Here is a 72,089-nt window from a genome sequence, read left to right on the forward strand (position 1 = left end):
AAACGAGATAGATGATAATGATGATTATTGTCAAGTGTATAGAAAAATATAAGAAAACTAGAGGGTACTCCGAGAGTACAAACCTCCGCCTACTGTAAAATTCCTTTACATAAAATGCCCCCTGAATATTTTTTTTTAACATTTTTTTTTATTAGTCCTAAGTGTAAATATGTTAACTGCACACTACAAAGTTGTGGATGACAGTGTGGTGTAATGGTTATGTATCCAGCCTCTCACAGTTGAGGTCGCTGGTTCAAGCCCCACTGAGGGTTTTTTTTTTGTTTTTAATTATTTTTTTATTTTTTATTTTTTTTTTTTTTGTGGACCTTGATCTTTGACCCTGACCCTTCAAATTCAAACTCGTCCGAGCTTTTTGGGCATAGATCATTGTGTCCAAATTTGGTTAGAATCGGATAAAAACTGTGGCCTCCAGGCTGTTCACAGACACACACACAAACACACACACACACACACACACACAAACACACACACAAACATACAGGGGTGAAAACATAACCTCCTTGGCGGAGGTAATAATGACAAAATAGGTAATACGGAAATTAATAAATGTAAACATGTTACTAGTGAATTGTAACGACATTTAGAATTAACAAAAATGTTGTTAAATGATATGATTTTATGTAATGACATGAGATAATATATGAATGTGAATAAAAGTGGTGTTTGCGGCACAAAAATAAACAGAATTCTGAGCTCCGGAGATCAAAGGGTTTATCTGTGGCTGCGACACGATCAGTACATAATACAGTACTGTTGTTATTTGTCGCAGCCAGACATACTATCAAAGGACTGATACAACCTCAGTGTCATTTTGTTTTTTGTTAGATTGACTTGGTTCAATTTGGGCTTTTGTGGTTCTTAAACCACCTGAAACCTAAGCTTGTTACAGAGTAAATCATTAATCTGAAATATTACTGCGAAATATTAACTGATTTGACGTCAGGAAATGTAAAAAAAAATTGTTCAATTGATGTCATAGCATTGTGAACGCAGATAATAGGACCGATTTGCACACAAGATAATGAATTTGTCTCATTAGTAAGTACTAACGAGACAATAAATAACATCATCATCAGCACAATCACTAACTGCATTATAAATAAAAACGTATAACAAACGTGAACGGTTAGTAAATGTTTAAGCATCAGTCCTCCTGAATGGCAGTTCTTGTGACAGACATCGACATTTCTGCAGGAACGTGAACGGTTAGTAAATGTTTTAGCACTAGTCCTCTTGAATGGCAGTTCTTGTGACAGACATCGACATTTCTGCAGGAACGTGAACGGTTAGAACATTGTTTATCATCAGTCCTCCTGGATGGCAGTTCTTGTGACAGACATCGACATTTCTGCAGAAACCTGAACGGTTAGTACATTGTAAAGTATCAGTCCTCTTGAATGGCAGTTCTTGTGACAGACATAGACATCGACATTTCTGCAGACGCCCTTTGCTTTTTACACAAACCACATCTGTTGAAAATGTTCAATATCTGTTTCTTGAATTCCTTTTTTCGCAGAGAGTAAATGACAGGGTTGACGGTACACCCACAGAGAGCGATGTAAAAAACCACAGCGGACACATCTGCTGTGTGTCTTCCACCCAGAGGATTACAAGTATATGTTGAGTATCGATACACTAGGGTCGGTATGTAACACACAACGAAAGCGCCAAGTACAATCAACGTGGTTTTGATGGCTTTGACGTTGATGCTATGCTTCTGTCTGCCTTGAACTTGAGATTCTGAGATACGTCTTGCCTGGTTAGATGCTATAAAGTACACCTTTGCATGAATCCCAATCGTAACGGCCATAGACACTCCAATTACTATATCAACGGACATGCTACTAACGGTCGTCGCGTACACTCCACAGTCAATTATAACGACTGAGGAGCCGGAATAGAAGACGATATATGACGCCAACATTCCAAAAATCCACACAGACGCAATTAAAACAACACCTTTTGTTTTGTCACTTATTTTCATGTATTTCAATGGATACGTCAGAGTTAGTAGTCGATCGACTCCAATGACAAATAGATTCAGTAACGACATGAAGACGAAACTTACAGCAATTTGAAAGGCCTCTCCCAATTTGACGAAGTCACCTGTATTGTAAAATACTGACAAAATGACCAGTAGGTGTCCGGTCACTTCATCAATAACAGCAAGATTAAGCAACATCATGTTAGTCGGAGAGTGTAACGATTTATTACGAATAAAAACCCAGCAAACAAACAAGTTTCCAAGTACGGCGACTACACCAGATATTGGATATAGAACCGAGTATATTATGTCTTGCAATTGAGCCATCGGTATTACAAAATTAAACGGTTCGGTATTGTTGGAATAATTCATTATGACTATTGGTCCGGTAACCTTGTTGAGAAATTTGTTAAAATTGGCTGAAATGAAATAAAAAGAAAAACGCACAATAAATCAAAGTATTGAAACTTCAGTTAAATGGTAAACATTCCGCCATTTTACAAGCATCTGAGTTCAAATATTGTATCTCAGTATGTTTATCCAATTCTTTCTTTGATCAACGCACAAATTATTTGAAGGCCTTTATAAAATAAAAAAAATAAATTATAATCACAAAATATTAAAACAGACAGGATACCAAATTACAGTACAACTTATGAACATTTAAAAAATAAACAATTTGCAAATATACATATAATATAATTCATATGGTTCACATGTCACTGACGAACGCCAAAAATTAGTTCAAAACTAATGATATAGTTGCATTGTGTAGAATAAATATAAAATAGTTACCTTTATATTTTTGTCAAATCGTTAGTATTCAAATGTGCTTGGTATGATACAATAAATAACAAAACCAGCAGTAGTTTTGTACTTTAGTAGTTTAGTACTGAAAATACTTGAAGTTTGGTCAGTAATATACACTGATCTAGCACTATGTTGAATGGCCAAGCAAACTGCCTTTTAAAGTAGACCTTAACACTCATGCATCTTTGATTTTAAACATGTCAATTTCGAAACAAATATTGTCTTGACGTAATTTATTTTAAATTGGTACAACAATGGTTTTAACAAAGAGCAGAGAAACCATGGACCAATTTATAGGTCCATGAAGAAACGATAATTGGTTGAAATGAACAATTATGCGTCATATTACACAATAAACATATTGAGTATTGTTCAGCATAATGAAATAAATAGAAAAGCACTAACGTTTATTAGTAAAATGTTAAATTAAGTGCATGTACTTGAAAGTGTAAGAGAGACCCAGTGAACTGATAGATAGTGGTGAAATTGAACCACTTAGTTTTATGACAATTCTAAAGATATTAAGTGTATGACGTCTAAAGCTTTGTCTACACTATCAAACTTTATGTGACAAAATATGTGATGTGCCCATATATGGACATGATGATGTCATATCACTACCATATTTGGGTACATCTACACTACCATGCTTGGGAACGTAACACTTTTCTTGTCAAACTACCTTGATAGTGTAGACAGAGCTTAAAAGTGTAATGAACCACTCGGGAATTATAGACACAATTATGTACCACATAAATGTACACTATATCAAACATTTGACTTTGTCAAGCTAAAATTAGAGGGTCCATTAAAAGATGTAATTGTTTGTTCTATAATAAGATAACACTAGACCTACACTAAACATTTAATTCGTGTACGGTATCATCATCTTTAGTGTCGCCGGTTGAAGATTAATGTATTCTATCGTGGGATTTATTGTTTCATTGATACTGTTTAATGCTCTTCTGCTTTTTATTGTTTTAGTGCAGTTTTATCATATTTAACTACATTTCATGTGTATTATTATTTTCTTTTTCTTCTTGTTGATATTATTGACAAAGATCTTTCAAATCAAATAAAATTAATTATTAATGTCATGATACCCTACGTGGGTCTAATATAAATTTAAAAAACTTTCTAAAAGATGTTCTGGGAAAAAACAAGGCAAGAGCAAAAAGAGAAAATTAAAACTTTCTTTTATCTTCTATATCGAAGCGTTCAAATTAAAAAATGATGGTTTTGAACATAAATTGCAAAAAAGCTTGAAAATACTATTTTGTAGGAATTTTTATTTTTTTGATATTTAATTATCAGCTGATCTTAATCATCTTTGTAAGACAGTGGTAGTAACCATGCAACGCCATACCACTTTACTGAGAAGTCAGTTTTATAGAATCATATAATATATGACACATATGCTGGTACTAACTGAATAAGATTATTAATTGTATCAACTAATAATAGTTTCAGTCGACTAACAATACAATAGTTATCAACTGTTAAAATTGTAAGAAAAAATCATAGTGGTGGTATAATGTCAAAAACGCCACTCAACCATGCGGCTGAACTTGAAATGAAGTTTTTTTGGACATTGATTTCTCCTTCTTTTGAAAATGTCTCCTATCTTTTAACACTAGCAGTTTACTAAAATTCCAAGAGACAGCTTCAAAGAAAAAGGGTGTGCGTGCCGACGAGCAACATCAACCAATCTAATTATTTAGTTCAGCTCATGCAAAAGCTTGACTGGTCAATTTTAGCATGTTGAAACAGTCAACAAAATCGTTATAGACGTTTTTGTGTCAGGATCAGAAAATGTTGCGAATATGCCTATATTTTAACATATTTTATTTTTATTTTATTTTATTTTTATTTATTTTAACATATAACGATTTTGAGATCATCTTATATTGAAAATCAATGACGGCGATGTTTCTTAAAATTAAGAATTAAAAATACCATGAAAGTGTAGGTAATCAAATTAGGCATAACAATATCGAAACTGAACCATAAAAATCGGTGAAATAATACAAACAATTACATTGAAAAAACCTCCCCAAAATAGCTGTTTTTCTGTTCAGCGGAAATCGTCCGGGTTTTGTAATAAAACAATTAGTTAAAGAAACATTTGTTGGAAAGAGTAAGAAAAAGAAAAAAGAGAGAGAGAAACTAAGATAACCATACAATAATCTATATCAAAGCGTTCAAATTATTGTTATTGCAGAAGGCCTATTATAAGGAGAATGAATGATGTAAAACAGAGTACGGTAAACATTTAAATAGTTTCATTGCTCTATGGTTGTTATATGAGTGGAGTTCACGGCGGATGGATGAGGACGAGAATTGTCTCTGCAAAAGTCAACCAATGTAATCCACCTAATGGCCGTGTTTCCTGCGAGAAGCATGTGATGTTTGTGGTGGTTCAAAAGTCAACCAATGTAATCCACCTAATGGCCGTGTTTCCTGCGAGAAGCATGTGATGTTTGTGGTGGTTCAAAAGTCAACCAATGTAATCCACCTAATGGCCGTGTTTCCTGCGAGAAGCATGTGATGTTTGTGGTGGTTTAATTCTGTCCTCAACTGGTAACCTACTTCACTTTATATTAGTAGTTCAAAAAGTGTATACACATGGTACGCCTACATGACGTACGCACTCATGCGACGAAAATCTCAGACAGTACATGTGATGGCAATAGAAATCGCATGGATGTAGGCCTATGTTATTCATGCACTGTGAAAACATCGCATTCGTCTAATTTCGCATACAGTAGTGAAAAAAAGACTTCAGTGTTCTTTACCATCAATTCTACATGTTTGGCTATACAATATTCTTTGACCGCAGGGCCATGTGGACAATCACAGTAATAATCACTATCTATACAAGATGATAATTTACCGTACTACTGTAATGCGCTTGCTTCGCACAATATTACAATAATCAAGAAAAGCGCTGCAAGCAACTCATTAGGCCTAATGCATTTTGTTCAATTCAACTTGGAATTCATTCCAGAAATAATACATATAGCAAATGGTCATATAAAAAGAACTATGGTAAAAACGAACAATTTATTAAGACGCATGTTCAGAAACAAAAATAGATAGAATTTATTAAGCATTGTCCACACAGCATTGTTAAAAAATGAAAACACGTTGTTTTCGAAACGACACGTGCCTACTGACACATGTTCTGTACACAGGTCTAGATTACACGTCCCATTATAGTGACCATAACAAGCGAACGAGAACGGTTTGTTTAGTTTTAGTAAAATACAAGATTATGTACGGTTATGTTAGAAATAATTCATTTCCTACCGTTTTAGGTTTAATATCCAAATATATATAAATAACATATAATACCAGTGAAGCTATTCTTAGATTTCCGTAGTAAATCATCCATTTTTATTCACACAACTTAACAACGTTACAATAACATTCTCGGATAGATTAATTCCCCATCAGATAAATCTAATAGGAGGCACATTAGGCATAAACAAAATGTGTTCGTTTTCTGTCAATTATCAAACAATTTCCATTTACAAATTACAAACTAAAAATTAATCTTCTAAGATTTGTTGCTAAATTTATCTTGTAAATTACGAGTTTCATGTTTTCTATTTTAACTTACCAATTATAGAATAGATAAACTGCAATTTAATGTATCGTGTTTATAAGCGCAGCTTACCATTTGAGGTTAAGGACCTGGGGTTGAAAGAATTATAGTTATAGTTTTAAAGATACATTATCCCCCTCTGAAAAAATAATTCTTACAAAAATGTTGGTTGAATATGCCATTTTAATGGTAGTTATTCACTTTGACCAAAAATTGGATTGAAAAAAAAATGCAAATTGGCTGCAAGTCAATGTGTTTTTGGTTGAATTTAAACGATTATTTTGTCATTTTATAAGTATAAGAACTTACTTTTTTTTTCATTATTTTTTTATGGAAGTGATAAATTTTATTAAAACTATAAAATGGCCTATTAAAGTCCGATTTTATAAAATTTCAATTTTTTACGTTTTCGGGGGACAATACATCTTTAACATAAGAAGGTACCGATTGAACCATAGGCGACCAACCACCAATTTATAACCACTATATTCAGCTGCAAGCACGTACATTTACACCTAGCACAAAACAGTGACAAAATGACTACATAAATGACAAAACTAAAGAATATTTATATAATCTAGTTTGTATTACTCTTCAACTAGTACCGCAGTAGCTGCAGTTTTTGACATTGACATCTCTGCTACTGTCAAACATTCGGTAGACCTACTTTTACATAATCCGCATTTGCGAAAAAGGCGGATAATATGCTTTTTAAACTCTGGCCTTCTCATAGTGTAGATGACAGGGTTTACAGTGCATCCACTGAAAGAAATAGCGTATAAAAAACACGACACCATTGCCGTATTTTCTCCGCCAAATGGCGAACAGTCGTAAGTGGAATACACATACATCATGGATGGAAAATAGCAAAAGAGAAAAGCGCCAAGCACGATCAATGTGGTTTTGATTGCTTTGATATTGACGGTGTTGGCTTGCTTTCTACCCTCTACTTGAGATTCCGCAATACGCCTTGCTTGTTTTGCTGCAATGAAATAAACTCTGGTGTGGATGAGAACGGTCAAAATGACAACTCCACACACAATGATCTCCACTGCCATGCTACCAACTGGTTTATCATACAAGGGACACTCAATTGCAATTGCGTCGAATCCACCATACACGCCATAACAAGACATTGCGCCACAAAGCCAGATAATAGCAACTAGTACGATAACTTTTGATCTATCGGGAATGTTCATATATTTCAAAGGAAATGTGAGAGTTAAGAACCGATCAAAGCCGACGAAGAAAAGATTAAAAAGCGACAATATAAGACACGTTCCAACGCCTTTTGACACATCGTAGAATTCAAGAAGCTGATTTGCTGAATAAAACGAAGAAGCTATAATCAGCATGATTCCTGTCACGTGATCAATGAATGCTAGATTAAATAGCAGAATGTTGTAAGGTGTATGTAAAGATCTCGTTGTAAAGATAACCCACATCACGAAGATGTTACCAAGAACAGCAACCACTCCAGATATTTGATAGAACACCGAAAAAACGATATCTTCATATTTCGAATACTCGTAAACATATGACATGAGTGACGTGTCGTTGAGCGTATTGGTAGCCATTTTGGAACTTTCGGTTGATATACTTCTGTTGTGCCTAAACCCGTAATAATAATTTATGATTGTTAATCCATTTGAATCAGTACCATTACCAAGATACAATTTTAATCAAAATCTTAAATCAGAAAACTTGAAACACAAACCAAAGTAAACCGTGTATTATACTTGCTCAAAATTAATAGTAATCTTTAATGATACGTTAAATTGTCATGTTTGTTTTTTAATTAAATCAATACTATTAAACAATAACCAGTGTGAAAGTCAGCTTACATTTTGTACAGTTTTTCTTATTTGTACGGTCGCATAGCTATAGTGACTTTGAATATTATCAAACATCTGGGTCTTACCTGAAATTTGGTCCAATTTAGATATTCAACTGGCTTTCTAATAACTAACTAATTGCATACTAGCATAACTTGTACTGTTTAAGTTACACAATTTCCTTTATTTAAATAGGTAGGTCTAACCAATCAATTGATTGAAAGTTAAAACATTTTTTTTAAATGTTTGTTTAAATTAAAGTAACACGTTTGTTTAAATTAAAGTATACGGTTGATTTTGTGGTAATACGAAACGGTCAGTACTTTTAGGCCTACTCAAAAATATTAATAAACCATAAATTTGCTTTCAGTGAAATTACAAAAGAACAGTTATTACTCTCCAATTCAATAATTGCTATAATATCCATATTGTTGAAAAATAAACAGGGCACACAGTAAATAAATCGATTTTCAATGTAAGTAAATGAGTATGAGTCTATTGCAAATTATACCTTAGTGACATTGTCCCATTAAAAGGTGGACCAACAATGAATATTCGTAACTAAGGTAGGTAACATATAGCTAAATATTAATGGACTTAATACAATGGTAGTGAAAATTATATAATCGAAATGATAAATTTATTTGTCATTAACTTACTGTGTTTTTTTGGTTTAAAAAAAAATTAAATCAGAGTGATAATAAGCAAACGAGTTCAATCCCAAAATCAAACTAACAAATACCCAAATACATCTTTTAAAATAACTATTAAAATAACATAATTAAAATAACTAATTTGAATATTCCGCAAAACTAATGATATTCCGCTCGACTAATCCGCCCTCAATAGTTTACACAAAAACTATTGTTTATAAACAACAAACGAAACTTGTGCGAAACATGCATGAATTAAAATGTATTTATTTGTTTAAACATGTTGATGATGAAGACATTTAAAAAGTAATCAGAAATAAAACCGCATGTCTGGATTATGTTCTATTCAGTCCGCCTACGGCTCAAGCGATACAGACTCGTCTGATGAAGAGAATCACCAGAAAAAAAGAGGTATACTTCCTAGGCCTGAACCCACTACTGATTTGGTGGTGGGAAAGCGCGGCGTAGATGTCTTCCAGTGCCCTACCCCACACACTGAAACTGATGCTAAAAGGCCTAGGCTAACAAGAACAGAATCAAATGGAAGGTACAGTTTTAAAAAGTAGCTATTGGAGTATTCCTTTAAATTGTTTTTGTTGTGGTTATGTGGATGGTATCGTAAAAAAAAAGCTAATATTTAATAATAAGGCTAACCACGGAGGTATACCTCCATGCATGCTAACTTTAACTAAAATAAAAGCCTATTTTAGGCTAGCATTTATTTAGTTGGTAACGCTAGGCCCTAGTTAGGCTAGTTCTAGGCCTATAGCCTATATAAAATAATAAATGCTACAAAATAAGACAGGGAGGTATGAATAATAATATTATTAATACAGATATTTGTTTTATTTTTATACCTCTCTACTTTACTAGCCCAGGGCCAAGTTAGTACAGTACTACTAGCTAGGTTAGGTAATAGTATTAGGTAGCCTAGCTAGGCCTAGTCCATGGCTAGTCTATAGCTATTAGGCTTAGTAATAGTAGTAAGTACGTCTACTCGTTTATGCCTGGTCAAAACCCCCCAAACTAGGCCTAGGGCCTTCTGGTCTAATTTCAACTTTTCCTTCTCCCGATAGTAAAAGTACTTCAGACTTTCTACCACTACCGGATGAAGTGATGTCGATGTTCTTGGGCGACAGGGCAAGTGATGCATCATCATCCAATCATCAAGGACGTGTTAGATCGTTTGCTCATGAAGCTGGAAATTGGGCAACTTATGTATATGTACCAAGTAAGATGGTGTTTTCTAAACATTTTTCCAGGAACTACCATTAAAACCTTTCCCAGAGGATAACTTTTTACTGTTTATTCATTAATTCATAACGAAAAATATTGTTCTTTCTTGAACTAAAAATAAATAAACAAAATCAAATAAAACATAAATATTCAATAGTTAAAGCCCCATTCCCTACGTTTTTTAAATCTAATTTAAGATCACAAACTATATTTAATGTAAAAATAATACTATATGATCCTATTGCGATAACTTTTTTCGTCTTTAAACGGTTAAAAATGTGAAAAATAAGTCGATTCTAATAATTATAGCGGCCCGCTATAAATCCCAAAATGCATTGCGCGCAGATTGATATTTTTGTTTTTCACCTGTAATTCGCCCACTTTTCGATCGATCGTGAGGCCAAAACAAATGGAAGACTCCTAACTTTTCAGCGAAAATACCGGGTTTTCCCCAATTTGTATCAACGGAGTCTGGCAAAAATAGAAAGACAATTAATGCAGCAACTATACAACGTCAGGCTAGGTATATAGGTAGCGTACGATGTTCGTACGTTACCGATGTTTGCCAGCTAGGCCTACAAAACTAAGCCTAGCTAGGCTATGCCTAAGACCGTCCACTCGCCGCGAGCTACTTAGGTAGTGCATTGTTTCTCACTTTTTATCATAATTTACCATAAAACGTACATTTAAGACAAGGAATGACATGGTTTAATGTTTTTAAAGTGATATATATGTATTATTTTCCAAAAAACGTCCAAAATTGCAGGGAAGGGGTCTTTAACTGTTCCAACCATGCCATGTATTACCAAAATACTGACTATTGGCAGAAAATACTGATTTATCAACTACACATAATAAATAACAGTTAATTTGTACACAAACAAAATAATTGATACAAGTGTAAAAAAATAAACATTCATAAAGCGATGTTTACGGATATATCACACAGAGTACCAAAAATAATTGAGGTGCGACTTGGCGAATAAAACAAACTATATATTATTATTTCAGTTGAGATAACAAGTGGACTTGAGGATATTGTAAGTGCCTTGCATGAGTGTATCCCTACTGAATACAACATACAACCAATGGACATTCTTCACCTAAGCGTATCAAAGACGGTCACACTAAAATATCATTGGATCAGACCGTTTACAGAGTTGCTATCACAAAGACTGGCAGAATTACCACAATTTATCTGTGCTTTTGGAAAGCCACGTGTATATGTTAATGATGAAGCCACTAGGTAAATAAACATGCAACATATTCTTCTATACGCAGGCACTAGATCTAGCAAAAACCAGCCCGAACTAGTATCACTATCAGGCACCAAATCTAGCAAAAACCAGCCCAAACCAGTATCAGGCACTAGATGTAGCAAAAATCAGCCCAAACCAGTATTGGAGACTACATCTATTTGTGAAAATATGTTTGTAAACACATACAGTAACCTTTACTTTACAAGATGCCTACATTGTTATGATGTCAAACATACAGCAACAGCTGATATTATATGGTGTTTGTTGGGTGTAATATCCACACCTGCAATAAAATTTGATGATAAAATAATATAAAATTTAAATGCTTTAAACGATCTGTTATTTACAAGGGGAAAAATAAATTGGTATAATTATTTATTCAATAGGTCATTTGTGAGTCTTACAATTGGTCAAGGAGTAAAGGAACTGGAAGACATTGTTAAGGAAGTCGACTTGGCTCTAAATGAATTTAACTTGCCACCATTCTACAAGGTAATACAAGCCTATTATAAATCAAATAGTGACATAGGTCACATAAAGGTCAATGATTGCATTAAATCATAGATATATACTGTATAGCACATAGCATGCTCGTTGTGTTTGTGCACTCTTTGCATAGTGCCATTATTAAAAAAATAATAATTTAAATCATTATCTCATTTAAAGCCAGCATCATTTCATGTAAGCATAGGATGGTGCCTAGGCAACATAACCAAAGACATATCAACAGAAGCATTATCAAATTTAGAGGTAAATTTGCAAAAGTTACTATATTAGATTTCATTCTTTGAAATGCCATTAGATATACCCTATTAATGGACACATTCCTGTTGAACAAACCAGGGCCAATATGTTTCAACCCCTAAAATACCCCTATTATGGAGACACTATGGTTGGTCCTGAAGGTGTACCTTTAACAGTGGCGTAACAGGGGCCCCGGTGTTTATCGAGGCCCCTGAGCAGTATCCAGTGGAAAATACAGGCATTAAAATATGTTGAAAAAGGCTAAAAACTTGGGGTTCTACCAGGGGCCTCAGGTATCTGCGTTACGCAACTGCCCCAGAGTTCTACTGTACTATAATTATTACAACTGAATTTTGTTTTCTACAGAGATGCTTTCTAGAACACTTTTCATCATTAAAACCATCTTGGAACGTGACAAAGCTATGCAGTAAAATTGGCAACAAATGCTTTGCATTTCCTCTCAGCTGACATTTGTGGCAATTCTTGTACTATGCAATAAACCGTGTCATTATTTGCAGATTACCTGTTCCTAACAGAAAAAATATTTTCATTTCTGTCTGAATTCTACACCTGTTTTAAAAAAAGCAAATTGTATTTCAAGAAATAATGACTTGGTCTAATGAATAAAAAGCGCAGCTCTGCAAAATATACAATTGTGCTTCAGATAAGGAATTCAAATTATATTCAAGCTGGAACAGCAACATAATACAACAATTATAAAGGGATCATGTTAAAATTATTGTAAAGTTCTGCATATTTTTTACTGTTTATATTGTATTTTTTTCATCATTGGTTTATGAGCCAGTCCCTGCAATAAACTACAAACCTTGCTATAAACAATTATAACAGGTTAAACAAGTAAATAAAAAGTAGTTACTGCAGTAACATAAAATGTAGTTACTGCAGTAACATAAACAAGTAAATAAAATGTAGTTACTGCAGTAACATAAACAGGATAAACAAGTAAATAAAATGTAGTTTTACTACTTGACAGGTTGTTTACAGACATTTTCAACAATATTATCATAAAAATATGTAATTTAAAAATTGACTGTACGGCAATATTTTAAAAAAACCTCGAAATGTGTCATTTTACAGCTAACAGCCTAACAATGACAATATGGTTTGTGACTGTAAATCTGAATTATTTTTCTTGTTAAAAATAAAAACAATACAATTCAAAAATGTTTTTTTTTACACCAGAGGATTTGTATCTGCATAAATTAATAAATGGAACTTTTTACACCTGTAATGACAATAGGAATGTGAGAATATTTGTGGTAATCAACAAAAGGCAAAAAAAAATATCAAATATGTTTTTTCAAATTGGAAATCTTGTGGAAATCCAATCAGGAATCCAGCACCAAGATTCAAATCCATTTATTATATCATCATTTGCATAAAATACATAGACAATTAAGTAGGGAGTAACAGCACAATACAAAAAGAAAAAACTAAGGCACACCATTCTATAACATTAACTAAGCAATTAATCAAGGCAATGTATTGCATGAATGCAGTGGGTCTATTGTGTACCAAATTCTGTTTAAATTTAGTGTATTCAACTGGAAAGGAAAACATTAATATTAAAAAATAAACCTTTTTTTACTATATTAATTTTGTTACCTTTTATGGATCTGCATATTAAATTTTCAGAATATTATAAAGTAGTAATATACAAGGGCCTTTAATGATTTACTACATTATAGATCTATTAATAGTACAACATGCTATCATATCTCCATGGTGATTTGGTTTGTTTTTTTACTAGCAACTTGCTAATTTCCTTTCATTATTGATTGTGACATAAAATACATTTGAAATATAAAAAAAACAGACAAAAGGAACATTTGCAGTAAAAATTGTAAACTTTCTTTAATATTTTATGATGTTGTTAGTAACTCAATATTTATTTTTTTCATTATGTAATGTTTGTTTGTGAATATATGCACTTTTGTAGGCCTACCAGTAAGTCAATCAAAGTTAATAGTCTTGTTTCTACTGCCTGTTACATTCTAAATTCATGTATACAAACATTTTATTAAGAAAAAATAAACCTATCATTTACTGTACATTCCCATAAGAGCAAATTTACTTTATTTTTTTCTAAATATTTTTTTATCACAAAATAATAATGTTTGCTTTTGTCTTAGTCTGTGTCTTCCACTGCATACTGCATTTAAAACGATCCATATATCGAAATAATCTTTTCAATTGCCATTCTTGATTCTATAGAAACTGTGTATTGGAAAAAATGTTTTTCATGTTTTCATGTTCCCATATGTTCTATATTGTACCATCAGTACCAGTACTTCTATGAATAGATGATTAGTTGGGAACATGAACGCTAGTTGATCAATCCAGTACCGTTTTGACCGTGCGATCATTCGGGAAAACTCCTCCCGCCGTTAAAATCAAAGCAAAATGCCTAAGAATTTTGAAATTTAAAAATATTCATAAAAAAATCAAATATAACAGTTAATTATATCCCAACTGTAAAGAGTAACAGTAAATAAAAATCATCAGTTGGGTTTCTCAAAGTAGTGACGAATAATTAACTGTATATTACTGTATATTATATGTATAATATTTTATTTATATTACTAACTGAATGAATCTTTTCAAGGGTTAAAATATTCAGTTTGCTATTTTCATAGAATCACTTGTAGTATTGACAAATAAAAATGTGTTTATGTGTTTGTCATAACATGATTTTGTGTACCAGCAAGTCTGTGTCTTCCCCTGCATACTACATTTTATGATAAGTATGCAAAATTTAATAAATTTTTACCAAGAAAATATTCATTTGGTATTCCAATCTCATAACAGAGAATATCTTGTAGGCCTACTGAAAAAAGAAATTAAAACAAGGTCATATCATGCAGTCGCGTGCTCAAGTTAGTGTTCACTAAGTGGCGTTGCACGTGACTAAAAATTGACAGGTTATTAGGTGTTTATCACAAAATATTGACGAGTTTCCATGCATGTTTTCGAACCATCAAGAAAATAAACTATAAAAAAACATTTGACATGTTTTTTTGTGTTGATCACAAACGTTTCATATAAAATGTATACAAATATATATACAGTATTTGTTTAAAACATATGAACAGATATGGAAGCCATTTTTATCTTCTGACCATCTTCATTGTTACTGTGTCGACTCTGCCTTCAGGAACTGTACATAATATCTATGTCAACAAAACTTGATGTACGTCCGTCACTTGTACCTCAGCGGCCGGCACTCGTCTGAAATGATCACTCAGCAAATGTTACAATACAGTAGAACCCATCTTCTTTTAATGCGGGTTCTTTGTACCTTCATTTTCTCAGCTTCAAAACATTTTGACTTTGCTTAAATTTCCTGCTTGGGACACCTCTACTGAGTAAACACTTTGTTGGGTCATGAAGGTGTCCCTTCTTTTAATGCGGGTTCTTTGTACCTTCATTTTCTCAGCTTCAAACCATTTTGACTTTGCTTAAATTTCCTGCTTGGGACACCTCTACAAGGAGACACTTTGTTGGGTCATGAAGGTGTCTCTTTTGATGTGGGTTCCCTATACCTTCATTTTCTCAAAACATCTTTACTTTATTTTTCTGCTTTTGACTTTTTGTATGTCACTTTTAAGGCATTGTGACATGTGTTCATTTTCAAGCATTGTTTATTCATTGCAAGTTTGAGAACACTTTGTACTGGTACTATTCGACCATGGAGGCATTAATTGTTATGATCGTATTATTGTTTGGTAATATAGTACAGTACATTAACATACAAACAAAACATAAAATACAGTATGAACTGTAAAAAATGTGAATATGATAAAAATGTGAAAATCTATGTGATTAAAAAAGTCACCGCAATCTAAAATTTCTTGTGCTTGATATGCATATCATTGGATTACTTTCATTTTTTACATAATTATGGTTAAAAGTATACATAAATACAGAATATTTTTTACAATTATTTTTACAAAGTATTATTATTGCAAGTCAGTTTTTGAACAGGATGGGTATGACATAAATGACCTCTACGACAACCTCTTCTTTAAAAAAACTAGAACTGTAGAAAGAAATTATTATTGAGTCAGATTTGACCAACTGCCAAAACCAGGATGGATACTGCATAAATGACCTCTCTGGCCACCTCTTCTTTAAACTGGTACCACTCTCTTTGTTAGAAGAAATTATCAGGTTTGACCAACAGACAGCCACACCCAGATTGGATACTGCATAAATGACCTCTACGGCTACCTATTCTTTCAAAAACTGGTACCACTCTCTCTGTTGGCAGAAATAATTCAGTTAGATTTGACCAACCGCCACACCCAGGATGGATACTGCATAATGACCTCTACGGCCACATCTTCTTTAAATGGTACCACTCGCTCTATTGGAAGAAATTATTGAGCCAGATTTGACCAACTGCCACACCCAGGATGGATATTGCATAAATGACCTCTACGACCACCTCTTGTTTAAACTGGTACCACTCTCTCTATTGGAAGAAATTATTGAGTCAGATGTTGATCACTTGACCTTTTATAATTATTGACATTTACGACCACTCCTTGTGTACCACTCTTGTCAATAATTATTGTGAACCAGATTTAGACCATTTGCCGCACCCAGGTTGGATACCACTTGAATTAATTACATCCACAACCACACCCTGTTTAAACTGGTACCACTCTCTCTGTAACTCTTGCTCAATGTATTCTGTGTAAATCTCATCTTTTGACAAGTTTCCGAATGTCTTTTTATTCGTCTGTAGTAGCAATGACCGTGTTGTTTCATCCAATTCTGAAAGATTAAGAAATTTGTGAAAATAATTAAATTTTAAACTTTACCATAGAATAGAGTATTCTTTATCATTTATTATACCTAGCCTCTTTGATAATACTAAAATATGAACATTACCACTTATTTTTTCTGGTGTTATTATTCCTAAAGTGACATCTGTAGCAGTTACTATTGAACATGTGATCGTGTCTTCTTCTAAAACACTGATCTCACCAAATGATTGCGATGTTGTCAATTTACCCATCACCACTTGTTTCAAACGCTTTTCCTGCAACAACAACATTTTGTTAATATCGACAAAGGTTAAAATCGTTCTCATTTAAGGTTTTGTTAAGGGTGGTTGGCAATCTAACGAAGCTGAAGATCAAAGGGTTTATGTGTGGCTGCGACATGATCAGTTCAACACCTCTTAAATCGATACTGCTCGTCGTGGAGAATATGTATATAGTACTGTACTGTTGGTATTTGTCGCAGCAAGACATAAGATCAAAGGACTATTATGAGTTCCTATCTTGGCAAGGCCTTGATTTTTATTTTTTTCAGTAAGCAGTAATAATTCTTTTTTTCCCTCTTTTTTTGGCTTTTACTTGAATCAACCATTTGAATATGTCTGTATTTCTTTAAAATCTTTTTTTGGCTTCTTTCATTTTTGATGTACTGTATGTATACTATATCTCTGTATAAAGTCTGTTTTCCTGTCAACGTTATTCAACGCTATCGTCGTTCAACGACGATCGTTCGTGAAAACAATCAAGTTGAAATGATAACGATAGCGGGTACCTTACCTCTTTTCCATTTCTCAGTTTGTGATTCACTTCTACTTGTCTCAATACGTGACATTCACCAGATTTAATGAAACCAATAAACGGACAAAGTACACCCTCTGTCACGAGGACTAAAACAAAATCAAAGTGACATTGTTGCTTAAACACAACTGTAACATGAGCTGACACTAAGTACCTGTAGCAATATAATTACACCTGGAATATGATCATACATGGTTAAAAGTGACATACAATATGTTCTTTAAGTGTCATATTGATTTTAGCAAATTGTAACATATTGCATTTTAGATGCAGAAACAATGTAAAAGTATCGCATATGGTTAAGTACAAATTTTTCCATCACGATATTAATTACAGTATAAAGTATCTTATATAACTTTAATACAAGTAAATGGCTGTACTGTAATTTGATGACTTTGACAGCTCAGCTAAAGGCAAGAATTTCAAATATAATATTTTGAAATGTTAAATAAATGTTTAAAGATGTATTGTCCCCCAAAAACATGAAAAGTGAAGATTAATAAATAAACCATTTTGCAGTTTTAATAAAGTTATTCACTTTTTTAAAAATTTCACTTATAAAAAGACAAAGTAAAGTAAATTTTAACCAAAAACCATTGTCAAACAATTTTGCTTTAGATTACATTTTTTTCAGTTAAAGAAATAATTTTCAATCCAGTTTTTGGTCAAAGTGAATAACTATTAGGTGACATTAAAATGACATATTCAACAAAAAATGCAAAAAAATGCGACAATATATCTTTAATAAATGAAATGAACTAACCAGTGTTTTCAGGAAAAAAAGCCCACTCAATAAGTTCAGCTAATTTCAATAGTGACTGTCTTGGCCATAGTTTGTATGACTCACAAGGCTGTACTAAGTTACACTTCTCCGTTAAATCTTTCTCTTTCAGTTGCTATACATATAAAATAAATGGGTTTTTTTTTCACACATTGAAACAATATTGATATAAAAATGCGAAGAGTGACAGAGAGTGTTCTCTTTATATTTCAGCAGATAGCACATTATAGATAATTTTAGATTTTATTAAATTCTTAAAACATTATCAATGTTATAAGTTATCTAGCTGCAACATTATGGAGCTGTCCATGCGTGTTTGATCCAATTACCGGGGCTAATATAATGTGAAATGCAAGGATTAACATATTATTATCCTAAAAATCAACAGGCATGGTATATAGCAAAAAATAATAATGGGGGGTATAACCTGCAACTTGTAGCCTACTGGCCTGAATTGTGCACAGGTGTGGACGACACATACCACAACTTTCCACTCCCCTAAGGTTCCCTTCATGTCGAGTTCTGCCACCAAACAGCACCCGGGAAAAGTTGTACTGGGTTCTTTAAAGTGCACACGAACCAGATGTGTACACTGGACTTCCAGTTTTAAGTCCTTAACCAAGAGATTTGTTCTACCGGTACCAAAAAAATGGTCGAGGAGTGACTTGAACCTGTGCCAATTCTATAGCTATGGTTCGCGGCAGAGCCCCTGCCTTAACCGCTTGGCCACTTGAAATCGAAGCACCAAGTTATAGTTCTACAATTTAATTTTAATAACTCACTTGTGATATTCGTTTGTAGTCGTTACTAGACACTTTCAGAAACTCACACGGCAGTGTATTAGTTTTTACTGTCAATATTCTGAAAATAATTATTGATATTATTTGTGTAATATTCAACTAATACCCTTTTCACATCTGCAAAATGTAGCCAGTTGTAACCAGGCTTGCATACAGTAGTGTGAATACTATTTTGTGGAAAATCTCCCGAGATTTCACAGGGGACCTCTCGGGAGAAAAACACACTGATGAGAGGCAAATTTTTGTTCCGCGATGTTCCCGTGTATTGCCCTGGTATTAAACTTACCAATCATAGTAATCAAATAGCGTGCAACTACACTATCCTTTTGAGATTGCTCAGTGTTCACGTATGAAAATGTGTAATAAGTCAGGCGATCAACCTGGTTACACGTTGTTACAAGTTGTACAAATTTATATGAAAGAGGTATTATTCTGATCAACTGGAGTAGCAACATTTTACAACATATCTAGAATGTACCACTGTTTCAAAAGGTAAGTACAACTGATTGCATTCTGGATGATTGACAACATCCTTTCAAAACAAGTACTTACTGTGAATTAACTTCCTCCCCTTCAATCCCCTCTAAGCAGCCAAAACAATCACCAACCCCGAGCTAAAATGACACATTAGAATTACAATAACAAAGTTATATACAAAATGCATGACACTAAAAACAGCAATAAAATTTAATTATAAATTAATAATAATAGTAAAACAATCTCGATCTCAAAATTGTTACAGAATAATTATTTTTTATATGTATTTTGGTTGTACTTGAGCAGTAATAACATGAATACAGTACTACAAATACTAATTAATACACAAATGTTAATTAATATTAACACATTATTATTTTCCCATTAAGTTTTTACCTCAGGCAAGTCTCTTTCTAAGAGAAAAGTTGTATTCCTGGTTGGTTTAACCTCATTCTTAGCCTTCAAACGTATCCATGGGTCAGTCTGGGCCACTACACTTCCCTTTAGTACGATGTAAAATCCAGTATTTCCAAAAACTACACAAGCAAGCGTACATAATGAGATAATATAAAATAAATGTATATGTGTATGTTAATATTTTTATGTATTTTGTTTATAAGACCATGGAAAATGCATTGGAAACACAGAAAATGTGTTGGCAACACAGAAAATGCGTTGGCGATACGGAAAATGGGTTGAAAACAAAGGAAATGCATTGGCAAAAACGAAGAATGCGTTGGCGACACGGAAAATGCATTGGCAACACGGAAAATGCATTGGCAACACGGAAAATGCGTTGACAACACAGAAAATGCGTTGGCAACAAAGAAAATGCGTTGGTTACACAGACAATGCAGTGGCTACACGGAAAATGCATTGGCAACAAGGAAAATGCGTTGGCTACACAGACAATGCAGTGGCTACACGGAAAATGAGTTGGCTACACGGAAAATGAGTTGGCAACACAGAAAATACATTGGCATAATGGAAAATACATCGGCTACACGGAACATGTGTTGGCAACACAGAAAATGCGTTGACAACACAGAAAATGCATTGAGATAACTGAAAATGCGTTAGCAACACGGAAAATGCCTTGGCAAATGGAAAATGCGTTGGCAAAATGGAAAATATGTTGGCTACACGGAACATACGTTGGCTACATGGACAATGCATTTACAACACAGAAAATGCGTTTACAAAATGAGGGAAACTTGGGTGTTCTTCACAGTCACACCTACCTGTGTAGTCGTCATCCTTCCATACATCTAATGTGACTACAGAACAGATTTCCTTTAGTTCCTTAGTTGTAGTCTGACTTGATAACACGGGAAATGCTTTCAGGTGCTTAAAAATTACTTTATTGTCTTCTGATGACCTCTCAAACGGTCTGAAAATATAATAACACACCATGATGGCTTTCAAGATGCAAATGTCGGGGTTCATTCATGAAATGGAAAGGAGGTATGGTTGGGGTGACAGGTTTAAATGTATTTACTGTAAATGGATCTTCATATAAAAATATTGTTTTTGTACAACCTACCAAGATTTTTAGGGGTTTGTATTTGACGCTGTTGAGATCAGGTCAATCAATGTTTTTCAAATTTAGTGAAATGTTGATAATTTGTATACACCGTGCATGTGTAGGGAAGTGTACAATGGCACAATATGTATAGTGAACAAATGTACAAACTTTATAATAGATAGTGTATATCACTGGGTGGTTTAGAATTTTTGTTCATGTAAATTGTTAATACATAGATACACTTACAGTTTTCTAAGCAATCTGCGGAGGTCTTTGATTCTGTTTTTCTTAATGACCTCTGGGTCAGCTATCTTGCGTTCCTTATGAAGCAGCGCCATATGATCTTTGATTTCATGACTGATGACCTCTGCTGGTGGTGTCTCTTTCTTTTCATGGTTTGAAAGTGTACTCAAACAGCCTTGTAAATTACAAAATAGACAATGGTAATCAAGTTTATAGTAAAATACATTCATGTCAAAAAAATCAAAAAAAAATCTTTATGTTTAAAAAATGGTTGTATTTATTAAATAAATGGCCACTGAACATAATACCCTTTTCACAGGTTTGCAGAGTATAAAGACAATTTTGTCACACTAATACAGTTTATTATGAAACATGTAATCAATTGGGAGATCAAACCTGGTTACAACTTGTAACAATTTATGCAGATGTCAAAAGACTACATTCCCACGTTTTCTATGTTACAATTTAGCTATCTAATTATTAGCAGAAATTCTTTTATTTTTGACCTGATTGGTGATGTTTTAATGCAAATAAATTGACTTGGTGCCCATCCCAGCAGACTTGACGGACTTCAATGATGGACCTCCATTCTTTCCTCCATACATGTAATGTCTCTATTCCTTCAACAGCGAAGCCTGAACCTTTTTGCAGCAGACGATCTTTTGCAGTACAGAATAAATCGGTAAAAATTACCGAAGTTTAAAAATAAAGGGTTTTTAAACAATATTTACCAGTAGATATGTTCGTTGCGGCCAATAGTGAGTGTGTATCACCTTGTTCTACTACCGTCTTTGGTGTAGCTTTTGCATTCACAAACATTTGGTGGTAATATTGCATAAACAAAGAATGATCACATACAGATGGTGTGCTGAAAAGTAAAAACATCACAACTCTTAAAATCAAAACAATAAATAGGCTACAGTAGCCTAGGACTTACTTATATTTAACCAAAAAGTTTTGTTGAAAATGTTATTTAAAAACACATTCCTTGCAATTGTTGAGGTTTTGTGAGTGAGTGAGTGGCCGAGCGGTTAAGACAGTGGAACCGTAATTACGTAGCCATAACATCGGCAGGGGTTCGAGGCTCAATCACTCCATGGTTCTGGCGGTAGAACGAGTCTTCTCGGATAAGGACTACAAACCGTAGGTCCAGTGTACACATCTAGCTCGTGTGCACTTTAAAGAACCTAGTAGTACATCTTTCGAGACGAGTAGGGGGTTACCCCGGTGTATTAGTACATCACAGCCACTGATCATAACTGGGCTCTCTGGGAGACCAGTCTTTGACTGAAGAGGTCACCCAGTATAAATATAAATTTCAATTTAAATTGTAAAAAATAATACAGTTACATACTTGTAATCAGGGAGTTGTAAACAACTCCCTGCTTGTAATGTTGTGTAGGCTTTATCTTTAAAAACATTAAATCAGGTCATTCCTTGTCTTCAATGAATTTTTTCTATCTATTAAATTAGACTTTTTAATTTTATGTTGTGCTCTTTATATGCCTATATTTATACAGTCTTAGTATTTTATTGTTCGTTATGGCTAAAGATTTGGTACCGTATCCATACTTCTAAAAAATAAAGGTATGATAATAGAGGGCGTAATGTAAGATAGATGTTAACCAAATAGGTTATGGCAATGGTTTTCAGCAAGCCAGCTGTGTAGCTTAGTTGGCTGATGAGGCTATGGTTTAAGGGGTTGGAGGTTGGATTCTCTAATTTTTTTTTTTTTTTAGTTTTTAATTTAAGAGAGATTATTTAGGCCTAGCGGGTTAGGTTTTTAATATTTAGGAACGAGTTTTAATATTTAGGAACAAGTTTTATATTTAGGTACGAGTTTTAGGAATGCAATTTTACCGTACCTTTATCAAACGGAAGCGCCCTTTATAATTACCGTACCTTTAGTTTTTATTTAGACGTATAAATATGGTACCGTATCTTTAGCCACGGCATTTATTGTTTGTTACCAACCTACTATCCTTATCACCCGATGGCTCATCTTGACAGCATAACCACCTCAGCTTGTCATAATCAATAACTTGATCATTTAATTCTTCACGTCCATCATGATTAGATGAGATGACTACAATTTTGTAAAAAATAAAAAAAAATATTAAAATTTATTATTTAAAGAAAATGGCCTTTAAAATATTATTAGCCAACCAAGCCTAGCCTAGCCGCCCACTCCTAGCTAGGCGGTTTACGATGAAATCGGTCGCGTCTGAAATCGGTCGCGTTTGAAATCGGTCGCGATAAAATCAACTTCCGGTATTTTGTATGGCGCGCCGCTAGAGCTATAATATTGATGATATCGGTCGCGTTTGAAATCGGTCGCGTTTGAAATCGGTCGCGCTATTTTGAATGGATCGAGCGGGATGCATGCTAGAGCGGGATATACATTTTTCGTTTATATAGATTTAATTGATATTTTTTAGGAACTAGATTAGTTATGTGGATATTTTTTACTTGGTAATATTTATTATCAATCAATAAATTAATTTTTTTTTTGTATTTCACAGGTCTCGGAGAAGGACTGTGTCTTTTCAAAATGGCCATTTCTAAACACGTTTAAATATTATATTAGGCATAATGTTATATTAGGCATATAATAATTCACCTCTATTTATATGTACTGTAATTAATATATTATATAGAGAATATACGTCTGTCGTGTCTTTTATTATGCAAACAATTACGTATGGTTTTAGGATATTAATAAAATATATAGATAATATGTCGTTATAAATCAATCTACCGGCCTACAGTAGGAGTATGATGTACAATGATAGATAAAGGTGAACACGATTCTCAAAGAGGTAATCTGCACTGATATTTAAACATTTAGGCCTAGATTTACCGAGACACTGAGTTGCACTTACTTAATTATTTACATTAAATGATTATTATAAATGAAGAAATAAAAGATATTCAAATTAAAATCTATAGTATTGCCGACTTTTTTACGTAAATTATATATAAATCATACTGTCAAATTATAGAAACAGTACTTTATTCGGAATTATTATGGATATATAGCAAGCCTGTGAGCTACAGCGACTTTAATTGCTTTTGCTTATCCTTGCCTCCTTAGATTTCCACGTGTCTTGATTTTGTTACCTATGTTTTAAATGTATTTCTATTTTAAAGGCTAAATAATGAATGAATGAACATAATCTCATAATCGCGTCGAGCATCTATAGCTCATTGAATCGTTTCACAAAAACCGTGCAGGAGGCCTATAGACGTTTCAAACGTATGGTTATTAGTAATAGACGTCATCATATCTCGCCATCGACAACGATCGTCGTGTTTTGTCCATGAGTTGACATACTAACAAGTGCGTGTTTTTTAAAAAGGGGAAACCCCGTCAGCAAAATAACGTATTGTTAGAGGAAACAGCTTCACGATCATAGAAGGCGCATCTCCGTCGATATGGCTTATTCGGGGGTTTATTTCAGTAACTCGCCTTTTAACCATCAGCATATAATGATCATTTTACTAAAAACTATTTTAAACATTAGAAATAAAAATATACACGTGATTTGCCTCAACAATAATCATTATAAGCTTAATATTATCCTACATAACGGATAGAAATAAAAATAAGGTGATCGAATAGTATGTTGATAACGACATGGATATGATATAATCTGCCACATATATGCACAAGTATAAAAATGGATACGCTGGCTTTACGGGCTATATTGTAAAAATTATTGTTTTTAAATAAATTGTTCTCTTTTACGTAATTGTTTGCATAATAAAAGACACGACAGACGTATATTCTCTATATAATATATTAATTACAGTACATATAAATAGAGGTATTTTATTTTTTTTTTATTTCTTTATTCTGATATAAAATCAATAGGATAAAAACACAAAAAAGTACCGAGACGGCAAACTTATTTCCATTGTGGTCCTAAATTTCCATTGTGGTCCTAGGTAAATTATTATATGCCTAATATAACATTATGCCTAATATAATATTTAAACGTGTTTAGAAATGGCCATTTTGAAAAGACACAGTCCTTCTCCGAGACCTGTGAAATACAAAAAAAAATTAATTTAATGATTGATAATAAATATTTATTAACCAAGTAAAAAATATCCACAAATAATCTAGTTCCTAAAAAATATCAATTAACTATATAAACGAAAAATGTATATCCCGCTCTAGCATGCATCCCGCTCGATCCATACAAAATAGCGCGACCGATTTCAAACGCGACCGATATCATCAAAGGTACAGCTCTAGCGGCGCGCCATACAAAATACCGAAAGTTGATTTTATCGCGACCGATTTCAAACGCGACCGATTTCAAGCGCGACCGATTTCATCTGACACCAGCTAGGCTAGCCTAGGGCCTACTAGGCTAGATAGGCCTATCTATGACATATAGGCCTAGGCCTAGGCCTAGGCCTAGGCTAGGCCTAGACTTTTTAGTCGGAACTTTAATCATGACAGTATGTAGGCCTATGCCATGCATGGCATAGAGTAGAGGCCTTTAGGTACGAAACGACTCGACTGGAATTATTACTTATCATATCGAGCCACTTTGCTCCTGTCCTGTCAGACAGTGGTGTGGCATTCAAAAAAAGAGGGCCTAAAAATAGGCTTACTCACTTTTGTGACGTGTTTGCCGAGGCTTTCTACTGCTCCAAGTTCCATCATTTGCCTTTTTATCTGTAGATTTCAGAATTGACATTACTAATTTGATATCCTGACCTGGACGAACTAAAAATTAAAAAAACAAACAATATACAACTGCCTACTTCTCCCCCCATGCGATTTATCGTCTGCGCTGGCTACGTCACACAAACGCAACACAACTTTGGGTACCGATTTGAGGCCGTTTTAACCCCCCAGATTATGCTATCGCCCGTATTCTTAAACCGGACTTTAGTCGTAGTTCGAAGTTCGACTTGGAAAAGTCGTAGTTCGAGCTATTACTTCAAATTCGATTCAAAAACGAAGTAGTCGAAGTTTGCAGTTCGACTTAATGAAGTCGAGCTTTTAGTCGAGTTGCACACGTCTGGGTAACAAAGGCTATACATTGGCCAATGACAAGAGAGTATTTGAGGAGCAGACGAAATTTTGCGCATTGATATCACTTTCCATTTCTTACAACACTTTTTACGCATCAGGACTATATACATGAAAAATAATTTTAATCGTTAATTATTAGAACAATATCAGTATTAATTTAACAGTGAAGTATATTTGATTAACAACAAATAAAATCTTAAAAATATATTTAGGAACCATGGCGGTACGGTAACTTTTATATTTTCTAGGCCCCCAACAAAGTATGATCGCCACGAACCACGCACTTCATAGCGTGACAAGAAAGCGCTAGGCCCCCTAAACATTCCATCGCGTGGTGAATTGCCGCATCTCCCATTGTCGCTATGGCGTGACGTAGCTCAAGTCGGACTTGCGCGAAGAAAATAATGTAATTTGTATACAGTTGTAAATAAAGATGATTTTCATTACTATAATTTATACCAATGTATATTTAATTAAGCTAATATAAATATAGATATTTCATTCTTCAATATCTGGCCAATATAACAACTCAATGACTGTTACGTTTTTTATAAACATCGTTTAAAAACCATTTAGTCGACCATTTAGTCTGCCCCCTCCAGGACTAAAAAAATCGATCAAAATCCGTCTCGATTTAGTCGAGGTTGGCCTGATTTAGTCGGTGATTTAGTTGAAGTTCGGTTTATGAATTAAAATGACGTCATTTTTTTAGTTTTAGCTCGAACTACGACTAAAGTCCGGTTTAAGAATACGGGCGTATATCTTCATTGCTATGGCGCGCTTTCAGAGCATAAAAATATACGTCATTATCATTATTTTGTCGATACTGTATTTTTGTAATGAATTGAACGTGGAAATGAATGCATAGTTATAATATAATTTTTTTGTCACTATCATATTTGGCCACACACACCCTTTTGTGTAGTGTAGACAGAGCTTTAGCGTCGTACTATACTGTATTTACGGTTTTTTTACATTATTAACAGGATACTTAATTTGAACAAAATTCAGATGAGTGTTGATATTGAGTTACCTTAAATTACGCAATGTCAATCATGCCAACGACAAAATACAAAATCGATTACAGACATGCGTAATAGTAATACGTACGCGACGTATAATTTAGCAATCAACCAAAAAAACAAATTCTGATTTAATATAGTATTATATTACACACTTCAATGGTACAATATTTTTATTAAAAATATAATGTTTACAACACTATCTAGGCTTAGCCTAGCTATTTTATTTTCATTAAAAACAAAGAAGTGCCTTGTCACACCAGTGGTGTATCTCACACAACAATACCTTTGTGTTTCGTTTCGTGTTTATCTTCAAATTCAAAATCAACATTTATTTCCAAAATGGTGGCGTCACCAAAAAAGCAAAAACTTGTGCCAGGGACGCCAAAACAAAACATTCAAAAGCAAACAAAACATATATATATAAGACACAGAAATGAAAATAACAATAAAACTTAAAGCGGTATATCTTTATCATAATGTAAGTTAAGGACCCATTTACACTAGGACGATAACGATCGACGATAAATATATAAGCATAAAACAAAAGACATTAGAAAGGTTTTCGTTCTAGAACTATTATGATAATCATTTTTGATAAAATAATATTTTTAAAACTCCAATCAAATGACGTCATGATTAATAAAAACAATAAAATGTTTGTATTTTCATGATATTATTGCTCTTACTAATCATGACGTCATTTGATTAGACGTGTGAAAATATCATTTTTATCAAAGAAAGCATAGATGGTGGTTATCCTATAGTTCTAGAATGAAATGTTTTTATAGTTTTTTTGTTTATGTATGAACAATGCATATTTGTCTATTATCGTCGATCGTTATCGGACCTTAAACCTGCTATAATACTATGTATGAAATTATTACGTAGATTGACAAAATCGTCAAATTGTGACTTGCGTTGCGCTAACGTCTGCGTTACGCTCCAAAGTGTGGTCTCCACTAGAGGCACAATGCAATGACGTACGCACAACGCAAGCGAGTTGACCAAAGACAAGCCATGGTGGTTCAAATAATCCATCGCTTGTGATTGGTTAAATCACTTACGTTGCGTTACGTCCTTGCGTTGCGTCGCTAGTGGGAACCTGAGCTTAATAGTGTTTAATCAAGCCTTCAGTTTGGTTCCATTAACGCAAAAGGGAATCACACGTGCAAAATATCATAGCATGCGCGTGTTGCGTCTACGTCCTCTTGTAGGACTATAATTACTGAAAAACATCGACTCGTCCATAATAAAAACAACAATCAAGTACAAAATAATGAGATGAAGTCATTCACTTTTAAAGCTTGGTTCCCACTAGAACGTAACGCAAGGACGTAAACGCAACGCAAGCGTTTTAACCAATGACAAGCGAAGTTATAGACAGTTAGCAATCACAAGCGAATAAGCCATCGCTTGTGATTGGTCAATTCCTTTGCGTTGCCTTACGTCCTTGCGTTGCGTCGCTAGTGGGAACCACGCTTTATTAAACGATTGTCTTTGTTTCGTGTTTATTAAACTATATATCGATTTTTAGAGTAACCAGCTAAAGCCATCAATCACTTGTTATAGGCCTGTGTTGATTTGTGCACCACGAAGCGATGATGTCATCAGATTACGAAGACAAATAAGCAACCTTTTTAAGTTACTAGATAAACAATATTCGTTATACAAAAGTTCATGTCTCGAACAGAAGTGAATTCAAAATCAAATTATCTACGATACATCAAAAAAAATGTGCATCATTTCATTTAAATACTGACGTACCTATCGCAACCTATCATTACCAAACGTTTCTTGGTAGTAGAGTACCAGCATAATAGAATAGACTGTCCAGACTTTATCTGCTACACCGGTTACGCGCATTATACTCTTAGGCCTAAATTTGAATAACTTAGAGATACTTTTATTTATCTGGCTATCTAGAATTCCTTATCGAATGATCTCCGAAGTTTCATAGATTTCCTTTAACTTTAATCCAGAGATAGGCCTACTATATTCTAGTAAGGATTTTTTTATATAAGATCTTGATCCGTTTTGGATCTTTGTGGGTTTATCTGTGTTAGTATAATTTGAATATTTTTATATATTTATATAATTTATTTTATTTGAAATGATAGAAGACCTCTTGATATCAGTTCTGTACAATGAAGAATCTGTACGGGTTATCTTCGGTAATGATGGTAAATAATATATAAAAATAATAATAATATAGAAATATGTAACTCACAGCTTGGCCCAATAATATATACATTAAAAAAATGATTTATGTAAATCACCAATTCACAGGATCATGTAAATAACTTGAAGCAAGTAGTTTGCTTAACTGCATTTCTGAATTCAGTAAGTCGAAACCAGTAAATGATTGGATTTGAAAGCGAATTGATAGTCATAAAAACGATATTTATGCAATAGATTATTAAATAAACATCCATATTTTGATCAAGAAAAACCCCAATAACGGAGTTTATTACAACCACTCCATTTGTTATATTAAACACAAACACTATAACACAAAAAGTTATAATCATTTTCATGTACCTTTCTTCTTTTTGTGTCGATTGAGGTGTGTCCCGTTTGTTACAAATACTTCTGTATATGAAAGTATAAATACCTGTATTGACAAATATATACACTAGTATAGCACTGTATACAATCACATTCGACTCTGATAAAAATACGAGAACAGTTTTAAATAATATAACGGCGATTACGGCAATAGTGTATTTTGTTTTCGTGACAATAAGATGGTATTTCATCGGTGCCCAAACAAGTGCGATGTACCGATCTACGGCGATGCAAGAAATTGAGCAAGCGGATACTAAATAAGATATATCTAATAGATAGTACGAGAAAATGAATATGTTTACGTTCAGTTGCCACATAATTGTTACGCTACACGTTGCAACTGAAAGTGAACTTGTAGCATCGGAAAAAGCTAGTAAGCAGACGAAAACATGTTTCTTCTTTCGTAAATTCTTGTTGGTGAGTATCAACAATATTACAAGCGCATTAGTTAAAATAGAAGATGCCCACATTATGTACAGTATCGGTGTTGCATATAGGACCGGTTCGGTTGTGAGCAAATTATGTAACTGTTGTAAATTATGTAAACTTACATTTTTAATGTCTTCCATAATTCTTATTTAATTGGAAACAAAATTGTATCCGATAAAAAGTTATTTTCAAGCGATGTATTACAATTGTAGTTTTAATCCAAAACGGTACTGAAGTCACTCTGGTTGAAAAACAGCTGATGAAGCGTTTATGCACTCTCGGAATAGCCTACGTGGTTTTCTGATAGTCAGTAAAAAAGCCAAATAAAATGTCTTTGTTCGTGGCACTTTTCGTATTTTAAATTTGTTTTCCAATAAAGTAGGAAAACTCTAAATTTTACAGATACAGAATTGTATTTAAAAATAGAACAATATTGCCTGCATGTCCCTTTCTAGTCTCTCAACGAAAATGTGTTTTGCAGTCATGCCATACACACACTAATCTAAAAACAGCAACACAATAATTAACTACGTGAGTTGTTGTGCCAAATTTCCGTTTCGTATACAGTATATTATTAGTAAAACAAAAGGTGCCAAAACGGTTCTTTTTTGCATGCTCTTAATTGTCAGAATGCCTGTTGTTGGTGGATCTTTTCTAATCCAATGTTTGCTTGGTTACCATGGTCGTTGTGTAAAAGAAAACACTCATTAATCAACTAATAATATCAAAATTAGTATAAATGTAATGGACATATACATTTAAAGTAATGCGAAAATGGCATTTAACTTGAATAAAGATTGAATTTGCTATACTGATAATTGTTTCAGCCTTAGTAACTACAAACTAAGTTATATCGCATCCGTCATGGGAATGTACAAACAAAACGTAAGGCGGCTAGGCTAGCCCATCACATTTGTTTGCTCTGTTTCTTTCTTTCTTTTAAAATGGCAGATTCTGAAAGTATTGCAGCATCTTCTCAGATGGATAATCAAGATGACCCATTGAATGAGTATTCGTCGGAAGAAATTGATCGAATGGTAAAGGAATTGCTGTAAGTTATTCATTTTATTCAAATAAATACAACCACCCCACCAGGGCCTACCCAACCCATCATGTCATGCCACCCAGGCCTAGTAGAAGTAGGCCTAGGCTAGGCCTACTGTCTAGTGAACGTGAAGGCCTAGTGAGACCCTAGGCTAGTTAGGTGGTCCTATTATACAGTAGTAGTAGTGGTAGTAGGTAGGCCCCTATTAACTTTTAAATTCCAAACAGGTGGCTACTCTCTGGTGGTATGATTTATTGCTCTAGGCCTAGCCTAGTAGGCCTAGCTAGCCTAGTAAGTAGGTATCTGGTGGTGTTTAGTAGGACCCTAGCCTAGGGCCTAGCTTTAGGTTTAGCGCCTGTTCTATACTAGCCTAGGCCTAGTAGTAGTAATAATTTAATATAGGCCTAGCTAGGCCTAGGCCTAGTAGTAGGCCTAGGCCTAATAAATATTCCAATAAATAAAATAAAATGAGAATAAATTCATGTTGCTGATAATATCTAGGCCTACAAGTAGTTAGGCCTATGCCCTAGGCCTATTATTAAAGACTCTAGACCTAATAATTCAAATTAATTTGCTTTAATATTCTTGTTAATGTCAATGTCATTCATGAATCATACATAGAACTGGAAATGAAGTTATTGAAAATGAGACGCTCATGTTCGTTAAATATTTGAAACGAGTTGACCCAAATGTAACCGGAGCACCATTCGCAGTACCGGTACCCAGTCAGTCATCACACGACACACGAGTAATGCGAAAGCGTTCACGTTCAAAAGGAAGTGGTGTTGATAAACATCTAAAACTGACAGCAGAACAGAAATGTGACATCGCTCAAAGAGAAATTGAAGAACTTCGAGAAGATATTGCAAAACTGAAAGAGGATTCTGAGAAGAAAATGGATAGTTTTAAGGTATAAACAACATATGGAAAAAAAAGATTAAGTAATCAAATTTGCAGTTTGAAAGTAGTACGTTTCACTGTCCACTTTTCTTTAATTTTATCACGGCAGGCTATTATAGAAGAAGCAGATCTTAGGTTTTCGGAGTTAAAGAAGTCATCATACGAATTTGAAAGAGACATAGTAAAGGGTTCAGTGAATACCAGAATTAACCGAGTGATAGCTGAAAAGGTTACGCGCTATTTTGAAGATAAACAAAGGGCGCGCGACACATTGATTGAGAAGTTACGACTTAAGAACTCTACTCTGAAAGTCCAGAAGAAAAAACTACATCTGCAACTTAAGCAGGTTAGTATTTAGTCTTTAGTATTTTAGGTTAGTTCAAGTCTTGTATATCATTATTAATATTAGGGAGCTTAACTTTAACGTTATTTCCCAACTTGCAACGTGCAAGCTCCGCCCACTTTGTATGCAAATCGATCTGTGTGTGACCATCGCGAAAAAAATAATATATTTTCTCCATGGTGAGACAAAAACTTTAATGTGTGTCGATACTGACTTTCTTTTTTTGTTCAAAATAACGACAGAAATCCTCTTTCTTCTTTCTCTCCAAACTATTATGCTGTTGAAAACCCCATACTTTCTTCCAACTACTGCAGAAGACATTTATTTTTCTTATCTCTTATCCAACTTTTTCACAAAATTAAGTAAGATAATTGTTTTATTTTTCAGAAAGAGGAAATGGGTGAAGTGTTACACGAGGTTGATTTCCAGCAGCTAAAGATTGAAAACAGTCAGTATTTGGAAAAAATTGACGAGCGTAACCAAGATTTGCTAAGACTTAAACTAATGTCCGGCAACACTCAGCAAGTTCTCAATTCATACAAGGTAACTTGGTTTTCTATTTTATTGTTATTCTTATTCAATACATAAACTTCTTGCAATGCTAATGCATTCAAATACCCTAGCATTATAAATGTTATAGTATAGTATACAGCAACTCTGAGAGATAAAGAATTCATGCATATTATAAATGTTACTAGTTTTGGAAGAAAATTTGACAATAATCACATTAGTAATAACATTTTATGAAACTTGGAACCAATTCATTTTTCTTTAAAACAAAATATCCTACATGTGCATTCTGACATAATTCAAATGAAAAAAGGAAAAGTTGGTCACACTTTTCCCAACATGTCTAATCTCAACATCCCCCCCCCCCACACAAATTCCATCTCCATCACTTCCATCCCCTGTCACTTACATCCCCACAACTTCCCTCTCCTCCCTCTCATCCAATTCCCCCTGGCCCATATACCCATGTGGTCCTTCGTCAGTATTCATCCAGATCCAGAAGACAGAGAAATATATAATTAATTTTTACATTTTTATAAATTTAATTTAAAGAAAAAGCTACAAACGTTGACGCTTGAGTCGGATCGTCTTCATTCTGAAATCACTTCCAGGAATGATCTGCTTGGAAAAATCGATACAGAGACGGAAACGGTTGAAGCTGTAAGTTCAATAAGTTGTGTTTTACTTCTCGTTGTTTTATTTCAGCATAGAACCTAACTTTTAATTACGTTGTCAAAATTCTGTTTTTAAAAAGGAGAGAGCAAAAGCGGAGGAAGTAAATCGTAAACTACGCCAACAACTTGATGATTTTAGAGTTCCAGAAGTTGTCGAGTATGTCCAAGAAAAAGCGGACTTGTATGAAATGAACAAAACTGTTAAAAGTTGGGAGAGAAAAGTGGAGATTGCAGAGGTATTTCATTTTTGGAACTTAAAGCATAGATAAAAAATACAAAAGTAACATGCAAACATTATTGGTAATTGGTACCACTTTGTTACTCTCCCAAAACAGAACTTCCTTGGTCCCAATTTATAGCAAGGTTGTACATATACACAGCGATAATTATATAATCATCAGAATGGTACAAGTAATTGCCTTCTACATCAAAATGTCAATAATTTAAAGATCGATAAAGATCTGAATAAGATAGAAAAACAAAATCCAATAATTGTAACTTTGTACATATTAGTTTTTTTCTTCACATTAATACAAAATTGTTTAAAATTCCTTTTGGGTTAATCTAATGGACATTCTATAGACCTTATTATTATATTACCTTGTTTTATCGTTGTTTGTGTGATTTATACTGTAGCTAGTTAGGATTAGTACGTTCAATTAAAATATGTTTACATGATCAAAAAAAAAACTTTCATAATATAGAATAATACAGGTTACATTCCAATTTAATCAAGTACAATATATACTATAATTTTAGTAGCATCTCTTTGCATCCTTAAATAGTAGCTATAATAAAAAAAAAAGTCGATATGTAATCTAGGATCATAGTAAAAATATGCATTGTCACCAAAAATGTTTATTATTGACAAATGTGTAAAATGAGGACGACTAGTACTATTTTATTGTTTGAACTTAGAAATGGAAAAAAAAAATCGATCATTTTAATCAAATTTATTTTCGAAATTCTTTTTCATTATAGATGGCCTTGAGAGCTAACCGAAAGACATGGCAACAATTGAAGGCAGCTAGTCACCAACAGCAACAGCAACTATGGAACATGGAACCAATCAAAATGTCCTAAGCAAGTAATGTCGTCTGCTGAAGATACAGTTACATCAATTGGTGTTTACTCCCTCTTCCAAAATTATTGATTTTTCTTTTACTAAATTATGAATTATATTTGTCAGACAAACATTTATTGTGTATTTAGATAAAGTGTAAATAAACAAACATGTTGTAATTGAAATGCTGTATTTTGTGTATTTAATATAATATAGACTTCTTTCTATGTATAAAATTACCTTTACTCATTTTGTTCTTTCAATATAAGTTTTAATATAAACTAGAAAGGCACTTCGAGAGTGCAAACCTCGCCTAGCCTAGGCATATGAAAATGTATGTTTCCATACAGCTATGAAACCATCCTTTAACATTTTATGTATTTATAACCTTTTGACTAATCTTCCTAACAAATATAGAAAGAAACGAACAAACAAATGCACACACGTGATCGACCACATAACCTCTCGCCATTTTGGGCGAAGGTAACAACAATTACATACGAGAAACATTAATATCAACTGTTAAAAGGGTAATATCAACAGACCGAACACGTTATTTGATTGGCTTGGTCATGATCAGCGCGCGGAAGCATGATTAACGGTGAATGTGAATCTACCTATGTGATTGGTCACTTGTGCGTTGCGCGTACTTTAATTCTTGCATATCATTATACCGTAGTGTCTACAATCATAATCGCAATATACAATACAAGTACTCGTATAGTATTCGTATTTTATGCGTTGTTGCTGTAAAGTATTTAGTAAAACCAGAGATAGAGTATAATTACATTTACATATTGTAAGAAAGTGTGATGAACAATGAATATGTCTTCTAATTAATTGGCAAATGTTAGGCTTAGGAAATTCTCAAATGATTAGAAATATCGATCGGATTTCGAATAAATATCTTCTTAAATAATGTTACAATAATCTGGAAGACGCTCATTTTAAATTTTTTTGCAGATGACAAGCATCGTTCTATCGCAGACTAGTAATTTATTATAAAACATAACAGGTTTCCATTTTTATTTTGCCTTTCCGTTTACGAAAAAAGTATCACGACCTATGCGGGAAAAACGAATATTGTCTGTGATATCTATATATTTTCGTAACTTTACGAATTGTACGTCCACGCATTATTAAGAGACAGATAGATGCATTGGTTGATACAACTAGGGCCAATTAAGAAACGAAATCAACATTGAAATTGGCCTAAGAAAATATGGCTCAAGAAGAGGACTCTGTACTTGGAATAAGTCGAAAGTTCGGAGAAAACACTTCTTCACATGGTATACCACGGGTAGTAGCGTCAAAATCGTATTTTGGAAAGATCTTCTGGAGTTGTTTGTATGTTGCTTCTCTAGTGGCGTTCACTTGGCAGGCCTATGTCCTCATCGATACATACTTCAAGTGGGAAGTTTCTATCAAAGTAAGTCGAATTTAAAAGGTGTATAGTTTAACTTCACTCAAGGGCTATACATACAAAATCGAGGTTTACACTTTTGTACATTTAAAGCTCTGTCTGCACCATCAATTTTTGTGAAAAAAAAATGTGATGTGCCCATGTATAGACACGATGATGTCATATCCCTACCATAGTGGACACATCACATTATTTTTGTTGTCTAAGTAGTTTGATAGTGTAGACAGAGCCCAAGGAACTGCATTCATACGGCCCTTTTGTGGTCAATTGAATAATGACCCGATATTCCTTTATAATAGGCCTATAGTACCTTCTACATTTAGGCCTAACATCAAATTCATACATTTGCAGGGCTTTAACAGTAACGTTTGACTTATTTCCATTTTTGTAGAACTGAAATAGCAATTCTTTATAAAAGATTAAATCAAATTATTAATTACGCACATTTATATTAGAAAAGAAATGAATTTCTTGAAATATTTCTTGTTTTGATTTTATTCGTTCAGTAATTAATTAATGAAACGGATATTTCTTGCTTTGCTTTTATTTATTTTTGTCAGTACGTCGTTGAAAACTCAGACGCCAGACCCTTGCAATTTCCCGCCGTTACCTTGTGCAATACAAATCAAGTTCGCCGGTCTGTTTTGGCGTTACGTCATGAGTATGAGATACTATCGTCCATTGAAAACTACACAAATCATTTACAATATTACGGTAAAACATTTTTTATTAGTATTTTGCGTCAATGTTTTGTTTTGTCAGCTCTGTCTTTATGGGACCCGATGATGTCATATCAGTATCATCACTTTTTTTTACACAAACTAGTTTGGCCCTGTTCCATTCTACCATTAAGGACCTAATAATTGTTTAGTCAGAGCGAATACATCTCTATGGTAAGACTTCTTTTTTTCCCAAACCTAACGCCTTATCTTTGCTTCTCTATCTGAAAAAAACATCGATGTGTGTATGTAGGCCTAAATATGTATTCACATTTGTTTCTGCAGCTCCGTGTAAGGCTGGAGATTTTCATTGCGACAACAACAAGTGTGTTAAAGATTACAGGGTGTGCAACGGTATTGATGATTGTGGTGATAAGTCAGATGAACAAGACTGTCTACCTGAAAGTAAGTATTGGAATTGTTATCCACCCGTAAAATGATGGAACACACGAGTATTATTGATAATTTATTAATAACACCACCGCCATTGTTTTCTTTCTGTAATGGCGCTAGTTACACTCCGTCATGCATGAGTAATATGATGGAACGCACGAGTATTATTGATAATTTAGTAATAATTATCACCACCGCCATTGGCTTTCTGTGATGGCACTAGTTACACTCCGTTATGTGTGAGTAATGAATGACGTAATACATAAGCAGTAAGATTGTATTCGTAGTCCACGTGACTGCGAATTCCGGTAAATGCGTCTTGATTTTAAAAAGACAGTGTGTCTAAATAAAGTACGACGAATGCATTTAGCTGAGTATCATTGTTTTGTACTTGTCGTCAGAAAAGAGTATTGACCGACATAATATTTCATTACTAATCATTATTATATTTATTTTGCATAAATACATTTTTTTTTGTTATAAAAAGTTCCGTGTCGATCTGGGTACAAGCGGTGTCAAATTGGAGGAGAATCCGGTTATTGTATTAGCGAAGACAGATGGTGTGATAGAAATGTAGATTGTTACGACGGAGAAGACGAAGTTTGTACAGCGAATGACAGTGGGTAACATTAAGTTAAAGAACATTAAATTACCCAACTTCCTTAACATAATTACTCCTTAAAATCAGAATAACAATGGAATATATATGAGGAAGAAGTATAAAATCATTGTATTTATCATTTCAAAATGAAATTAATAAAAGTAGTGGTTAATGCCACAAAAAAGAGGAAAAAAACATTTCTTACCGTACGAGGTAATAGTCATAGCCCAAAGTATGAGTTGGACTAGAATTACTATCAAAATTGAAAAGTTCCCATGCGTTGGATTATGCGAATTCATTATCATGTTTTGCCATCTACGATAAGAGTTCATGACATTTACGCGAATATATTCGATTAGTTAAAAGCAAACTTTATGCATTTATTTCAGTTAAGTGCAAGGACGATGAATTTTCATGTAAAAGCGGGGTAGAGGCGTCTTTTGAAACTGAATTTGTTGAAAAATATGGGAATAAGTATTGCATTAATGCCAAGCTAAAATGTGATGGTATTAGACATTGTGCGAATGATGCTGACGAAGCAAATTGTCCAGGTGATGTAATAAAATGTTGTCTTGGTAATTTGAGTATGTTCAAAATATCGATATTTATTAATAGCGATAGCGCTTTTGTATAAATGCACCAAAACCATAGCCATACAATCTAAACGCTCTACTTTACATTTTTGGTAGGCCTATTAATGTATATGCATCCTCAACATAACCCAGGACCTGCTTGTATAGGAAGAATGGTTCTTGGGACAGGAGGTGTAAGTGGTAGGCCTAGATAAAATGTCACTGCCAATCTAGTACAAATTGATACTCGTTGTTTTTGTAGCAGGACAATGTAATGAGAATGAATTTACATGTGGAGATATCATTTGCATCCCGAATGATTATAAGTGCGACGGGTTTTGTGACTGCGCAGACTGCAGGGACGAGTCTTCAGACATAGTTTGTGTATTTACATGAACGAATGGTAAACAAATCCCAAAAGAGGAAACGTGCGATTATAAAAACCAATGCGGTGATAACAGTGATGAAGAAGGATGTACAGTATTCCCAAGTATAGTTATTTTAATTTTTGTCAAAACATTTAATAACTACGGTGGCTGATTTCCGCCAAAGAAAAAAATTATTTTATAATAATACGGCATTACGGGGTAATTAGGGCGTTATAATGCCGTAATTAGGGCGTTATAACGCCCTAAATACGGCGTAAATATATATTTTTTTGGTAGGCCTATTAATGTATATGCATCCTCAACATAACCCAGGACCTGCTTGTATAGGAAGAATGGTTCTTGGGACAGGAGTTGTAAGTGGTAGGCCTAGATAAAATGTCAATCTAGTACAAACTGGACTAAATATATAATCTGTTCACACGTACATGCCCCCCTCTCGGCGCATTCACAGATTTTAGAAAGTCACGTGGTACATTACTGGCCATCTTTGTGTCCAACTATGCCTGTGTAGTGTATGGAGTCGAGTTATGTGCTTAAAAAATGATAAATAATAAAAAATTCACAGGGTTTTAAATATCCAATTTAATATCAAAACAATCAACTAATACGTATTTTTATAAACTAATTTTTTTCTTTGGCGGAAATCAGCTTTCAAATAAATTACAAAGTATAAAATTAAAGTAACGTCTTTTAAGAAGAATTTTTTTCTCTTTACAGATTGCACTGATGAGTTTAAATTCCAATGTGATAATAAGCAGTGTATTGACAAGACTGACCTTTGTAACGATAAAGAAGACTGTTATGATTATAGCGATGAACGTTCATGTAGGTTATTTATAATCTGTTAGCCTGTGTGTCCTAGGACTGTGTTTAACATGTAAAGACAAAAAATGTTTGTTTCAGTGCTATATACTCTCAACATTATGCTTCATTTAATTTTAGGTAATTGCTCAAGAATTCTTTGTAATAACAAGAAATGTGTTAACATTTACGCTGATTGTAACGGATTAGACGAATGCGGCGATGGCTCTGATGAAATGTTCTGTAATGAAACAAGTGAGTCCCTAAACGGCCTAATCTAAGTCGGCTCTAAACCAACTCTCCCCGAGTAAATTAAACCCCAATCAGTCAACACCGTTCCCAATAAAGTTACTAACAACTATAAGTCTATTCGGCAGTTGTGACAACGTGTTGATAAATGATGCAGATAAGATAGATTTAAGTTAATATGCCTATATTTGTTATTTTATGTAATTAGTATTGTTTTTTTATATAGTAATTCATTATCAAGCACACGATCCTTCAAATTGGACAGATGACTGGTATTTCCAATACGCAGACAAATTAGACATAGGTTCTGATACATATGTGCTTGAGACAGCAGTAAAATTATTTAAGGAATACTTCAAAGATTGGGGATTTGAGCGAGTTTCAGGAGAGTTTCCACCAGACTGGATTAGATTCCTTGTCTTCAGTAGCACGGCAGACTATAGTGACCTACAGAATGTTCTAAAACTTACCCAAGAAGAATTATCGGAACTAGGACATCAGGCTCACCAGATGATTTTACAGTGTACTTATGGTGGTACGAAGTGTGATATTGAAAAGTACGTGAAAATGGTTTGACAGTTTTATTAATGATAACACCTACAGTAGTTTTTGTTAATATAAAACAAATATAAACAAATCCTCAAATTATTTCTGTTTCTGTTTTTTATTTTCCATCTCTCAATTTAGAATATATAACATATCATTTAAATGGAAAGTATGACCAAAATAGCAAAGCAACTACTGTAGATGTCTACAAAAAAAGTGGGAATAGACCGTCCTTACCTGCACACGTTTTTTTTTCATTCAGTTAGGTGTCACAAATGAATTTAAGCTTATTTGATTTCAGGGATTTTCACTTATTTCAACATGACAAATACGGTAACTGCTACACATTTAACAGTCATAAGAAGGAAAATGCGACAAAACACGATGTATCACAACCAGGTGCCGAAAAAGGTAAGTTGGTAACCGATTGTAAGAATCCAAACGAAGATTTGAGAAAGAGCCGAAGTTTTTCAAAATACAAACTAACATAGCATTATATTCGATTCGTAGTTTGAATCTCTTTTCACCCATTTACTTTTTGGTAATAAAGGTTTAAAGCTAACGCTGTACACAGAACAACATGAATATGTTAGTATCTTCGGACAAGAGAGTGGCATCAAAGTGTCGGTGCATAATCAGTTTGAAACACCGTTTCCAGAAGAAAATGCCATTACCGTCTCACCAGGCAGAGCTACGTCATTAGGCATAAACAAGGTAAACGTCAATGCAATCATTTTTCTTATCATTGAGAGATGTAATGCAATTGATGAAGAAGCTCTTTGACATGATTTACACTTGCTTTGCTTCGTTGGTTGCAAAGTAACTAGTTCCTTATGTCTTAGGTTTTTGAAAATCAATAGTTCCCTATATCACGATCGTTATAATCGAAACGTGTATTTTGAAATGTATACAATGTTTTATTTGCAGCACGAACTGATTCGGAAAGGCCAGCCATATGGTAACTGCACAAGTGAAAATGCAACCGTGAAGAACTTGATTTACAAGGGAGACACAGTGTACACAGCTACTGTAAATAACAATGATGTCATTCATGTTTATTTTACTCCATGAATTGATTTAAAAATTGAAAGGTTTCCATGTATTGTCTGTTTGTACATTGCTCTGTATTCAAATTATTCCTAATCAGCAGATCCATGTTAAAAATATAAATATTATCATCATTATCATATAATTGCTGTAATGGTAGGTCTACGTCATGATCAATTCTTTCCTATTTAGTATCTATTAACCCAATCATTATTTCATTTTTTATCTTCTATAGGCTTGCCAAAAATCGTGTTTACAACTAAAGTTACTAGAAGTTTGCGACTGTGTGGACACATTGCGTTATAATGGTTCCCAGCGTTGCCAACTACTGGATCTTGAACAAGGCTAGTTTAACCAAATGAACATACAACATTAGCAAACATTGAAGCCACTGCTGGCGCGAAAAAAAAATTCTTTCTTCAATTCTTTTCGTAATTTTTATTCAGCCAAAATAAATATTTAACATGTAGGCTATACTACAAAAAGTGATTTTACTGATTAAGCGAAAACTCAAGGGACTATAATTCGCATATGTGGACAATGAAAATACGAATACACATGTACATAGGCTAAACCAGCCTAGCTTTACCTACAAGATCTATTCACTCATTTTAGAAGTACATTATTTGTACCTTTAAACTGAGTGAATAGATCTTGTGAGTAAAGCTAAACATTTGTATAGACCTATATCATTGCAACATTATTTCTAAAAGCTCAACATATTCCATTAGTACGCATCACAACATTAATATAAGGCGTACAACATACTAGATTCAATTTACCCGTAATTGCAGTGAAATATTATATTTCTAAAGCCTATACTTTTTTTTTACCAATTAGAACGTTGCCGCCAATTTGTGAATTTTCTTCATTCTCAATATTTAATCAAATGTGATTGTCCAGTTGCTTGTCGGTAAGTTAATGTATCTTTCTAAAACTGAAACTAAATTCGCTTCTTGACTGGACTGGTAACATGTATGGTGAATTATTGTGTTAAGTTGTAACAAATTAAACAAAACCATTGTATTGGTGGAAAGTCATGGACTATTATGTTGTGACGTCTTCTTGTAGCAAAAGAATAATTTCTATTTTTTTTTGTTTTTAGTGAAATTACATATGAAAAGACCGTATCACAATCACTTTGGCCTTCTGATAGATATGTGGTAAGTTTGCTGGTACGGTGAAGGAACTGAGAACTCGTGCCAAGGATTTAATAATATAAGATTATAACATTATTACGAATGGACTATACCTAATAAACTGATTTCGAAATAAGTTACAATAACATTTTTAATCTTCCAGAAAACTTTGCTTGACAGTATTTACGTCCTTGAGCCAAGATACAGTGAACATTTATACGATCTCGAAACGGCACAGTAAGTAGCATGTTTAAAAAAGAGGCAATGTTTTCGCGCCAATAGAAAGCGTCAGCTTATACGCATGCGTAGAGACCGATTTTAAAGATGGAAACATGAATACGCATGACGCTTTCGATTCGTGTGAACAAATTCGCCTAATGGAAATCGGCTTTACACATTATTAACTGTAATGATCAGATTTGCCAGACGCCTTTTAAAATTAGAGATATTCAGTCTTCAATGTATAAATTGTATTTGTATAATAACTATTTTTCTATAATTACTTTTGAAATGTGTGTAAACAGAAGAAATCTTGCTCGTCTGAACGTGTATTATGAGGATCTTTCGTACGTCTCCATATCCGAACTCCCTGCTTATACAGTAAGTATACACAGACACGTCTAGTTAGTATTACTTTCAAGGACCTTTTGGACGTCAATAATATCACAAAAAAATCGATCAAAAATTCCGAACCTTTAACTTCAATCATCCTATATGCCTATTCTGTGAAAAATCGTGATTGAGTGAGAAAATTGACCCGGTGATAAAATAATCCGATATTTCAACGTAATTTACTTTATAACCAATTTTTCTGAATTTCAGTGGCAAAGCCTCTTCGGTGACGTAGGAGGAACTCTAGGGCTGTATATTGGTCTTTCATTGCTAACTGTTGTCGAATTCTGCGAATTCTTCATTGATATTCTTCTTTATTGTTGTAACAAAATGATGAAGAGGAACAAAGTACAAAGTATACCGGGCATGTAGTTTATAAGATGCAACCAGGGAAGAATTGTAATTTAACTCTTCCCTGATGCAACACAATTTCCCATTTTTGTGTATATATGGCCCAAGACTTAATTATATATTATGACGAGTAAATTATAGTTTATACGCAACAAGCACGTTTTTGTTGTTAAGTCTAGGTAGATTTAGAGGTAGTAGGGAGGTTTCGCAACCTTACGAATACGATAACGAAAACGGATACGTCATACATTTGTGAAACTTTTGAGCTGATCCCCATTTCATATTCGTAAAGCGTATTCGTGTTGACGAATATCACCAATCATATTCGTAACTACAAAACGAGTATAATTTTTGATCTATTTTGCACAGTTTGCATTTGAATCAGGAATGATTCATGATTATAATATAATTATAGATTTATTGAATGTAATTTACTAAAATGCCATGTCAATTTGATAAATAGCACTTTTTAAAGTCCTCACTCGCTTTGGTGTTACGCTAGGCCTAGGCAGCCGGCCAAGCACCTGCACTTCGCTCAAATTTACCGCAGTCATATTTTGGACGCGCCTCAATATTTCGTTGCCATGCGAAACAGATTTTTTATGGCTTACGAAAACGAATACGTGTGCGTGACGTATCGTATTTCGTTATCGTATTCGTAAGATTCCGAAACCTCTCTAATGGCATCATATGTCCTGGTAAATGATCGGTGTTGGACCTGTTGGTAACTATAAATAGAAGGTAGTCCATGTAGTATGTATAAACTAATTAAATGGAAACAGCCATAATTTTGTAAAACGGCGGCGTGTCGAGCAAAGCAAAGTACTTTGATATTATATGATTGTAATTGATTGAGCTTGACAGTGATATGATTATTTAGAAAGATGCTATATACATAAATATTTTCCATTTCTTGGACTTGTAAATCTAGTTATATGTCTATTCAAAATATAAACCACAAATAAATAAACTAATAAATAAATAATGCATGTTTTGAAAGGTTTTAAAATAATGCACAGTTGGATTTACATTTTAACCAGCTTACTGTTAGTGTGTGGTTATTTATTAGCTATGATTAATAGAATAAATAAAGATTGTAGCACAATATTCATTTACATAATTTACTCATTATGAATCAAAAAGGAAAACCTTCATAAAATTATATTATTTCCCATGCGCGGATTGACAAAACAATTGAGTAAATAAATAGTAGGCGTGGTTTCCACTATTACGCAAATGACGTAGGCCTACAACGCAAGTAATAACAACAACTCATGTGATCTCTCGCTTGCGTGTATATGCGTTGCGTCCTACTTTAGAAATCATTTTGACTTAAATATCAACGACTAGGCACTGAGAAAAAAAATATAACAAGTATTCGAACATCGACATTTAAATTACCTTGCTGTAAATTGAAAACATTATTACGTTAATTAAAACCAGAATCGTGTTTTCATTTAGGTATTGTATTGTGAATCACATAAAGAAAGTACATTTTTATAGTAATATAATAGTAATAAGAACAATTACATATTGATAGCCAATATGCTTTACACTCTCAAATAGAAAAATCGATCGGATTTGGAATGAATATCGTCCTAAATAATGTTACAATAACCGAAAGACGCTCATTCTATCACCAACTAACACTGCATTGTCGTCGTGAGTAAAAAATGTCGGACTTGTGATCAAGTTGAGATTTTGTATCAGTATTTGCATTTCCGCGCTCATATACGGAAGAAGTACCACAAACTGGCAAGCTACGCGGGAACGAATTTACTAACAAATATTTTCGTAATACGTACATCCACGCGCGCATAATTCAGAAACTTATCCGAGATCAAGATTGATGCAAGAATATTAGGAAACGATTCGATGTTGTCATTGAGAACATGGCTCAAGAAGAAGAGGAAACTGTACTTGGAATAAGTCGAAATTTCGGAGAAAACACTTCTTCACATGGTATACCACGGATAGTAGCGTCAAAATCGTATTTTGGAAAGATCTTCTGGAGTTGTTTGTATGTTGCTTCTCTAGTGGCGTTCTCTTGGCAGGCCTATGTCCTCATCGATACATACTTCAAGTTTGAAGTTTCTATCAAAGTAAGTTAAGAATGTATCTATCATTTAATTTTACAAAGAAAATTTAAGAAAACAAGCTTACTGATGGCTACACAAATCATTCCAATCAAAGAATGTTTATATTTTTATAACTAATTTAGAAATCACATCCACACGGCCAATCGTAGACTTTTCGATGTTTGTCTGAAATAAAAGCTCAAGTAGTATACGTATGAAACGCCATATGTGCCAAAATATTAATCTTTTTACTAATAATTAAGTCAAAAGGCCTCGTTAAAAGTGATTAGGAATTAAATTGTAACTTTTGACTTACAGTATTTCCATTTTTGTTTAAACTAATATAGCAATTAAATTACCGAAAATTAGGCATAATGAAAATAATAATTATATTATAAAAAATTAATAAAACGAATATTTCTTGCTTTGCTTTTATTTATTTTTGTCAGTACGTCGTTGAAAACTCAGACGCCAGACCCTTGCAATTTCCCGCCGTTACCTTATGCAATACGAATCAAGTTCGCCGGTCTGTTTTGGCGTTACGTCATGAGTATGAGATACTATCGTCCATTGAAGACTACACACATAGTTTGCTATATTATGGTAATAATGTTTTAGTTAATAATGTTGCGTCGTCAGAAGATTTCCCTGATATGTAGGCATACCGTAGTGCAAGATAAGGGGGTCGTAGTGGGAGAGATGAGAGAATTACAATGAATGCAATATACCGGTTTGTGACCATGCAAAGCTTATTTCGGCGTTTTTAAAATGATGGTCAAAAAGGTTTTTTATCTGCATTTATCTCTCCTTAAATAATATGGTCTGCACTAATTCTGTCCTCTAATTCTGCTTCTCTTTGACTCTGTCCATTCTGTAGGCTACCTAGCCCTGTCTCTGTCCATTCTGTAGGCTACCTAGCCCTGTCTCTGTCCATTCTGTAGGCTACCTAGCCCTGTCTCTGTCCATTCTGTAGGCTACCTAGCCCTGTTTCTGTCCATTCTGTAGGCTACCTAGCCCTGTCTCTGTCCATTCTGTAGGCTACCTAGCCCTGTCTCTGTCCATTCTGTAGGCTACCTAGCCCTGTCTCTGTCCATTCTGTAGGCTACCTAGCCCTGTCTCTGTCCATTCTGTAGGCTACCTGAATGGTTCTTTTGCTTTCCTATCGTTCTTTTGACAGTTTATTCGGTATGTACAGATGTATTCAATAGATTTACAGCATTTTATATTATAAATGCTTCCGCAGCTCCATGTAAGGATGATGATTTTCATTGCGACAACAATAAGTGTGTTAAAGACTACAGGGTGTGCAATGGTATTGATGATTGTGGTGATAAGTCAGATGAACAAGACTGTCTACCTGCTAGTAAGTATTGGAATTTTTATCCACCCGTAAAATGATGGAACACACGAGTATTATTGATAATTTAGTAATAATTATCACCACCGCCATTTTTGTCTTTCTGTAATGGCGCTAGTTACAATCCGTTATGCATGAGTAATTAATGAATGACGTAATGCATAAACGGGCAAAGGTAATTAAGTTTGTAAAATGATGGAACGCGTGGGTATTAGGCATATATTTAAAATTTAAAGTAATAATTATTACCAATCATTATTATTTTTATTTTGCATAAATATATTTTGGATTGTTTTATATACAGTTCCGTGTCGATCTGGGTACAGGAGGTATTAAATGGGAGGAGAATCCGGTTATTGTATTAGCGAAGACAGATGGTGTGACAGAAATATAGATTGTTACGATGGAGAAGACGAAGAATGTTCAGCAGATGACAGTGAGTAGAATCGGACATACCAAAGCTATTTCAGTTTAAGGGAGAAAACAAAAATTCAAACAGCAATACATATTATAATAAAAAACTATTTAAATAAGCAGCTGCTTGTCTGTTAAATTGCCATTTATAAGCATGGTTACCTATTGGGGAAAGTATTAGGTCTATACGTATTGATATGTACTTACAATTGCGAACTAACCACTGAGAGTTCATTGATGATTCGGCCAGTTAAAAACAGGCTTATAATGTATATATTTCAGTTAAGTGCAAGGAGGACGAATGTTCATGTAAAAGCGGGGTAGAGGCGTCTTTTGAAACTGAATTTGTTGAAAAATATGGGACTAAGTATTGCATTAGTGCCAAGCTAAAATGTGATGGTATTAGACATTGTGCGAATGATGCTGACGAAGCAAATTGTCAAGGTGATGTAATTTGTGTATGTTCAAAATATCGGTATTTATTAATAGCGCTTGTATAAATGCACCGAAACCATAACCATACAATATAAACGCTCTACTTTACATTTTTGGTAGGCCTATTGATGTATAATTTATGCATCCTCAACATAACCCAGGACCTCCTGGTATAGGAAAAATGGTTCTTGGGACAGGAGCTGTAAGTGGTAGGCCTAGATAAAATGTCACTACCAATCTAGTACAAATTGATACTCGTTGTTTTTGTAGCAGGACAATGTAATGAGAATGAATTTACATGTGGAAACATCATTTGCATCCCGAATGATTATAAGTGCGACGGGTTTTGTGACTGCGCAGACTGCAGGGACGAGTCTTCAGACATAGTTTGTGTATTTACGTGCACGAATGGTAAACATATTCCAAAAGAGGAAACGTGCGATTATAAAAACCAATGCGGTGATAACAGCGATGAAGAGGGTTGTACGAATTTTCAAAGTACAGTAATTTTACTTTTATTAAACATTTATTTACAGACTGATACAAAATACATTAATGAATGAATCTATTGATTGATTCAAAGAATGACTGGTAGATCTTCATAGATCTACCACTATCACCGACACAATTCTAAGCAATACACACATTATCAATTATCCTATACATTTAATTTTTCCCTATATGTTGATCTTCAATTTCTTTTGAAAGTTTAAGTTAGCCTACTTAGGTAAAATTTGTTTTCAAATAAATGACATAAGTATAAATTAAAGTAACGGCTTTTAAGAAGTGTTATTTTTTTCTCCTTACAGGTTGCAATGAAGAGTTTGAATTTCAGTGTGATAATAAGCAGTGTATTCACAAGGCTTACCTTTGTGACGATAAAATAGACTGTTATGATTATAGCGATGAACGTTCATGTAAGTTAAATTTTTTTTTAAATTTAGAATTTAAAAATCTTTTTGTGTCTTAAGACTTTGATAAACATGTAATGACAAATGTGTTTGTTTCATTGCTATTTACTCTCAGCATTATGCTTCATTTGATTTTAGGTAATTGCTCAAGATTTCTTTGTAATAACAAGAAATGTGTTAACATTTACGCTGATTGTAACGGATTAGACGAATGCGGAGATGGCTCTGATGAAATGTTCTGTAATGATACAGGTTTGTGTAGTCTTTCTACACCAATTTGGTCAAACTCGGCCCTAAACCAACTCGGCTCTTATCAACTCGGCTCCAGGTCTCGGTCTCAAATTAACACTTCTCAAGCCAACTCGACCCCTTGTCAACTCGGCCCCCAAGTCAAATTGGCCACAAACTATTCTGTCTTAATGAAGTGATTGATTAAGATTTTGAAGCAAATAAAATTATTTTCGGCAGTTGTATCAAGGTATTGACAATTCGGCAAGTGATGTTAGATTTAAATTTATATATTTATATTATTATATATGTATTAGGCCTATAACTTAAGTAATTTTTTTGTAGGAATTCATTATCAAACACACGATCCTTCAAACTGGACGGATGACTGGTTTTTGCAATACGTAGACAAATTAGACATAGGTTTTGATATAACTACAGCAGTAAAATTGTTTAAACAAAACTTTAAAAATTGGGGATTTGAGCGAGTTTCAGGAGAGTTTCCACCAGACTGGATTAAGTTCCTTGTCTTCAGTAGCACAGCAGACTATAGCGACCTACAGAATGTTCTAAAACTTACCCAAGAAGAATTATTGGAACTAGGACATCAGGCTCAGCAGATGATTTTACAGTGTACTTATGGTGGTACGAAATGTGATATTGAAAAGTACGTGATACTTATAAAAACACCCAGTTTTTGACGAAACTGAAATATTTAAAAATAATTATAAAAAATAAATATAAACAAGTTTGTGTTTCAGTTTTATTTTTTTCATTTTTCATTTCTAAAATATTATGGAAATGGAAATGATAACCAACAAATTCAAAGCCTGTACACAGTTTATCAAATTTAAATAGAAAACAATTTAAAAGACAATAAAATGTTCAAACATGACATTACAGTCAAAATCTGAAACAAAAAATGTTGGTGAAACTAGACTGTGGTTTACATATAAATAGATTAATTCCACAAAACACAAAGCAATATATTTGTTGTGACTAGTAGTGACAGGCCTGATCGCAAATGAATTCCTTATTTGATTTCAGGGATTTTCATCTATTTCAACATGACAAATACGGTAACTGCTATACATTTAATAGTCATAAGGTGGAAAATGCGATAGTTCACAATGTAACACAACCAGGTGCCGAAAAGGGTTAGTTGATTATCCGATTATAAGAATTGTTTCAAAGGATTTTAAAAAGATCCAAAGTGTATGTATAATTATAACGAACAAAACATTTAGATTCTATTCGTAATTTGAATATATTACGTGCGTTTATGTTGGGTATTTTGTGATCGATATCCTTCTTCATTCATTTTATTTAATACCTATTTACTGTTTGATGATAAAGGTTTATGGCTAACGCTGTACACAGAACAACATGAATATGTTAGTATCTTCGGACAAGATAGTGGCATCAAAGTGTTGGTGCATAATCAATTTGAAACACCGTTTCCAGAAGAAAATGCCATCACCGTCTCACCAGGCAGAGCTACGTCATTAGGCATCAAAAGGGTAAACATCATCTTTCTCATCCGTGGCAGAATGTTTTTCTTCATACCATTTGGACAACATAGGACATACTACCTAAAATCGTGACTGAAAAACATGACTGTCAAGAAAAGAGCGAGGAAGCGAGCCCCAACGTCCCCGCATGCGCACAGTGAATTAAAACGACTTATGTAACCTTAGCTTCTAGATCTTCTGTAGCTCCTTATAATATTAAGATTGATACACCTTTTTTCAAATTACCTTCGAAGTTCTACAGAAAGTCAAACAATATTTTTGTTTACAGCACGAACTGATTCGGAAAGGTCAGCCATATGGTAACTGTATAGGTGAAGATGCAAGAGTGAAGTACTTGATTTACAAGGGAGACACAGTGTACACAGCTACTGTAAATATAACTATATCATTCATGTTTATTCTAAAGCACACCTTTTGAACGCCATTAAATGATTTTAAAACTGGAAATTAACCATAACACGCGCTGCAGCATTTACATCGTTTAGTTGTCTTGCCTGAACTCTACTGTTATAACAGGCCTAAGCAGCATATATCTTTGTTAAAAATAATATACTTATTTTTATAATTGCTGTAAATGGTAGGCATACGTCACAATTTGTATTAATATGTGTAGTCATCGTTATCACCATCTTCTTCATACAACACCAACATGATTACATCATTACCTTAATTTTAATTGATTTTCTATAGGCTTGCCAAAAATCGTGTTTACAACTAAAGTTACTAGAAGTTTGCGACTGTGTGGACACATTGCGTTATAATGGTTCCCGGCGTTGCCAACTACTGGATCTTGAACAAGGCTAGTTTAAACAATAGTTAACACCTTAAAGCCTGTTTTCCACTAAGAGAGTATTCGTTTGAATCGAAAGTACTCATTATTCAGATTCCAAATCACTTTATGCGACGAATTCTATAGTTCCTTGAGTTCATCGAACTGTTTGAACTAGAATCCGCAGTATTTGTAAGATGCAAATACACATGTGCATTAATAACAATAATACTTCATTCATAAACACTCATTCCGTTAGCCGAGGAGTAAGCACATTTTAGGCCTAATTGCTATTTTTCAAAATCTCAACATATTCCCTTATTACCTATTAAAACATTGATATACAATATGAATACTGGATCCAAACGCGCTATTTTCCTTTTTATTTGCAGTAAAATATTATATTTTTAAGGTCTATACATTTTGTTTTACCAATAGAACGCTGCCGCCAATTTGTGAATTATCTTCATTCTCAATATGTGATGCAATGTGATTGCCCAGTTGCTTGTCGGTAAGTTAAACTCGCCTCTGGTGATAACACTATGTTGAATTGAATTATAGTTATCACAAATTAAACAATATCATTGTACTGAAACGTATGGCATATTATGTAGGTGAGGTCCTCTAATAATTCCTATTTTTGTTATTTTTAGTGGAATTACACATGAAAAGACTGAATTGAATTGATATTTATATTTATACTGGGTAACCTCTTCAGTCAAAGACTGGTCTCCCAGAGGGCCCAGTTGGTGATCAGTGGCTGTGATGTACTAATACACCGGGGTAACCCCCTACTCGTCTCGAAAGATGTACTAGGTTCTTTAAAGTGCACACGTGCTAGATGTGTACACTGGACCTAAGGTTTATAGTCCTTATCCGAGAAGACTCGTTCTACCACCAGAACCATGGAGCGAGTGAGCCTCGAACCCTTGCCGATGTTATGGCTACGTAATTACGGTTCCACTGTCTTAACCGCTCGGCCACTCACTCACTCGAGTGACCGTATCACAATCACTTTGGCCTTCTGACAGATATGTGGTAGGTTTGCTGGTGGTTCTTCGTGCGAAGTATTTAATAATACAGTATAGAATAAAACATTATTACGAATGGACTATAACTAATGCTGATTACTGGGTTACTATAACATTTTAAATTTTCTAGAAAACTTTGCTTGACAGTATTTACGTCCTTGATCCAAGATACAGTGAACATTTATAAGATCTTGAAACGGCACAGTAAGTAGCATGTTTAAAAAAGAGGCATTGTTATGCAATTGTTGTAATGATTTGATTATCTCTGAAAAACAAATTTTGTAGCCTTTTTTGTATAATACGGTAACTATTTATTATAATTATTTTTTAAATGTGTGTAAACAAACGAAATCTTGCTCGTCTGAACGTGTATTATGAGGATCTATCGTACGTCTCCATATCTGAAGTACCAGCTTATACAGTAAGTATACACAGTCAAATCTAGTCGGTCTTTCGACGTTTGCATATATCACAAAATGGCAAAATACACAAACATCCATTTCTAGATCTCTGGAAATTGAGATAGTACTTCCATTGATAGTTGGGGTTGGGTGAAGTGTATGGAACATTTAAAGTTTCTATGTCAACATACAGCCTACGTTGATAGCCTATTGTATTCTGAATTTCAGTGGCAAAGCCTCTTCGGTGACGTAGGAGGAACTCTGGGGCTGTATATTGGTCTTTCATTGCTAACTGTTGTCGAATTTTGCGAATTCTTCATTGATATTCTTCTTTATTGTTGTAACAAAATGGTGAAGAGGAACAAAGTACAGAACTCACCCGAGTTGTAGTTTCTTTGATGCAACCGCATGGAAAACACATATTTCCTATTTTCTTGTATATAACTTCAGTCTTATAGACAAGAAGAGTAGGCTTAACACAGTAGATTTAAATTATTAGATTATGTAATTTATACACACCAACTTTTATTTTAGGGAATTTTACAGCTTACTATGTCGGTCGGTTGGTCGGTAAACTTGAGCACGCGACTGCAGCCATGCATATGGCCTTGTTCTATGAACTAGCACAATATATTTTCCTCTTTTATAGAACTTTAAAGTAACACTGTATACCAAATTAAATTTAATAAATTGCTACATAGTTTATAAGTACTTTCTTTTAGGGAAGGATGCGGTTTATTTATGTGTGTATATTTCATAGTAAAGGAACATGGAGATGACTAAAGTACACAATTTGTTCGGCAATTAAAAATAGCACGTCAATAGAATAGTCAATCTTGTGACGATCAAGTAATAGAAATCATTATTAAATACAACACAATATAATCAAAGAAAAGAGTACTTTTGTCCACTTTGAAGTGTATTTAGTACAATGATTTATTGTGCTTGATATCAATTTTAGACTGTATACTAGAATTTTTACAGGTCTTTTTTTGCATAGTTAATTTAGATTGTAGAGATTATTATGCCTTATATCAACCTACCTGTTTGTCTTGAACTATTTACAAATTGTAAATTAAAAAATCAATCGATGCATGTTTTTTATTTTTTTTTAAATACACAATTCTGCAATACTAAATAACGTTTTAGTTTTATTATTATTTAGCATTATTTTTCTTTATTTATTTATACTACAAATTTTATGAATATGTATTGTTATATTCCAAGATGTATTTTAAGTGGAGAGAGGCACTATATGTCAACATATCATATTCATGGTCCTCTTCCCACGACGGTTGTTACATAATGCTTTGCATTTCTTTTTATTTTTTCAAAATTGTATTTATATGATTCATATGGACATTTTGTCTGAAATAAAGTTGAATTGAATAGTAAGCCTATTCTAATTGTTAAGCTTAGTATTCATAATAAAATTTACTTGTGTTTTTAAGTCCTGATGATAACTTATTATCTTAATAAATAAATTAGCCTAAATTTTAGAGACCTACCAAAAATCAAACGATGTATGCATTAGCATATAAACTTTCAAAACTTTCTAGTGTGCATGCGCAGTTTAATACAATATAGTGCCCTCTATTAATTTTCCAGTCAAGGGCTGTTGGCGCGTTCTCTATTATGTCATAATTAATCATGAATTATTCATGATTTCTGCCCACGTTCGTCCTGGAAAAAAAAATTACGCGGGCTGTTGCAGTGCAGTTAGAAACAGTGTTTTTCAGGACACAGTAAATTGCTTAGTTTTAAAGCATTAGGCTAGCAAAGACACGCTATCGTATTGATCTGCTACCGTACCATCAGTACATTGGCCAATTTGTCTTAATCTCACATAAGTGGCGTTGATTAAGTGGGCCTATCCAATACATAATTATGAATTCCCTAATCAAATTAGCAAACCTCAAAGTCAATAGTATAATAGCATTTTGTATTAATGTACATGTACGCTTGATGTGTGTTGATCGTCGCAATTTGTTCATTTTGTTGCTACTGCGCTGCTTGATACAACGATTACTAATAAGTTCTCGTAATTGGACGCCCACAACCGTATCCATGGAAACGCATCAACTATTTAAAAAAATTGTCGCGTTATGTATTATGGCTTTTAAGAATGCGATATCTTAGAAAGACGACACATCTCAATAATTCTGTTACAAACAAAATCTAAATCTACCCGACAATAATGGAAGATTGTTGTTGAAAACACAAGATGAGTGATAAAGAAACGTTTGAAGAGATAACTTCTAAATTAGGTACAAGTAATTGTCTTCTACATCAAAATGTCAATAATTTAAAGATCGATAAAGATCTGAATAAGATAGAAAAACAAAATCCAATAATTGTAACTTTGTACATATTAGTTTTTTTCTTCACATTAATACAAAATTGTTTAAAATTCCTTTTGGGTTAATCTAATGGACATTCTATAGACCTTATTATTATATTACCTTGTTTTATCGTTGTTTGTGTGATTTATACTGTAGCTAGTTAGGATTAGTACGTTCAATTAAAATATGTTTACATGATCAAAAAAAAAACTTTCATAATATAGAATAATACAGGTTACATTCCAATTTAATCAAGTACAATATATACTATAATTTTAGTAGCATCTCTTTGCATCCTTAAATAGTAGCTATAATAAAATAAAAAGTCGATATGTAATATAGGATCATAGTAAAAATATGCATTGTCACCAAAAATGTTTATTATTGACAAATGTGTAAAATGAGGACGACTAGTACTATTTTATTGTTTGAACTTAGAAATGGAAAAAAAAAATCGATCATTTTAATCAAATTTATTTTCGAAATTCTTTTTCATTATAGATGGCCTTGGGAGCTAACCGAAAGACATGGCAACAATTGAAGGCAGCTAGTCACCAACAGCAACAGCAACTATGGAACATGGAACCAATCAAAATGTCCTAAGAAAGTCATGTCGTCTGCTGAAGATACAGTTACATCAATTGGTGTTTACTCCCTCTTCCAAAATTATTGATTTTTCTTTTACTGAATTATGAATTATATTTGTCAGACAAACATTTATTGTGTATTTAGATGAAAATGTAAATAAACAAACATGTTGTAATTGAAATGCTGTATTTTGTGTATTTAATATAATATAGACTTCTTTCTATGTATAAAATTACTTTTACTCTTCACATTTTGTTCTTTCAATATAAGTTTTAATATAAACTAGAAAGGCACTTCGATAGTGCAAACCTCGCCTAGCCTAGGCATATGAAAATGTATGTTTCCATACAGCTATGAAACCATCCTTTAACATTTTATGTATTTATAACCTTTTGACTAATCTTCCTAACAAATATAGAAAGAAACGAACAAACAAATGCACACACGTGATCGACCACATAACCTCTCGCCATTTTGGGCGAAGGTAACAACAATTACATTCGAGAAACATTAATATCCACTGTTAAAAGGGTAATATCAACAGACCGAACACGTTATTTGATTGGCTTGGTCATGATCAGCGCGCGGAAGCATGATTAACGGTGAATGTGAATCTACCTATGTGATTGGTCACTTGTGCGTTGCGCGTACTTTCTTGCATATCATTATACCGTAGTGTCTACAATCATAATCGCAATATACAATACAAGTACTCGTATAGTATTCGTATTTTATGCGTTGTTGCTGTAAAGTATTTAGTAAAACCAGAGATAGAGTTATAATTACATTTACATATTGTAAGAAAGTGTGATGAACAATGAATATGTCTTCTAATTAATTGGCAAATGTTAGGCTTAGGAAATTCTCAAATGATTAGAAATATCGATCGGATTTCGAATAAATATCTTCTTAAATAATGTTACAATAATCTGGAAGACGCTCATTTTAAAGTTTTTTTGCAGATAACAAGCATCGTTCTATCGGAGACTAGTAATTTATTATAAAACATAACAGGTTTCCATTTTTATTTTGCCTTTCCGTTTACGAAAAAAGTATCACGACCTACGCGGGAAAAACGAATATTGTCTGTGATATCTATATATTTTCGTAACTTTACGAATTGTACGTCCACGCATTATTAAGAGACGGGTAGATACATTGGTTGACACAGCTAGGGCCAATTAAGAAACGAAATCAACATTGAAATTGGCCTAAGAAAATATGGCTCAAGAAGAAGACTCTGTACTTGGAATAAGTCGAAAGTTCGGAGAAAACACTTCTTCACATGGTATACCACGGATAGTAGCGTCAAAATCGTATTTTGGAAAGATCTTCTGGAGTTGTTTGTATGTAGCTTCTCTAGGAGCGTTCACTTGGCAGGCCTATGTCCTCATCGATACATACTTCAAGTTTGAAGTTTCTATCAAAGTAAGTCGAATTCAAAAGGTGTATAGTTTAACTTCACTCAAGGGCTATACATACAAAATCGAGGTTTACACTTTTGTACATTTAAAGCTCTGTCTGCACCATCAATTTTTGTGAAAAAAAAATGTGATGTGCCCATGTATAGACACGATGATGTCATATCCCTACCATAGTGGACACATCACATTATTTTTGTTGTCTAAGTAGTTTGATAGTGTAGACAGAGCCCAAGGAACTGCATTCATACGGCCCTTTTGTGGTCAATTGAATAATGACCCGATATTCCTTTATAATAGGCCTATAGTAACTTCTACATTTAGGCCTAACATCAAATTCATACATTTGCAGGGCTTTAACAGTAACGTTTGACTTATTTCCATTTTTGTAGAACTGAAATAGCAATTCTTTATAAAAGATTAAATCAAATTATTAATTACGCACATTTATATTAGAAAAGAAATGAATTTCTTGAAGTATTTCTTGTTTTGATTTTATTCGTTCAGTAATTAATTAATAAAACGGATATTTCTTGCTTTGCTTTTATTTATTTTTGTCAGTACGTCGTTGAAAACTCAGACGCCAGACCCTTGCAATTTCCCGCCGTTACCTTGTGCAATACAAATCAAGTTCGCCGGTCTGTTTTGGCGTTACGTCATGAGTATGAGATACTATCGTCCATTGAAAACTACACAAATCGTTTACAATATTACGGTAAAACATTTTTTATTAGTATTTTGCGTCAATGTTTTGTTTTGTCAGCTCTGTCTTTATGGGACCCGATGATGTCATATCAGTACCATCACACTTTTTTTTACACAAACTAGTTTGGCCCTGTTCCATTCTACCATTAAGGACCTAATAATTGTTTAGTCAGAGCGAATACATCTCTATGGTAAGACTTCTTTTTTTTCCCAAACCTAACGCCTTATCTTTGCTTCTCTATCTGAAAAAAACATCGATGTGTGTATGTAGGCCTAAATATGTATTCACATTTGTTTCTGCAGCTCCGTGTAAGGCTGGAGATTTTCATTGCGACAACAACAAGTGTGTTAAAGATTACAGGGTGTGCAACGGTATTGATGATTGTGGTGATAAGTCAGATGAACAAGACTGTCTACCTGAAAGTAAGTATTGGAATTTTTATCCACCCGTAAAATGATGGAACACACGAGTATTATTGATAATTTATTAATAACACCACCGCCATTGTTTTCTTTCTGTATTGATGCTAGTTACACTCCGTCATGCATGAGTAATATGATGGAACGCACGAGTATTATTGATAATTTAGTAATAATTATCACCACCGCCATTGGCTTTCTGTGATGGCACTAGTTACACTCCGTTATGTGTGAGTAATGAATGACGTAATACATAAGCAGTAAGATTGTATTCGTAGTCCACGTGACTGTGAATTCCGGTAAATGCGTCTTGATTTTAAAAAGACAGTGTGTCTAAATAAAGTACGACGAATGCATTTAGCTGAGTATCATTGTTTTGTACTTGTCGTCATAATATTTCATTACTAATCATTATTATATTTATTTTGCATAAATACATTTTTTTTTTGTTATAAAAAGTTCCGTGTCGATCTGGGTACAAGCGGTGTCAAATTGGAGGAGAATCCGGTTATTGTATTAGCGAAGACAGATGGTGTGATAGAAATGTAGATTGTTACGACGGAGAAGACGAAGTTTGTACAGCGAATGACAGTGAGTAACATTAAGTTAAAGAACATTAAATTACCCAACTTCCTTAACATATTACTCCTTAAAATTAGAATAACAATGGAATATATATGAGGAAGAAGTATAAAATCATTGTATTTATCATTTCAAAATGAAATTAATAAAAGTAGTGGTTAATGCCACAAAAAAGAGGAAAAAAACATTTCTTACCGTACGAGGTAATAGTCATAGCCCAAAGTATGAGTTGGACTAGAATTACTATCAAAATTGAAAAGTTCCCATGCGCTGGATTATGCGAATTCATTATCATGTTTTGCCATCTACGATAAGAGTTCATGACATTTACGCGAATATATTCGATTAGTTAAAAGCAAACTTTATGCATTTATTTCAGTTAAGTGCAAGGACGATGAATTTTCATGTAAAAGCGGGGTAGAGGCGTCTTTTGAAACTGAATTTGTTGAAAAATATGGGACTAAGTATTGCATTAATGCCAAGCTAAAATGTGATGGTATTAGACATTGTGCGAATGATGCTGACGAAGCAAATTGTCCAGGTGATGTAATAAAATGTTGTCTTGGTAATTGGAGTATGTTCAAAATATCGATATTTATTAATAGCGATAGCGCTTTTGTATAAATGCACCAAAACCATAGCCATACAATCTAAACGCTCTACTTTACATTTTTGGTAGGCCTATTAATGTATATGCATCCTCAACATAACCCAGGACCTGCTTGTATAGGAAGAATGGTTCTTGGGACAGGCGGTGTAAGTGGTAGGCCTAGATAAAATGTCACTGCCAATCTAGTACAAATTGATACTCGTTGTTTTTGTAGCAGGACAATGTAATGAGAATGAATTTACATGTGGAGATATCATTTGCATCCCGAATGATTATAAGTGCGACGGGTTTTGTGACTGCGCAGACTGCAGGGACGAGTCTTCAGACATAGTTTGTGTATTTACGTGCACGAATGGTAAACAAATCCCAAAAGAGGAAACGTGCGATTATAAAAACCAATGCGGTGATAACAGCGATGAAGAAGGATGTACAGTATTCCCAAGTATAGTTATTTTAATTTTTGTCAAAACATTTAATAACTACGGTGGCTGATTTCCGCCAAAGAAAAAAATTATTTTATAATAATACGGCATTACGGGGTAATTAGGGCGTTATAATGCCGTAATTAGGGCGTTATAACGCCCTAAATACGGCGTAAATATATATTTTTTTGGTAGGCCTATTAATGTATATGCATCCTCAACATAACACAGGACCTGCTTGTATAGGAAGAATGGTTCTTGGGACAGGAGTTGTAAGTGGTAGGCCTAGATAAAATGTCAATCTAGTACAAACTGGACTAAATATATAATCTGTTCACACGTACATGCCCCCCTCTCGGCGCATTCACAGATTTTAGAAAGTCACGTGGTACATTACTGGCCATCTTTGTGTCCAACTATGCCTGTGTAGTGTATGGAGTCGAGTTATGTGCTTAAAAAATGATAAATAATAAAAAATTCACAGGGTTTTAAATATCCAATTTAATATCAAAACAATCAACTAATACGTATTTTTATAAACTAATTTTTTTCTTTGGCGGAAATCAGCTTTTAAATAAATTACAAAGTATAAAATTAAAGTAACGTCTTTTAAGAAGAATTTCTTTCTCTTTACAGATTGCACTGATGAGTTTAAATTCCAATGTGATAATAAGCAGTGTATTGACAAGACTGACCTTTGTAACGATAAAGAAGACTGTTATGATTATAGCGATGAACGTTCATGTAGGTTATTTATAATCTGTTAGCCTGTGTGTCCTAGGACTGTGTTTAACATGTAAAGACAAAAAATGTTTGTTTCAGTGCTATATACTCTCAACATTATGCTTCATTTAATTTTAGGTAATTGCTCAAGAATTCTTTGTAATAACAAGAAATGTGTTAACATTTACGCTGATTGTAACGGATTAGACGAATGCGGCGATGGCTCTGATGAAATGTTCTGTAATGAAACAAGTGAGTGTACCCTCGTCCCTAAACGGCCTAATCTAAGTCGGCTCTAAACCAACTCTCCCCGAGTAGGCCTAAATTAAACCCCAATCAGTCAACACCGTTCCCAATAAAGTTACTAACAACTATAAGTCTATTCGGCAGTTGTGACAACGTGTTGATAAATGATGCAGATAAGATAGATTTAAGTTAATATGCCTATATTTGTTATTTTATGTAATTAGTATTGTTTTTTTATATAGGAATTCATTATCAAACACACGATCCTTCAAATTGGACAGATGACTGGTATTTCCAATACGCAGACAAATTAGACATAGGTTCTGATACATATGTGCTTGAGACAGCAGTAAAATTATTTAAGGAATACTTCAAAGATTGGGGATTTGAGCGAGTTTCAGGAGAGTTTCCACCAGACTGGATTAGATTCCTTGTCTTCAGTAGCACGGCAGACTATAGTGACCTACAGAATGTTCTAAAACTTACCCAAGAAGAATTATCGGAACTAGGACATCAGGCTCACCAGATGATTTTACAGTGTACTTATGGTGGTACGAAGTGTGATATTGAAAAGTACGTGAAAATGGTTTGACAGTTTTATTAATGATAACACCTACAGTAGTTTTTGTTAATATAAAACAAATATAAACAAATCCTCAAATTATTTCTGTTTCTGTTTTTTATTTTCCATCTCTCAATTTAGAATATATAACATATCATTTAAATGGAAAGTATGACCAAAATAGCAAAGCAACTACTGTAGATGTCTACAAAAAAAGTGGGAATAGACCGTCCTTACCTGCACACGTTTTTTTTTCATTCAGTTAGGTGTCACAAATGAATTTAAGCTTATTTGATTTCAGGGATTTTCACTTATTTCAACATGACAAATACGGTAACTGCTACACATTTAACAGTCATAAGAAGGAAAATGCGACAAAACACGATGTATCACAACCAGGTGCCGAAAAAGGTAAGTTGGTAACCGATTGTAAGAATCCAAACGAAGATTTGAGAAAGAGCCGAAGTTTTTCAAAATACAAACTAACATAGCATTATATTCGATTCGTAGTTTGAATCTCTTTTCACCCATTTACTTTTTGGTAATAAAGGTTTAAAGCTAACGCTGTACACAGAACAACATGAATATGTTAGTATCTTCGGACAAGAGAGTGGCATCAAAGTGTCGGTGCATAATCAGTTTGAAACACCGTTTCCAGAAGAAAATGCCATTACCGTCTCACCAGGCAGAGCTACGTCATTAGGCATAAAAAAGGTAAACGTCAATGCAATCATTTTTCTTATCATTGAGAGATGTAATGCAATTGATGAAGAAGCTCTTTGACATGATTTACACTTGCTTTGCTTCGTTGGTTGCAAAGTAACTAGTTCCTTATGTCTTAGGTTTTTGAAAATCAATAGTTCCCTATATCACGATCGTTATAATCGAAACGTGTATTTTGAAATGTATACAATGTTTTATTTGCAGCACGAACTGATTCGGAAAGGCCAGCCATATGGTAACTGCACAAGTGAAAATGCAACCGTGAAGAACTTGATTTACAAGGGAGACACAGTGTACACAGCTACTGTAAATAACAATGATATCATTCATGTTTATTTTACTCCATGAATTGATTTAAAAATTGAAAGGTTTCCATGTATTGTCTGTTTGTACATTGGTCTGTATTCAAATTATTCCTAATCAGCAGATCCAAGTTAAAAATATAAATATTATCATCATTATCATATAATTGCTGTAATGGTAGGTCTACGTCTTACCTATTTAGTATCTATTAACCCAATCATTATTTTCATTTCTTATTTTCAATAGGCTTGCCAAAAATCGTGTTTACAACTAAAGTTACTAGAAGTTTGCGACTGTGTGGACACATTGCGTTATAATGGTTCCCAGCGTTGCCAACTACTGGATCTTGAACAAGGCTAGTTTAACCAAATGAACACACAACATTAGCAAACATTGAAGCCACTGCTGGCGCGAAAAAAAAAATTCATTCTTCAATTCTTTTCGTAATTTTTATTCAGCCAAAATAAATATTTAACATGTAGGCTATACTACAAAAAGTGATTTTACTGATTAAGCGAAAACTCAAGGGACTATAATTCGCATATGTGGACAATGAAAATACGAATACACATATGTACATAGGCTAAACCAGCCTAGCTTTACCTACAAGATCTATTCACTCATTTTAGAAGTACATTATTTGTACCTTTAAACTGAGTGAATAGATCTTGTGAGTAAAGCTAAACATTTGTATAGACCTATATCATTGCAACAGTATTTCTAAAAGCTCAACATATTCCATTAGTACGCATCACAACATTAATATAAGGCGTACAACATACTAGATTCAATTTACCCGTAATTGCAGTGAAATATTATATTTCTAAAGCCTATACTTTTTTTTTTACCAATTAGAACGTTGCCGCCAATTTGTGAATTTTCTTCATTCTCAATATTTAATAAAATGTGATTGTCCAGTTGCTTGTCGGTAAGTTAATGTATCTTTCTAAAACTGAAACTAAATTCGCTTCTTGACTGGACTGGTAACATGTATGGTGAATTATTGTGTTAAGTTGTAACAAATTAAACAAAACCATTGTATTGGTGGAAAGTCATGGACTACTATGTTGTGACGTCTTCTTGTAGCAAAAGAATAATTTCTATTTTTTTTTGTTTTTAGTGAAATTACATATGAAAAGACCGTATCACAATCACTTTGGCCTTCCGATAGATATGTGGTAAGTTTGCTGGTACGGTGAAGGAACTGAGAACTCGTGCCAAGGATTTAATAATATAAGATTATAACATTATTACGAATGGACTATACCTAATAAACTGATTTCGAAATAAGTTACAATAACATTTTTAATCTTCCAGAAAACTTTGCTTGACAGTATTTACGTCCTTGAGCCAAGATACAGTGAACATTTATACGATCTCGAAACGGCACAGTAAGTAGCATGTTTCAAAAAGAGGCAATGTTTTCGCGCCAATAGAAAGCGTCAGCTTATACGCATGCGTAGAGACCGATTTTAAAGATGGAAACATGAATACGCATGACGCTTTCGATTCGTGTGAACAAATTCGCCTAATGGAAATCGGCTTTACACATTATTAACTGTAATGATCAGATTTGCCAGACGCCTTTTAAAATTAGAGATATTCAGTCTTCAATGTATAAATTGTATTTGTATAATAACTATTTTTCTATAATTACTTTTGAAATGTGTGTAAACAGAAGAAATCTTGCTCGTCTGAACGTGTATTATGAGGATCTTTCGTACGTCTCCATATCCGAACTCCCTGCTTATACAGTAAGTATACACAGACACGTCTATTTAGTATTACTTTCAAGGACCTTTTGGACGTCCATAATATCACAAAAAAATCGATCAAAAATTCTGAACCTTTAATTTCAATAATCCTATAGGCCTATTTTGTGAAAAATCGAGATTGAGTGAGAAAATTGACCGGGTGATAAAATAATCCGATATTTCAACGTAATGTACTTTATAACCAATTATTCTGAATTTCAGTGGCAAAGCCTCTTCGGTGACGTAGGAGGAACTCTAGGGCTGTATATTGGTCTTTCATTGCTAACTGTTGTCGAATTCTGCGAATTCTTCATTGATATTCTTCTTTATTGTTGTAACAAAATGATGAAGAGGAACAAAGTACAAAGCATACCGGGCATGTAGTTCATAAGATGCAACCAGGGAAGAATTGTAATTTAACTCTTCGCTGATGCAACACAATTTCCCATTTTTGTGTATATATGGCCCAAGACTTAATTATATATTATGACGAGTAAATTATAGTTTATACGCAACAAGCACGTTTTTGTTGTTGCGTCTAGGTAGATTTCAAGGTAGTAGGGAGGTTTCGCAACCTTACGAATACGATAACGAAAACGGATACGTCATACATTTGTGAAACTTTTGAGCTGATCCCCATTTCATATTCGTAAAGCGTATTCGTGTTGACGAATATCACCAATCATGTTCGTAACTACAAAACGAGTATAATTTTTGATCTATTTTGCACATTTTGCATTTGAATCTGGAATGATTCATGATTATAATATAATTATAGATTTATTGAATGTAATTTACTAAAGTAATTTACTAAAATGCCATGTCAATTTGATAAATAGCACTTTCTAAAGTCCTCACTCGCTTTGATGTTACGCTAGGTCTAGGCAGCCGGCCAAGTACCTGCGCTTCGCTCAAATTTACCGCAGTCATATTTTGGACGCGCCTCAATATTTCGTTGCCATGCGAAACAGATTTTTTATGGCTTACGAAAAGGAATACGTGTGCGTGACGTATCGTATTTCGTTATCGTATTCGTAAGATTCCGAAACCTCTCTAATGGCATCATATGTCCTGGTAAATGATCGGTGTTGGACCTGTTGGTAACTATAAATAGAAGGTAGTCCATGTAGTATGTATAAACTAATTAAATGGAAACAGCCATAATTTTGTAAAACGGCGGCGTGTCGAGCAAAGCAAAAGTACTTTGATATTATATGATTGTAATTGATTGAGCTTGACAGTGATATGATTATTTAGAAAGATGCTATATACATAAATATTTTCCATTTCTTGGACTTGTAAATCTATTTATATGTCTCTTCAAAATATAAAAGACAAATAAATAAATAATAAATAAATAAATAATGCATGTTGTGAAATTATGTACACTTCTGTATAAGCCTAGATAAAGCTATTTATATGTGTATTCAAAATATAAAACACAAATAAATAAACTAATAAATAAAAAATGCATGTTTTGAAAGGTTTTAAAATAATGCACAGTTGGATTTACATTTTAACCAGCTTACTGTTAGTGTGTGGTTATTTATTAGCTATGATTAATAGAATAAATAAAGATTGTAGCACGATATTCATTTACATAATTTACTCATTATGAATAAAAAATGAAAACCTTCATAAAATTATATTATTTCCCATGCGCGGATTGACAAAACAATTGAGTAAATAAATAGTAGGCGTGGTTTCCACTAATACGCAAATGACGTAGGCCTACAACGCAAGTAATAACAACAACTCATGTGATCTCTCGCTTGCGTGTATATGCGTTGCGTCCTACTTTAGAAATCATTTTGACTTAAATATCAACGACTAGGCACTGAGAAAAAAATATAACAAGTATTCGAACATCGACATTTAAATAACCTTGCTGTAAATTGAAAACATTATTACGTTAATTAAAACCAGAATCGTGTTTTCATTTAGGTATTGTATTGTGAATCACATAAAGAAAGTACATTTTTATAGTAATATAATAGTAATAAGAACAATTACATATTGATAGCCAATATGCTTTACACTCTCAAATGGAAAAATCGATCGGATTTGGAATGAATATCGTCCTAAATAATGTTACAATAACCGAAAGACGCTCATTCTATCACCAACTAACACTGCATTGTCGTCGTGAGTAAACAATGTCGGACTTGTGATCAAGTTGAGATTTTGTATCAGTATTTGCATTTCCGCGCTCATATACGGAAGAAGTACCACAAACTGGCAAGCTACGCGGGAACGAATTTACTAACAAATATTTTCGTAATACGTACATCCACGCGCGCATAATTCAGAAACTTATCCGAGATCAAGATTGATGCAAGAATATTAGGAAACGATTCGATGTTGTCATTGAGAACATGTCTCAAGAAGAAGAGGAAACTGTACTTGGAATAAGTCGAAATTTCGGAGAAAACACTTCTTCACATGGTATACCACGGATAGTAGCGTCAAAATCGTATTCTCTTGGCAGGCCTATGTCCTCATCGATACATACTTCAAGTTTGAAGTTTCTATCAAAGTAAGTTAAGAACGTATCTATCATTTAATTTTACAAAGAAAATTTAAGAAAACAAGCTTACTGATGGCTACACAAATCATTCCAATCAAAGAATGTTTATATTTTTATAACTAATTTAGAAATCACATCCACACGGCCAATCGTAGACTTTTCGATGTTTGTCTGAAATAAAAGCTCAAGTAGTATACGTATGAAACGCCATATGTGCCAAAATATTAATCTTTTTACTAATAATTAAGTCAAAAGGCCTCGTTAAAAGTGATTAGGAATTAAATTGTAACTTTTGACTTACAGTATTTCCATTTTTGTTTAAACTAATATAGCAATTACCGAAAATTAGGCATAATGAAAATAATAATTATAACAGAAAAAATTAATAAAACGAATATTTCTTGCTTTGCTTTTATTTATTTTTGTCAGTACGTCGTTGAAAACTCAGACGCCAGACCCTTGCAATTTCCCGCCGTTACCTTATGCAATACGAATCAAGTTCGCCGGTCTGTTTTGGCGTTACGTCATGAGTATGAGATACTATCGTCCATTGAAGACTACACATATAGTTTGCTATATTATGGTAATAATGTTTTAGTTAATAATGTTGCGTCGTCAGAAGATTTCCCTGATATGTAGGCATACCGTAGTGCAAGATAAGGGGGTCGTAGTGGGAGATGAGAGAATTACAATGAATGCAATATACCGGTTTGTGACCATGTAAAGCTTATTTCGGCGTTTTTAAAATGATGGTCAAAAAGGTTTTTTATCTGCATTTATCTCTCCTTAAATAATATGGTCTGCACTAATTCTGTCCTCTAATTCTGCTTCTCTTTGACTCTGTCCATTCTGTAGGCTACCTAGCCCTGTCTCTATCCATTCTGTAGGCTACCTACCTAGCCCTGTCTCTGTCCATTCTGTAGGCTACCTAGCCCTGTTTCTGTCCATTCTGTAGGCTACCTAGCCCTGTCTCTCTGTCCATTCTGTAGGCTACCTGAATGGTTCTTTTGCTTTCCTATCGTTCTTTTGACAGTTTATTCGGTATGTACAGATGTATTCAATAGATTTACAGCATTTTATATTATAAATGCTTCCGCAGCTCCATGTAAGGATGATGATTTTCATTGCGACAACAATAAGTGTGTTAAAGACTACACAGGGTGTGCAATGGTATTGATGATTGTGGTGATAAGTCAGATGAACAAAACTACTGTCTACCTAAAGGTAAGTATTGGAATTTTTATCCACCCGTAAAATGATGGAACACACGAGTATTATTGATAATTTAGTAATAATTATCACCACCGCCATTTTTGTCTTTCTGTAATGGCGCTAGTTACAATCCGTTATGCATGAGTAATTAATGAATGACGTAATGCATAAACGGGCAAAGGTAAGTAAGTTTGTAAAATGATGGAACGCGTGGGTATTAGGCATATATTTGAAAATTTAAAGTAATAATTATTACCAATCATTATTATTTTTATTTTGCATAAATATATTTTGGATTGTTTTATATACAGTTCCGTGTCGATCTGGGTACAGGAGGTGTCAAATGGGAGGAGAATCCGGTTATTGTATTAGCGAAGACAGATGGTGTGACAGAAATATAGATTGTTACGATGGAGAAGACGAAGAATGTTCAGCAGATGACAGTGAGTAGAATCGGACATACCAAAGCTATTTCAGTTTAAGGGAGAAAACAAAAATTCAAACAGCAATACATATTATAATAAAAAACTATTTTAATAAGCAGCTGCTTGTCTGTTAAATTGCCATTTATAAGCATGGTTACCTATTGGGGAAAGTATTAGGTCTATACGTATTGATATGTACTTACAATTGCCAACTAACCACTGAGAGTTCATTGATGATTCGGCCAGTTAAAAACAGGCTTATAATGTATATATTTCAGTTAAGTGCAAGGAGGATGAATTTTCATGTAAAAGCGGGGTAGAGGCGTCTTTTGAAACCGAATTTGTTGAAAAATATGTAACTAAGTATTGCATTAGTGCCAAGCTAAAATGTGATGGTATTAGACATTGTGCGAATGATGCTGACGAAGCAAATTGTCCAGGTGATGTAATTTGTGTATGTTCAAAATATCGGTATTTATTAATAGCGCTTGTATAAATGCACCGAAACCATAACAATACAATATAAACGCTCTACTTTACATTTTTGGTAGGCCTATTAATGTATAATTTATGCATCCTCAACATAACCCAGGACCTCCTGGTATAGGAAAAATGGTTCTTGGGACAGGAGCTGTAAGTGGTAGGCCTAGATAAAATGTCACTGCCAATCTAGTACAAATTGATACTCGTTGTTTTTGTAGCAGGACAATGTAATGAGAATGAATTTACATGTGGAAACATCATTTGCATCCCGAATGATTATAAGTGCGACGGGTTTTGTGACTGCGCAGACTGCAGGGACGAGTCTTCAGACATAGTTTGTGTATTTACGTGCAGGAATGGTAAACATATTCCAAAAGAGGAAACGTGCGATTATAAAAAACCAATGCGGTGATAACAGCGATGAAGAGGGTTGTACGAATTTTCAAAGTACAGTAATTTTACTTTTATTAAACATTTATTTAGAGACTGATACAAAATACATTAATGAATGAATCTATTGATTGATTCAAAGAATGACTGGTAGATCTTCATAGATCTACCACTATCACCGACACAATTCTAAGCAATACACACATTATCAATTATCCTATACATTTAATTTTTCCCTATATGTTGATCTTCAATTTCTTTTGAAAGTTTAAGTTAGCCTACTTAGGTAATATTTGTTTTCAAATAAATGACATAAGTATAAATTAAAGTAATGGCTTTTAAGAAGTGTTACTTTTTTTCTCCTTACAGGTTGCAATGAAGAGTTTGAATTTCAGTGTGATAATAAGCAGTGTATTGACAAGGCTTACATTTGTAACGATATAGAAGACTGTTATGATTATAGTGATGAACGTTCATGTAAGTTATTTTTAATCTGTTAGCCTGTGTGTCCTATGACTGTGTTAAACATGTAATGACAAATGTGTTTGTTTCATTGGTATTTACTCTCAACATTATGCTTCATTTGATTTTAGGTAATTGCTCAAGATTTCTTTGTAATAACAAGAAATGTGTTAACATTTACGCTGATTGTAACGGATTAGACGAATGCGGGGATGGCTCTGATGAAATGTTGTGTAATGATACAGGTTTGTGTAGTCTTTCTACACCAATTTGGTCAAACTCGGCCCTAAACCAACTCGGCTCTTATCAACTCGGCTCCAAGTCTCGGTCTCAAATTAACACTTCTCAAGCCAACTCGACCCCTTGTCAACTCGGCCCCCAAGTCAAATTGGCCACAAACTATTCTGTCTTAATGAAGTGATTAATTAAGATTTTGAAGCAAATAAAATTATTTTCGGCAGTTGTATCAAGGTATTGACAATTCGGCAAGTGATGTTAGATTTAAATTTATATATTTATATTATTATATATGTATTAGGCCTATAACTTAAGTAATTTTTTTGTAGGAATTCATTATCAAACACACGATCCTTCAAACTGGACGGATGACTGGTTTTTGCAATACGTAGACAAATTAGACATAGGTTTTGATATAACTACAGCAGTAAAATTGTTTAAACAAAACTTTAAAAATTGGGGATTTGAACGAGTTTCAGGAGAGTTTCCACCAGACTGGATTAGATTCCTTGTCTTCAGTAGCACGGCAGACTATAGCGACCTACAGAATGTTCTAAAACTTACCCAAGAAGAATTATTGGAACTAGGACATCAGGCTCAGCAGATGATTTTACAGTATACTTATGCTGGTACGAAATGTGATATTGAAAAGTACGTGATACTTACAAAAACACCCAGTTTTTGACGAAACTGAAATATTTAAAAATAATTATAAAAAATAAATATAAACAAGTTTGTGTTTCAGTTTTATTTTTTTCATTTTTCATTTCTAAAATATTATGTAAATGGAAATGATAACCAACAATATCAAAGCCTGTACACAGTTTATCAAATTTAAATAGAAGACAATTTAAAAGACAATAAAATGTTCAAACATGACATTACAGTCAAAATCTGAAACAAAATATGTTGGTGAAACTAGACTGTGGTTTACATATAAATAGATTAATTCCACAAAACACAAAGCAATATATTTGTTGTGACTAGTAGTGACAGGCCTGATCGCAAATGAATTCCTTATTTGATTTCAGGGATTTTCATCTATTTAAGCATGACAAATACGGTAACTGCTATACATTTAATAGTCTTCTTTCCCTTTTCAGGGAATTTATTGGTTCAAAATATATTGGCTTTTGGCCCTAATACAAACAAATAAAAATTAACTATAACTTAAGATAATGGTTTCTTCTTTCAAAAGCAAAGTAGACGTATTTTCCTAAATTATAAGTAAAATTTGTGTTGGAAAGTAATAAACAAAGCTTATTAATAGAAAGAAAAACACGAATAAATCTTGGAATAAAACTTTTTCTTAAATCATTGTAAAATGTGCATTGCAAAATAAAATGATATTCATCCTCAACAATGTTCTTTTTACATAATTTACACGTTCTCTTATATCTTTCTACACCCTCCCATCTGCCCTTTTCAATTTCTAGCTCTAATATCCCTAAACGTAACTTAGTTAATAATCTTCTTTGTTTAAAATTAATGATGTTGGTCAAGTGATAACTTAAACATATTTCTTTTTTATAAAGAGAAAAGAGCCTTAACTTATTATGTAAACTAAATTTTTGAATGCATTTTTGTTTTTCAATATCACATAAGCGCAACTTAAATTCTCTCAAAAATAAACCTTTACTATTAACATATTGTTGTAACCATATATAACCAAAAGCAGTAGAAAAGAGTAAGTGTTTGACCTGTTGTGCCCAACAATTCTCATTACGGTTAACTTTTCTAAGTTGAAATTCATAACACTTAAAAAT

The 72,089-nt window shown here is 33.6% G+C and overlaps 7 protein-coding genes and 3 long non-coding RNA genes across 11 annotated transcripts; 7 read left to right on the plus strand and 3 right to left on the minus strand.

The window, feature by feature from the left end:
- Positions 1 to 1,405: 1,405 nt before the first annotated feature.
- LOC140057150 (melanocortin receptor 5-like) lies at positions 1,406 to 2,332 on the minus strand. The gene has a single exon (XM_072102703.1). It carries the CDS (start codon positions 2,330 to 2,332, stop codon positions 1,406 to 1,408), a length of 927 nt encoding a protein of 308 aa, XP_071958804.1.
- Positions 2,333 to 6,129: 3,797 nt separating this feature from the next.
- Positions 6,130 to 8,380, minus strand: LOC140056898 (trace amine-associated receptor 1-like). The gene is made up of 2 exons (XM_072102418.1): positions 8,344 to 8,380; positions 6,130 to 8,033 (listed from the first exon to the last, which is right to left on the minus strand). The coding sequence occupies exon 2, from the start codon at positions 7,997 to 7,999 to the stop codon at positions 7,010 to 7,012; it is 990 nt and encodes a 329-aa protein (XP_071958519.1). The 5' UTR covers positions 8,000 to 8,033; positions 8,344 to 8,380; the 3' UTR covers positions 6,130 to 7,009.
- Positions 8,381 to 9,150: 770 nt separating this feature from the next.
- LOC140056483 (U6 snRNA phosphodiesterase 1-like) lies at positions 9,151 to 13,278 on the plus strand. Its single transcript, XM_072101862.1, has 6 exons — positions 9,151 to 9,457; positions 9,987 to 10,141; positions 11,158 to 11,392; positions 11,792 to 11,897; positions 12,072 to 12,155; positions 12,516 to 13,278. Exons 1-6 carry the CDS (start codon positions 9,237 to 9,239, stop codon positions 12,615 to 12,617), a joined length of 903 nt encoding a protein of 300 aa, XP_071957963.1. The 5' UTR covers positions 9,151 to 9,236; the 3' UTR covers positions 12,618 to 13,278.
- A 1,008-nt stretch (positions 13,279 to 14,286) lies between these two features.
- Positions 14,287 to 26,304, minus strand: LOC140056482 (cyclic nucleotide-binding domain-containing protein 1-like). The gene is made up of 12 exons (XM_072101861.1): positions 26,212 to 26,304; positions 23,556 to 23,667; positions 22,313 to 22,449; positions 21,585 to 21,756; positions 21,055 to 21,203; positions 20,210 to 20,349; positions 19,889 to 19,950; positions 19,319 to 19,397; positions 18,519 to 18,651; positions 17,735 to 17,844; positions 17,067 to 17,217; positions 14,287 to 16,949 (listed from the first exon to the last, which is right to left on the minus strand). Exons 1-12 carry the CDS (start codon positions 26,291 to 26,293, stop codon positions 16,741 to 16,743), a joined length of 1,536 nt encoding a protein of 511 aa, XP_071957962.1. The 5' UTR covers positions 26,294 to 26,304; the 3' UTR covers positions 14,287 to 16,740.
- A 5,227-nt stretch (positions 26,305 to 31,531) lies between these two features.
- Positions 31,532 to 35,352, plus strand: LOC140056543 (cilia- and flagella-associated protein 263-like). 2 transcript variants are annotated; one of them, XM_072101946.1, is made up of 7 exons: positions 31,532 to 31,704; positions 32,320 to 32,608; positions 32,708 to 32,944; positions 33,329 to 33,484; positions 34,004 to 34,111; positions 34,206 to 34,361; positions 35,107 to 35,352. In XM_072101946.1, the coding sequence occupies exons 1-7, from the start codon at positions 31,598 to 31,600 to the stop codon at positions 35,206 to 35,208; spliced, it is 1,155 nt and encodes a 384-aa protein (XP_071958047.1). In that variant the 5' UTR covers positions 31,532 to 31,597; the 3' UTR covers positions 35,209 to 35,352. The 2 variants fall into 2 exon arrangements, with proteins under 2 accessions (XP_071958047.1, XP_071958048.1); XM_072101947.1 differs by lacking the exon at positions 31,532 to 31,704 and adding an exon at positions 31,907 to 31,989.
- Positions 35,353 to 37,627: 2,275 nt separating this feature from the next.
- LOC140056958 (uncharacterized) lies at positions 37,628 to 38,732 on the plus strand. The gene is made up of 3 exons (XR_011846851.1): positions 37,628 to 37,735; positions 38,211 to 38,342; positions 38,714 to 38,732. It is a non-coding gene; the product is annotated as an uncharacterized lncRNA (long non-coding RNA).
- Positions 38,733 to 40,475: 1,743 nt separating this feature from the next.
- Positions 40,476 to 41,664, plus strand: LOC140057153 (epithelial sodium channel subunit alpha-like). Its single transcript, XM_072102706.1, has 3 exons — positions 40,476 to 40,892; positions 41,183 to 41,292; positions 41,432 to 41,664. The coding sequence occupies exons 1-3, from the start codon at positions 40,846 to 40,848 to the stop codon at positions 41,662 to 41,664; spliced, it is 390 nt and encodes a 129-aa protein (XP_071958807.1). The 5' UTR covers positions 40,476 to 40,845.
- Positions 41,665 to 58,457: 16,793 nt separating this feature from the next.
- On the plus strand, positions 58,458 to 59,642 carry LOC140057529 (uncharacterized). The gene is made up of 3 exons (XR_011846959.1): positions 58,458 to 58,665; positions 59,122 to 59,253; positions 59,624 to 59,642. It is a non-coding gene; the product is annotated as an uncharacterized lncRNA (long non-coding RNA).
- An 885-nt stretch (positions 59,643 to 60,527) lies between these two features.
- On the plus strand, positions 60,528 to 65,984 carry LOC140057155 (degenerin unc-8-like). The gene is made up of 13 exons (XM_072102708.1): positions 60,528 to 60,555; positions 60,913 to 61,020; positions 61,138 to 61,251; positions 61,488 to 61,818; positions 62,109 to 62,218; positions 62,358 to 62,521; positions 62,735 to 62,836; positions 63,080 to 63,188; positions 63,689 to 63,761; positions 63,954 to 64,011; positions 64,151 to 64,224; positions 64,512 to 64,587; positions 64,810 to 65,984. Exons 1-13 carry the CDS (start codon positions 60,528 to 60,530, stop codon positions 64,969 to 64,971), a joined length of 1,509 nt encoding a protein of 502 aa, XP_071958809.1. The 3' UTR covers positions 64,972 to 65,984.
- A 3,664-nt stretch (positions 65,985 to 69,648) lies between these two features.
- On the plus strand, positions 69,649 to 70,290 carry LOC140057371 (uncharacterized). The gene is made up of 3 exons (XR_011846929.1): positions 69,649 to 69,681; positions 69,994 to 70,101; positions 70,218 to 70,290. It is a non-coding gene; the product is annotated as an uncharacterized lncRNA (long non-coding RNA).
- Positions 70,291 to 72,089: the final 1,799 nt, after the last annotated feature.

This window comes from Antedon mediterranea, chromosome 8 (genome assembly GCF_964355755.1).
Source record: "Antedon mediterranea chromosome 8, ecAntMedi1.1, whole genome shotgun sequence".
Taxonomy (NCBI): Eukaryota; Metazoa; Echinodermata; class Crinoidea; order Comatulida; family Antedonidae; genus Antedon; species Antedon mediterranea.

Bases quoted from the DNA above. Each gene is read 5' to 3' on its own strand.
- LOC140057150 (XM_072102703.1), bottom strand. From the start codon at position 2,332: ATGGCTCAATTGCAAGACATAATATACTCGGTTCTATATCCAATATCT.
- LOC140056898 (XM_072102418.1), bottom strand. From the start codon at position 7,999: ATGGCTACCAATACGCTCAACGACACGTCACTCATGTCATATGTTTAC.
- LOC140056483 (XM_072101862.1), top strand. From the start codon at position 9,237: ATGTCTGGATTATGTTCTATTCAGTCCGCCTACGGCTCAAGCGATACA. The intron at 10,142-11,157 runs GTAAGATGGTGT...TTATTATTTCAG, and splicing joins AACTTATGTATATGTACCAA to TTGAGATAACAAGTGGACTT. The intron at 11,393-11,791 runs GTAAATAAACAT...TTTATTCAATAG, and splicing joins GTTAATGATGAAGCCACTAG to GTCATTTGTGAGTCTTACAA.
- LOC140056482 (XM_072101861.1), bottom strand. From the start codon at position 26,293: ATGTCAATTCTGAAATCTACAGATAAAAAGGCAAATGATGGAACTTGG. The intron at 21,757-22,312 runs GTAAATATTGTT...GTAATTTACAAG, and splicing joins CGCAACGAACATATCTACTG to GCTGTTTGAGTACACTTTCA. The intron at 19,951-20,209 runs GTAAAAACTTAA...GTGTCATTTTAG, and splicing joins TAGAAAGAGACTTGCCTGAG to CTCGGGGTTGGTGATTGTTT.
- LOC140056543 (XM_072101946.1), top strand. From the start codon at position 31,598: ATGGCAGATTCTGAAAGTATTGCAGCATCTTCTCAGATGGATAATCAA. The intron at 32,945-33,328 runs GTTAGTATTTAG...TTTATTTTTCAG, and splicing joins TACATCTGCAACTTAAGCAG to AAAGAGGAAATGGGTGAAGT. The intron at 34,112-34,205 runs GTAAGTTCAATA...GTTTTTAAAAAG, and splicing joins AGACGGAAACGGTTGAAGCT to GAGAGAGCAAAAGCGGAGGA.
- LOC140057153 (XM_072102706.1), top strand. From the start codon at position 40,846: ATGATTTTACAGTGTACTTATGGTGGTACGAAGTGTGATATTGAAAA. The intron at 40,893-41,182 runs GTACGTGAAAAT...ATTTGATTTCAG, and splicing joins ACGAAGTGTGATATTGAAAA to GGATTTTCACTTATTTCAAC. The intron at 41,293-41,431 runs GTAAGTTGGTAA...TTGGTAATAAAG, and splicing joins ACAACCAGGTGCCGAAAAAG to GTTTAAAGCTAACGCTGTAC.
- LOC140057155 (XM_072102708.1), top strand. From the start codon at position 60,528: ATGGTTCTTGGGACAGGAGTTGTAAGTG. The intron at 61,819-62,108 runs GTACGTGAAAAT...ATTTGATTTCAG, and splicing joins ACGAAGTGTGATATTGAAAA to GGATTTTCACTTATTTCAAC. The intron at 64,225-64,511 runs GTAAGTAGCATG...GTGTGTAAACAG, and splicing joins TACGATCTCGAAACGGCACA to AAGAAATCTTGCTCGTCTGA.